At 34.8% G+C, this 72,089-nt stretch overlaps 5 protein-coding genes, 4 long non-coding RNA genes and 1 other non-coding gene across 14 annotated transcripts; 3 read left to right on the forward strand and 7 right to left on the reverse strand.

The window, feature by feature from the left end:
- Positions 1-11,579: 11,579 nt before the first annotated feature.
- LOC146937028 (F-box/kelch-repeat protein At3g23880-like) lies at positions 11,580-13,475 on the reverse strand. Its single transcript, XM_085757757.1, has one exon. The coding sequence runs from the start codon at positions 13,217-13,219 to the stop codon at positions 12,089-12,091; it is 1,131 nt and encodes a 376-aa protein (XP_085613883.1). The 5' UTR covers positions 13,220-13,475; the 3' UTR covers positions 11,580-12,088.
- A 4,509-nt stretch (positions 13,476-17,984) lies between these two features.
- On the reverse strand, positions 17,985-19,282 carry LOC146937029 (uncharacterized). Of its 2 annotated transcripts, none has more exons than XR_015030832.1 (3): positions 19,158-19,282; positions 18,559-18,894; positions 17,985-18,149 (listed from the first exon to the last, which is right to left on the reverse strand). It is a non-coding gene; the product is annotated as an uncharacterized LOC146937029 (long non-coding RNA). The 2 variants fall into 2 exon arrangements; XR_015030833.1 differs by having other exon boundaries at positions 18,000-18,020.
- A 10,383-nt stretch (positions 19,283-29,665) lies between these two features.
- LOC146937030 (F-box/kelch-repeat protein At3g23880-like) lies at positions 29,666-31,011 on the forward strand. The gene has a single exon (XM_085757758.1). It carries the CDS (start codon positions 29,745-29,747, stop codon positions 30,855-30,857), a length of 1,113 nt encoding a protein of 370 aa, XP_085613884.1. The 5' UTR covers positions 29,666-29,744; the 3' UTR covers positions 30,858-31,011.
- Positions 31,012-35,950: 4,939 nt separating this feature from the next.
- On the reverse strand, positions 35,951-37,215 carry LOC146937031 (F-box protein At4g22280-like). Its single transcript, XM_085757759.1, has 2 exons — positions 36,283-37,215; positions 35,951-36,112 (listed from the first exon to the last, which is right to left on the reverse strand). The coding sequence occupies exons 1-2, from the start codon at positions 37,213-37,215 to the stop codon at positions 35,951-35,953; spliced, it is 1,095 nt and encodes a 364-aa protein (XP_085613885.1).
- A 655-nt stretch (positions 37,216-37,870) lies between these two features.
- Positions 37,871-39,275, forward strand: LOC146937032 (uncharacterized). Of its 2 annotated transcripts, none has more exons than XR_015033230.1 (3): positions 37,871-38,199; positions 38,469-38,591; positions 38,734-39,275. It is a non-coding gene; the product is annotated as an uncharacterized LOC146937032 (long non-coding RNA). The 2 variants fall into 2 exon arrangements; XR_015033231.1 differs by having other exon boundaries at positions 38,488-38,591; positions 38,734-39,274.
- A 545-nt stretch (positions 39,276-39,820) lies between these two features.
- Positions 39,821-42,523, reverse strand: LOC146937033 (uncharacterized). 3 transcript variants are annotated; one of them, XR_015030834.1, is made up of 4 exons: positions 42,278-42,523; positions 42,105-42,167; positions 41,220-41,332; positions 39,821-40,073 (listed from the first exon to the last, which is right to left on the reverse strand). It is a non-coding gene; the product is annotated as an uncharacterized LOC146937033 (long non-coding RNA). The 3 variants fall into 3 exon arrangements; XR_015030835.1 differs by having other exon boundaries at positions 39,821-40,085; XR_015030836.1 differs by having other exon boundaries at positions 40,013-40,147.
- Positions 42,524-59,079: 16,556 nt separating this feature from the next.
- Positions 59,080-60,264, forward strand: LOC146937034 (F-box/kelch-repeat protein At3g23880-like). The gene has a single exon (XM_085757760.1). It carries the CDS (start codon positions 59,170-59,172, stop codon positions 60,262-60,264), a length of 1,095 nt encoding a protein of 364 aa, XP_085613886.1. The 5' UTR covers positions 59,080-59,169.
- A 2,891-nt stretch (positions 60,265-63,155) lies between these two features.
- Positions 63,156-67,996, reverse strand: LOC146937035 (uncharacterized). The gene is made up of 2 exons (XR_015033232.1): positions 67,854-67,996; positions 63,156-63,373 (listed from the first exon to the last, which is right to left on the reverse strand). It is a non-coding gene; the product is annotated as an uncharacterized LOC146937035 (long non-coding RNA).
- On the reverse strand, positions 63,957-65,246 carry LOC146937036 (F-box/kelch-repeat protein At3g23880-like). Its single transcript, XM_085757761.1, has one exon. The coding sequence runs from the start codon at positions 65,153-65,155 to the stop codon at positions 64,025-64,027; it is 1,131 nt and encodes a 376-aa protein (XP_085613887.1). The 5' UTR covers positions 65,156-65,246; the 3' UTR covers positions 63,957-64,024.
- Positions 67,997-71,498: 3,502 nt separating the features above from the next.
- Positions 71,499-71,605, reverse strand: LOC146937037 (small nucleolar RNA R71). The gene has a single exon (XR_015033612.1). It is a non-coding gene; the product is annotated as a small nucleolar RNA R71 (small nucleolar RNA).
- Between the last annotated feature and the right edge of the window lie 484 nt (positions 71,606-72,089).

The following is a 72,089-nucleotide window of genomic DNA, read 5'->3' on the forward strand; positions in this document are numbered from 1 at the left end:
TGGGTCTGTTTCAGAGTGTAATAGTTTAAATCTTTTATCCATTGAGAAAGATGTATGACCCTAGGCTTGGGATCGATAGTGCATGATGCCCATACTATACTTATCTACTAACAATATATGAAAGTTGAAGTTCATCAAATTTTCGTAATAGACTTTCTTTAAACTCATGATCATCTTAATTTTATGTATTTGATGGTTGTTTTGTAAAATTTAAAATTAATTATCTATATTTAAAATTTAAAACTAATTATCCATTTATTCTCCTTCTTATCATATATTTGTTTAATTTTTATGTTATCCCTTTCCGGTATTAAAGTGTGAAGCAATTAATGTAAGGGTGGGAAGATGCTTCCATACAGTCTTCCATCTTTTGGATAAAATTAAAGTTTGAACAACTTCTTTGCTCGTCAAAAACAACAATATATGAAGTAAAATGCAATCAGGAAAATCATTGAGGCTGACTTTATTATTCTCTTGACATTCACTATAGTTGTTATGTTTGTGCTTTCCTTTCTTCATTATTCCACTTGCAAAACTGGAGCAGATCCATGTCGGTGATGATTTAAAATAAAAAGAGAAAAAAAATACCTTGCTAATTAGCTATTGATCAAAGCATCCGGGAAAAACCTGCTTAGATTATGCCAACAGAAGAGAGGCTCGACCACCGAATGCCGCAATGAAAATGTCGCTATTTAGAACTCTATCTATCTAATTCTATGCCGCAAGGAAATATGACATTAGTCTATCAATTATATTTTTTTTTTTTGAAGGAAGTCTTTTAATTAATCTCTCTTGTGTTTTTTAATTTATCATTGACAAATATTTTTTATTTTTTCATTCAAATTATATTTTTTTTTTTGTATAAGTTTATAAAGAATAAATATGTATGCATGATTTCTAAATTAAATTACAATTTTTTTGGATCAAAATTAAATTATAATTATATACTATAATTACTTTTGTTATTATTTAAAAAATCTATTTAATTCTTTAAAAAAAACACAATTTAACTAAGTTAGTAACATTGAAAATTACTCAATTTAACTAAGTTAATAGCATACCTCAGGCCATTACTTTTATGGTTTCTAAAGGGCTAGCTTCATGGTATTGCACTGCGATTTATGGTTCTCCTATCTACACTATTCGAACATCTTTGTGGTCTCATCTTACGAATCTCCGCAACATCATTACGGCACCCTGGTTAATGATTGGTGATTTCAATGAAATCAGAAGCGCATATGAAGTTACATGTGGCTCTTTTAATTTGTCTCGTGCAAACTTATTTAATGATATGATTAATCATTGTATTTTGTTGGACGTGGATACTAAAGGCAGTTTTTTCACTTGGAGACGTAGCACACACACTCGGACCCACATTAGAAAACGCCTAGATAAATGTATGATGGTTGTTGATTGGCGGTTGGCTTTTCCTCATGCTCTTGTGGAAATTCTCTCTCCTCATAATTAGACCACAATCCATTGTTATTAACTTGTTCTAAATATAGAAGCATTAAATCCAATATGTTTCATTTTCAAGCTGCTTGGATCTCTCATCCGGACTACGAGCCTTTGGTTGATAATAGTTGGAAGAATTCTGCAGGTTCAGCCGCAGTTAAATTATCTCAAGTTCGGACTCAGTCAACCACTTTCAATAGAGAAACATTTGGGAATATATTTAAGAATTAGAGGATATTGGAAGCTAGAATTAGAGGTGTTCATAAGCAACTAGATAATCACCAAACTCCTGATCTTATTATATTTGAAAGGAATCTTCAACAAGAATATAACAAGATTTAATTGGCACATGAAGAAATGCTTTGGTACCAGATGTCGTGTGAGAATTAGGTCAAATTTGGCAATAAAAATACAAAGTTTTTTCATACTCAGGCTATCATCAGAAGAAGAAGAAACAAAATAACAGGCCTTAATGTTGAAGACTCATGGTGCACAAATGCAAGCACTCTTAAAAGAGAAGCAACTAAATTCTTTATGCATCTTTTTCAATCTAATGACCCTTGAAATCCCCATAGTTTATAATTGAATAATATTCCATCTATTGGCATTAACATGCATGACCACCTTCTCAAGCCTATCATTATGGAAGAGGTTAAAGGTGCAATTTTCTCAATGCAATCTTACAAAGCTCCAAGGCCTGATGGATTTCAACCAATTTTCTTTAAAACCTATTGGCATATTGTTGGAAACAATGTGTGGAAAATGGTGTCTAATGCTTTTGCTTCCGGTAGTATTGATCCTATGCTTGCAGAGATTATGATTGTTCCAAATCCAAACGTTGATATTCCTCAGAGTTTCAAAGATTTTCGTCCGATCAATCTATGTAATGTGCTTTCTAAAGACTATCTCTAAAGTTATAGTAGGATGTATCAGACCATTTTTGAATGATTTTATTGGCCATTTCCAAAGCTCTTTCATTCCTAATAGAGGTGCTTCTGATAATGCCATAATTGCACAGGAGATTGTTCACCACATGCACAAGAAAAAAGGTAAGAAAGGACTTTTATTGTTTAAAGTGGACTTTGAGAAAGCTTATGATAGGGTGGATTGGAACTTCTTGAAATTAACTCTATCTGATTTTAGGTTTCCTCATTCGATTATTAATTTAATCATGAGTTGCATTACCTCTTCCTCTCTATCCCTTAAGTGGAATGGTGAAAAACTTGATAATTTCAAACCTAAGAGGGGATTGTAACAAGGCGATCCACTCTCACCTTATCTTTTTGTTCTTTGCATGAAAAAATTATCTTTAATGATACAACACCAAGTTAATTATAACAACATTTGGAAGCTGGTAAGTGTCTCTAGAGAGGGTCCTAGTTTTTCCCATTTATTGTTTGCTGATTATTGTCTTCTCTTTACTGAAGCGAAGAGCTCACAAGTTAAATTGGTCCGAGATGTGTTGCAGAATTTTTGCTCGGCTTCAGGATTGAAGATTAATATTCAAAAGTCAAAATTCATGGCATCCGCAAATGTGTCTCGGCCGAAAAAGAACAAATTTGAATCTCTTATTCAATTTAACCACACTTCACAATTTGGTAAGTACCTTGGCTTTCCTATGTTTTCTGGTAGAGTTAAAAATTATGATTTTCATTATATCCTAGACAAGATAAATCGGGTAGAGTCACTTTAGCCAAAAGTGTTGTGACTGCCATGCCTATTTATACTATGCAAAACCTTTGACTTCCATCTGGTATATGTTATAATATTGATGCCATTGTGGGTTCCTTTATTTTGGGAAGAAACTCTTGTCATTGGGTTAATTGGAAAACCTTGACTAAACCCAAATCTCAAGGTGGTTTAGGAATTCTTACTGCTAGGAACTCAAACATTTCTCTACTTGGAAATCACATATGGGACATTTTACACCAACCACGTAAGCTTTGGGTTCATAGTTTGCACTCTTCTTTTAAGCCTGGTGATTCTTGCATAGGGCGTGCTATTGTGAAGGCAGTGGAAATATTAAGGACAGGTTTTATATGTAGAGTCGGGAAAGGACATATATCTGTCTGGTATGATAAATGGATAGATATGTCAACCTTTGCAATGTTGTGCCATATGTTGACATTAGTGACACAAAACTTCGTCTTTGTGATTTGTTTGAAAATGAGGCTAGGAACTTCAACAAACTCTACACTCAGCTTCCTTTGTTCTACCAAGATTGTATTAGTAGCATTACCATTGATAGTGATGTTGATAAACTCATTTGGAGTGGCTCCCCCAATGGTATATATTCGGCCTGTCAAGGTTATAAATGGTTGGATCAAAATTTAAATCAACAAGTGGTGCCCAATACTACATGGAGTTGGATTTGGCGGCTACATATTACTGAAAATCTGCGGCATTTTTGTTGGTTAGTGATGCATGGTAGTCTTGCTACCAATTCATTCAGAGTCTCACGTCACCTCACCTCCAATACTTCTTGTCATAGATGTGGTGGTGTTTTCGAGAGTGATTTGCATACTCTACGGGATTTCCCTATAGCAATGTCTATTTGGAAGAATTTTTATCCTACCAGTCCTAACAATTTTTGCATGCAGGATTGTCAACTTTTGGTTTAAGATCATGCTACAATGGAGGCAGGTACCCAATTCATAGTAACTTGTTTTGAAATTTTGAGAAATAGAAATGAATTTATTTTCCAAAATGTGCAGAAAGATACTTGGAGTTCTGTCAAGAACATAATCTCTTATCATGCCTCTATGGTTTACACTCATGGTACCACTTGTAAGCATCACATGGTCCATCAGGTTCGTTGGAATCTCCCTCCTGAAGGCTATATTAAGATCAATGTAAACGATTCTTCTTTTCAAAATCTCGGTAATGCAGGTTTTGGAGGTCTCTTGAGAAACGATATGGGAATTTGGATTCAAGGGTTTTCTGGTTCTTGTGGTAGAGCATCTAATTTACTAGCTGAACTTTCAGCTATTTGGAAAGGGTTTCAACTCGCATGGGACCTAGGGATCGATATATCATCATGGAATCTGACTCTCGGACAACTTTGGATCTTATTGCGGATACTGATAAGAATGACTTTCATCCTCGTGCAAACTTGCTTTCTCTCATTAGGAAGTTCTCTTCTTTTCCTTGGTCGGTCTCCTTTAATCATACTTTGAGAGAAGGCAATGAATGTGCTGACTGGTTGTCCAAGTTTGGTGCTAAAAATGTTGATTCCTTGAAGTTATGGATGTCTCATGCACCTCAGCTAAATATCTCTCTGCTTGCGGATGCCTCTGGGATATTTAGACAGCGTTTTGCTTAGTCTTATTTTTTTTTAATTTCCCCCTACATCAAAAAAAGTAACATTGAAAATTGAAATAATTGTTATTAAATATTAAAAAGTGGCAGACAAAAATATGTCAAAAAAATCATTTTAATTATTTGCCTGTCTACGACCTTTCTTTTCTCAGAGCTCCCTCAGGTATAATTTCTTCCATTGAATCTATTTTAATTTTTATTTAGGCGGAGGTGAGGATCATAGGAAAATTGTTTGGGTTGAATGAAATTCTATTTGCATGAGTAAGGAGGTCGATGGTTTGGGGGTGCGGAGACTAAAGGAGTTTAATATCGTCCTTTTTGGTAAATGGTGTTGGAGGTGTCTAGTGGGTAGGGATGGGTTGTGGTTTAAGGTTTTGTCCACATGCTATGACGACGAGAGAAGGAAGCTCATGGATAAGGGTAGGATGGGGTCGCCTTGGTGGAGGGAGATTTTGAAAATTCATGAGGGGATTGGTGTGGAGGGTGGGACTTGGTTTGAAGAGAGTTGGTAATGGTTTTAATACATTTTTCTGGTCGGATTGTTGGGTTGGGACAATACCACTAAGATAGAGGTTTAGGATGCTGTTAGATTTATTTGTTCATGTGGATTTGTCAGTGGCTGAGATGCATGATTTGGGTTGGGATGAAGAGGGGCAGGCCTGGGCGTGGAGGCATCATTTGTTAGCTAGGGAGGAGGATTTAGTGGGGGAAGTTAGGACTTTGCTCTCTAATGTTAATTTACAGTATTTAGTGAGTGATGGATATACTGTTCGTGGTGTGTATCCAATGCTCATGAGGCAGGAGATGGGACCATGATGCAGTTTCAGAAGCGGTTTGGCATAAAGTGTTCCTTTGAAGGTTTCTATGCATCTTTTCCGCAACAGATGGCCTACAAAGGATAACTTGGTGCATCGCTGTGTCATTCCTTTTGATTCCCAATTGTGTATTTCAGGATGTGGCCAAAATGAATCAGCAGATCACCTTATAATCCGTTGTCCTATCTTTGGTTCTCTTTGGCAACATGTAAAGAATTGGATTGGTGTGTATTACGTGGATCCCCAATATGTTACGGATCATTTTTTTAATTTGTTTATTCCTCAGGAGGGTACACTCCCTGTCGTTCCTTCCTGCTTCTGATTTGGCTTTGTTGTATTTGAGTTCTCTGGAATGAGCGGAACCATAGGTTGTTCACTTATAACGCAAAATCGGTTATGCAGTTTTTGGAAAAGGTTAAAAATTACTTCTCTTTGGTGGATGAAAGCTAAAAACATGTGCTTTCCTTTTGGTTCCTATATGTGGTGGAAGCAACCCCATGTTTCTTTGGGTATTGACTGAATATTATTTATTTTTCTTTTGTTTATCAGGATTGGTTGTTGTAACTTTATTCTGCTTCTATAACCACTTCTTGTGCTAGGGAGTAGAATTTTTTTCTTGTTAATATATCTCATTTTTGCTTGTTCAAAAAGAAAAATTATAAATACAAAATATGTATCCCGTGGATGAATTTTATATTTATTTTATAATTACTCTTATTATTGTTATTATTATTAAATATTATTTTAAAAAGTTACTCTTAATATATTTTCATTTGAAGTTGGTTTCAGATTTTTTCTAGATCTTGATATTTTTTAAAATAAAAATTATCTATAAGAAACAAATACCTTTTAAAGTGTTTGTTTAAAATTCATAAAAAAAAATGATTTTTTAAAAGTTATAACAATTTGCCTCATAGGGCTGGTCTGTTAGAGATTTATACATTTAATAATTTAAAGATTTTTTTTAGAGATTCTTTAAAAAAAACATAATCTATTTTGTGTATTTTTTTAAAGAATATATTGTGTTTGTTTATAATAATAAAATCACTTAATTTATGGTTTGGATGGTTTGTTGTATGTTTAATGTCCCACAAGAGTCTAGAAAGGATTTATGACTATAAATATCTTTGCATGTTTCAATAATTTTATTCATTCTTCACTTTTCATTCCTTTTACAAATTTCTTTCTTAAATCTAATTTTGGTAGTGTGTTCTGATACCTTGGTCACTTTTGACCTCTCGTACAATCCTTGAAATTGTTTTGCAGCTTAAGTGGGGTAGAACAGTAGTCAACATAGACTTTCATATCCATTGTAGCATAATTTATTGGTTTATGTAGTGTTTGAATTATACAATCCGAAATAAGAGTTCATATTATATAATCCAAATGAGGGAATACTTGACTTTTTGCTTCCAAGTTACAGGTAGCATTTAAAGTAGGATCGAAATTATCTTCATACATATACCTGAGGGAATGTAAAAGAAGATAATTGCTTCTGTCATTATTGATTTAGTATACAGATGCTATCCTTTTATACATGTGGGAATGATAATGTGCATATTAGCGCAGGCTACACAAAGCAACAATTAAATATGGACATTAAACTAAATCAGTCAACTAAGAGAGAGTCAAGTACTGATGTAATTAGATGGAGCTATACAATGCAATAATTAAGTATAGACATTAAACTTAATCAATCAACCAAAAGAGAATCAGGGAGTTATTAGGTAGGATCATGATTCTTAACAATACTTGATTTTTTCTTCAAAACTCACCTTCAGCAAAAGTTGATATCATCAATTAGATTGCAAAAGGTAAAGTATGCATTCCACATCATTTATTAGTTTGGTTTTTCTTTTCCTTGTTTCAGTTTTCATTGGTCTGCTGTTATAACTTATTATCATGGATTAATTCAAGTCCTTTGATTAGAAAAACACAGCTGTACATGTACACTTGTACTACTATCACTTCTAAAAAAGCAAAAATTAGTGAGGAAAATTTAGAGAGGAAAAATGTGAAATTCCTCTCTAATTTCGTCACCAAATTTTGTGACCAATGATTTTGTGAGAGATTTTGTTTTTTCCGTCAGTAATTTTCCTCCCCAATTTTGCTTTTTTAAGTAGTGTACATCTAGTCTCAACTCATGTGGATACTCTTACTACAAGAAAAAGGCCCATTTGCCAGGGATTCTGACAGTGGCATGAAACCCCTAACAAATTTGCCGGGGAAAATGCCAAGGAAAACCCCTCACAAAACGAATTAAGGAAAGTCGGGACCACTTACAATTACACAGGGGTTTAACCCTGGCAAAAATACATAACCCCTGGCTTTGGAGAGACCGCGAAATTCAAATTCAAACAAGCTGATAAGGAACAGCTTTTTCAGGGGTGAAGATCCTCTCCATTTATTATCCTCTCCATTTCTACCATTTGGAGAGATAAAGACACATAAAAAAGTCAAAAGTAATTAATCATGGTGGGACCTACTTTATGGTAGGACCCACTACTTATTTTATGTGTCTATCTCTCTCCAAATTGCATACTTCCATTTATTTTCTAAATAGAGAGGATCTTTACCCTTTTTCAGACCAAAACCGAGAGAATTAAACAGGGACTGCCCCTCAAAGCAGAGAATCTCTTGCCAAAGTCCAGTTGACATGACCATGCACTGCGCCAATCTGAAAAAGCTGTCGTGACAGGGGTTTAAGCCCTCGGATTTGTGCATAGGCCCTGGCAAATGGGCACCAATGTGGATCCGGATTAGATAACTTTAGGGAGGGAAAAGTCATGTGACTTTACCTCCATTTCCACCCTTGGATTAATCTCATGGTCCAGAGTTTGACATGTATCTATCTCAATCCTTTTTTGTAAAAAAAAAAAAAATCAAACTGAGACCCATTTCCAAATACCCATGACCCGAACATCAACCAAGGTCACAACCCATTGCCTCCTTCCACGAACCACCGCATACAGCTCGCCGTAAACTGCAGCTCCGCCCCTCTCGTCGCCGATCAACACTTTTAATCCTCATGACATCTTCGTTTAGTAAGAAAGCCAAGCACCATCAAAAGCCATGAACATGAACTAGATCCAAATCTGAAAAATTCTCTGCAATTTTTTTAAAGAGGAACCATGAACATGAAGATCCAAATCAAAAGCGATTAACATGAACCAGTACATACAGTAAACAACCGCGACGGCGAAATGGGCGGAGTACGGCGAGCAAGCGGCGGTGCGCAGCAGCAACGACGGTTTGAAGGCGGAGGTTTGTGGAAGGGGATGATGGATCACGGGTTGTGTTTTATGGGTACTTGATCTCAATTTGATTTTTGCTTTGTTTTTTAATAAAAAAAAGGTTAGAACATGTGTTAAAATCTGAACCAACAGATTAAACCAATGGTGGATATTGAACAAAGTCAGATAACTTTTCCCACCAAAAAGTTACTGAATCCGGATCCCACCAATGTTACCGTTCTGCCACACCTATCTGCCACCTAGCCTTGCTAGGATTTGACTATTTTTGTGAGGGTGTAGCCCCTCGGTTTACCCCTGGGTTTATTTCTTTACATATATATATATATATATATATATATATATATATATATATATATATATATGTGAACCGTAGGCATCATGAAAAGGTGTTTAAGAGTTGGAATTTTTTTTTCTCCATATATATTTTACTCCTCCATTCCTTTATACACTCTACTCTTATTCAACATCAATTAACTTCTATAATTTGATAGATTTCCCATCACTTCTTTTATTTTGTGTTTTTATGTTTTACTACTTATTATTCATATTTTGTATTGCATATCAGTGTCCAAGAATTTGCCTCCTCTTGTGGTTCCTTGCTAAGTTTGGTTTCCGGATTTGTTATTATCAAGCTTCAAGAGGTAAGTGTTTTTTAGTAGTTTGAAATTTATGATGTTTGTTTTTTTTGGATATATATGATGCTAAATTTTAAATATATTTCGAATTTTAAGTTTGGTTTCGAATTTTTTTTGGATATATGATGCTAAATTTTTATTTTGTTATTATCAAGCTTCAAGAGCTAAATTTTTTTTTTATTTTATGGAAATTCGTTTTTTAAATTTCTGTAGTAAAAAATCTGAATTTTTTTTCTGTTTGTTAAACTAAATCTATTTTGAAATTAAAAAGATGGTTTTAAAAAAAAAAATCATAAAAAAACAATATACTAAAAAGGTTTATTGTTGGAAAACAGTTTTTTAAATTAGTGTATTCAAAATTAAAATTTGTTTTTCAATTTACTATGATGGACAACAAAATGTGAGAGCTCCTATCTATGATGATAATGTCGACCTGTTTGAAGTGTTTGGTGAAGAAGATGACGATGTCGGGACCGAGGAGGAGGAGGAAGAGGATAGATTATTTGATGGTTGTTATATTGTGTGTTCTAATTATTTTCTTTTCACTGATGGTTTGTAATATTTTGGGAGGTTTTCGATGCTTCCCGGTACAATTTTTTTCCCCTCACGGTTTGTAATATTACTTAAGGACTCTTTTAATATCATGCCTATTAGAATTAATATTGTATGTGTGATGTTGCTTTATATGCCTTTTAATTATATTTTAAAAGCAATTTTGTTTATTATCTAAATCAAATTTTATTAATTAAAATGATTTTTGAAGCATTTAATTGTATTTCAAAAACAACTTTTAAAAAAAATCGATTTTCTAATTAATTTAAATACATTTTATTAATTAAAATTATTTTTAAAATATTTAATTAATTAATAAAAAATTCGATTTTATAAATAAAACATTTTTTTTTTAAAAAATAATATACCGTTTGCCAGGGGTTAAACCCCTCGCAAGTCCCTAGTATATATTGATCTGATTTGACCTTCCATCATTCAGATCAGTCAGTCAATGCATCAGTCAACAGTCAGAGCAGACTGCAAAGTTGCAGAAAAAAGTGAGGGAATATGCCAGGGGTTAAGACAGGGAAAATGCTAGGACATTTACCAGGGGTTTAGCCCCTCGTTTTTTTCCCAGGGGTGTAACCCCTGGCAAAATGTTAGCGACGAGAGCTTTGGCGAGTGCTTCAGCCCCTGGGAAATTCCCTCACAAACGTCCCGTTTGCCAGGGATTCTGTCCTTTTCTGAGGGATTTTGCCCCTGACAAAAGGTAATGTTTCTTGTATTTGGATTGCTTGTTTTGAAAGAAAAAGAAAGTTAATGGTGGTTGGTTTTTTCGTTCAAAAAATGGTGGTTGGTTTGGAAAAGTAATTTTTTTGAGGTCAAGAAAGGTTATTATTAAGAAGAAAGGTGTAACATCCCAAACTGCTTTTAGGATTGCCGACTGACCCCACAAACCAACACGAGTCTTTTCAGCGTGTTTTGTCCTCACTCGCACGCTTACTGGGAAACTTTCCGGTAGGTCACCCATTCCAAAATTTCTCCAAATCAAGCACGCTTAACTGTGGAGTTCTTATGGAATAAGCTACCGAAAAGAAGATGCATCTTGTCGATATAGGTAGTACCAAAAAATTCTTATAAGTCTTCCTTCAACCATGTAGTCCCATACCTACACGGCCTCAGGATCCCTCTCATTCCGATGTGAGTCGGTTCCTCTAGAAGCTGTCGGGAGCCGCTCATTGTCATGCCTTGAGCACCGGCGACCACTCCCCGCCCTCATCAACCTTGGGTGTTACAAAAGGTTATTATTAAGAAGGTTATTATTAACAAATAAAAAGACACCTATCAACCACATGAAGGAGGTCCAGTCCCAAGCAAGAACAAAACGACCAACTGAATCACAAACTATGTGAATGCAACTTGTTCAGAATCTTTACACCGACGCTACAATGCGATAGCGCTGCAATCTAACAACACTTTGTACTAAATAATGTGTTGCCAAATAATAGTAATTTGTTCAAATTTTTCTATGCTACAGCTGTATATCGTCGTTACATCCACAATTTGACAACACATGTTAACAATACAGCAAACAAATCAAATGATGTAAATTGGAAAATACCATATTAATTGGAATTCAAATACACACTGGTATAAGATACACTGAAACTTTCTGGCCTGCTCAAATCAATTTCTGAGATCTAACAGTTCCACTGATATACATTAAGACAAAAAGTATAAGTCATCAACAAATAATCATAGACTGTATGTAGAATCAATAGATAATCAGGATACCAATTTCTTTTCTATTTCCCTTGATGATCTTGATACCAGCTTACAAGGATAATCACTTGATGATTTGATACCAAAACCCCTACATCTAATATTAAATAACATATTTGGTCTGATTCACAATGCATTGTTCAAGATTTGAAGCAACCGTTAAGAAACTAGTGTATCTATAAGCAAGATTATAATAAACAAACCGTAACTCTGAACTTAAAAAATAAATCCAAGATTGTAACAAACAAAAAAGTGAAAATAACATAGTATTTTGCCAAGCGTAAAATAAATAGCATTAATTAATAAAAGTTAACCGGTATGTTGCAGTTGAATAACGTCAAGAACAAGGTGATATCAAACTCTCAACGTAGACTTCTAAATCCATCCAATACACAATGTTTTGAAGCTCGGGCATATTATAAGTACCAATTTTGGAATCATAGACAACCAGGTTAGTGTGCATCGAATGATCATGAAAATACATTAGCACTTGGTCATCTTCCGTAATATATATAGGCGTGCAATAGGGATGGTGTCCCCGATCTACCATGTAAGGAACACGGTACAATTTGGTCCATGGCTGGTTATTTCCACATTCATTCATAATCCAAACATCCACAAACATATCAGTATGTGCTAATATGCACAAGCAATCCTTCAACACCCCCAAAGTCCAAAAAATTGTCTCAACATTAGGGAACGAAAGCTTTTGATACGATTCCTTTTCAAAATCAAGAGAAATAACAATACTACTCCAAGCATCTTTTCCCAACCAATTAATGGTACCATTTGCAAATACTCCCGGTTTACTAATGCAGCAAGAGTATGGTAAGTCCCCGATCCTCCTCCAAGAATCAGTACCCAAAGTATAAAGACGAACTTGATTAGTGTCGTCCATAAAGAAAGAAACAGCAACAATCTTATAAGTATGAGTGAAATGATCATATCCAATGCTATACAAGGAACGGGGATTTCTTTCTCCTCTTACTGAATGATTCAAAGGAGGAAACATTTTGAATTTTCTAATGGAAGGGTTCCACAAAAGTAATCGATTATTAGCGGTGAAACAGATGACGCCGTCGCAAGAGCAAACTCTCAAAATAGGATATAATACATTGTCAGGGAAACTGAGTTGGGTCTGTGTGACTCCGCTGCTAGAGGTTGACAATGCTGCCCTGAAAAGAGAGGAGATTTGGAAATTCCAGGGAAATAGATTTGGTGAGTTGTATGTGAGATTAGTGTAAAGGATGATATGCTGGCGGTCCATGGAAGCCTTTGACATCTGAAGGTGCTTCTTGGCGAATTTGGGATCCAAGATTAACGATTTCCAGCATTTGCATACGCATCGGAATTGCAAGAGTGATTTCACGGGAAGCCTACAAAGAATTTCTGGCACCAAATCGAAGGGAAGCGACGGCAGCGATGTTAGGGTTACAGTGGTGGTAATCAATTGGGGTTTCTTAACCATGGCAGCTCGAGAAGCAAGTAGAAATCTCTTTGTTAGCGACGAAGTGGAAAACTAATTGGTTTCGATGGATGGATTGAAGGTAGAAGCAAAGGGAATGGGTTTTGAGGGTTTGGGTTGGAATCAAAACATGTTTTGTTTTCGTAGAAAGAAAGAAAGAGAGTAGAGTGGGCGATTATTATTAAATAAAAATATTAATCTAATTTTTAGGTTTTATTTTTATTTTTTTTAAAACTCAAAATCCACCTTTTTTTTTAGGAAAAAACTCAGTATCCACTTAGGGCCCATTTGTTTTTGATTTAAAAGAAGAAACTTGATTTTTCTTTGTATTTCTAAAAATGAATATTTTAGAAATTTACTCAAAAATAGTAGAAACTATTTTAAACTCATTTAAAATAAGTTAAAAATGAGATTTTGACATTCACTAGCTTAAATATTCATTGTTAGAGATTTTACATAGTAAAAATCACATATTTTTTCAAAGTGACATCTTTCAAAAATGATTTTTATGAAAATCTATTTAAAATACCTTTTTTTAGAGATTTTTTCAAAATTTTAGTATCCAAAAAAAAAAAATTATAACAAAACGATTAAATACTTAGAATTGTATTTTAAGATAAACAATTCAAACAGATTTTTCATTTGAAACTTTTCTTAAAAATTTCTTTGTTAAAAAAATTGTAGTAAAAAAATATTACACTATAAAAATCTAATTTAAAAAAACCTAAAACAAACGGGCTTTTAATCCCGCGTTAACTAGTAAAATTTAATTGAACTCGGAAGAAAGCTCTCTATGGAATGGTGAAGGAAATTTTACCCTATACCCCAACACATGTACTTTCACCCCTCCAAATTTACAAAAATTCCAATTTTATCCCTATTGCTATTTAACATTTTACACATTAATCTTCCCAATTCAACTTGAGTTTACCCCACCAGATATTCAAACTATAAAACATTTCTGAATTTTTCCCGGAAAACACATATTTACCTTTCCGAAAATTATTTTTTCCGTAATAATCCAAACCCTCAAATGGTGGATCCAACGGTGAGAATGGCAATGTAGTGACAGAACAATCACTTGTAATCTCAAAATATGCATATCTTATTTAAAGTTATTGCTCTTTTGTGCCAAGCAAAAAATAATGGAATGATATTGGTGAGGGATAGAGAAAAGCATGATACGTTATTTTTTTGGGTACAAAGCAAGGTAAGTAATTAACCCACTTAGTCTTCGAAACAAGTCTCAGGAATCTATGAGTAAAGACGGCAATAATTCCCATCTCAATTTTAACATTGCAATATTTCTGGCGAAATACGATTTCGGCCGAGGTTTGATTAAAAAATAAATTTTTAACATTGCAATATTTCTGGCAAAATACGATTTCGGCTGAGGTTTGATTAAAAAATAAATAAAAATAAGATTTTAAAGAACAAATTGCCGTAACCAATTTCGGGAAGAATCAACCTGAAGTTTTGCATGCGTTTTCTGGGAATCAATGATTTGAAGATTGATTCCTGTAATCCAAAACACGGTTACGTGAACGATTCCGGCGACCCACTGACCCAGAAAACGTTGACAAACCCAGAAATCTCAAACAGTGAACGATTGAATGAACAAACACATGAAAATATTAAGAGAACAATCAGTAATTGATGTTTGGAAAAAACAACCTATTTGTTGGAATTTTTAACGTTTTTTCATAAAAAGGTGGGGGTGAACAGGTGAATGGTGATCTTTTTTTTTATATATAAAGGGTAAATTTGGTAGTTTATGTCAAATATTTGGGTGAAGGTATAAATGTAGGGGTGTGGGGTATAACTTCCAACGGCGAAAGACTACCAAAAAAACACCTGAATTGATAGTATTTAAGAAATTCAAACCTTTGGGGGCTTTAACTTGTTTTTATGTTGATAGATTGATTAAAAGATAAGTTTTTTCACCGATGAGACTGGATCTAGCTTAATAGGTTAGACACCAACAATATACTAAACCAAAGTAAAATGTTAACTTTTTCACCGTTGAGATTGGATCATCTAACTCAATAGGTTAGACACTAATATAATGGATCGAAGTTTGAATCCTGATTGATTGAATGGGAGAAGTGTTCACATTTAGGATCTAACCTCCATTGTATAGAACCTAGGGGAAAATGACTTTTCAGTTCTTTCAAAATACAGTGTTTTCATCTTTTATTATGATAATATTTTTTTCTGGAATAATACATTTAATATGATAGTCATAATATATTTTTGTAATGTTTATCTACAATATAATGTTTTAGTAGACATATATTTTATAGTCCTCGTGAGTTTAGATCATTTGGTTGGGACAATGCATAAAATATGCAATGTTAGAGGTTCAAATCCTGGTCACTATCAAAAAAGACATATATTTTATAAAAGAGTTAGCGTGCTTGTTTTAATTTTATTTTGGTACAATGGTGTGTTTATTTTTTATTTTATGGGGTAAAATAGTGTGCTTATTCAGTTGCATATAATAATTCTTGAATGCTAAAAACCTTGAGTTTGAATCTCTACAAACAATCTTCAGTAGCAAGCTTCAAAGCTAAAGACATCTTATTAATTTCTCAGAATTTACTATGTGCATTGCATATTCAAATACATATAGCCACACACTGCAATGAAATATAACAGAATTTACTATTCAAGTGTTTCTATAAACTTACTTTGTTTCAACAACTCTTCTAGCATTGACATGATCTCCATTCTCACAAAAGCTTCTTTCCATAACAAAGTCATTCGTGTTTTCAATTTGACGGACTACTTATCCACATTAACAATTTGTAGTGTGATAGTGAAGTTTTACATTGTTTCTTTTAGTACGACACCAACATCCATTGATTAGACCAATTAAATTTTTTAGTGTGATAGTTAGTTTCTACATTCTACATTGTTTCACTTTCACATATATTTGTGCCTCCAAAGCATTGAGCAGACTCGTGCATTGTTGAAATGTCTGCTGTAAGCTGCAGAAATTTAATAATGTTTTCCTCAAATCTGTCACAATACAATATAAACTGTACAAAATTTTACAAAAGATATAATAAAAGAAATTAAGGACCTTTTGTACAAGCTTTTTTTGTCTTCCACAATGAGGAATTCAAGTCCGAAAGTATTTTTTTTGGACGTGTTTGATTCAAGTATTTTTATAAATGATGAATATTCCAACAAACACGACGAGGAAAATAGCAAATGTCATATGATATAGATAAAACTGACAAATAGTACTGTTCTTCAATGTTCAATCTGAAATGTGTGAGAAGGTCATCGACAAAATTAAGGTGGAAATGTTGGTGGTATTAATATGGAGGTGGAAATGTTAATTAACTACTTCAATAATATATCATATTTACTGTTCCAAATTTGCAAAAAAGAAAGAAAGTTTATTCATGCTTTTGAGCCACTTAAGACATATTGATGGTTCACACTAACCAACATTTGTTACATGTAGTAGATTAAACCGTGCACAGATCTAATAATAATGATTGTCTCAAATGCTATACATGTGGAGTTTTTGCTTGTAGCAATTGTGATTAGTCAATAAGGTAGCAACAATACATTAGATTCTGATTGTTGAGTAATGCGACATGACACTCTGTAATCCTTTCCTAGAATTTGACTCTATTGAAAGCGAGTATACTAAGAACAATATTTGCAATTGAATTTTTTTTTCTAAACTTAATACTGTCATGGCTCACCCAAAATAATGAAGTAGGATTAATCCTTCATCAAAGAGGTGCACAGGTCAAACAACACCAAAACAAACAATCAAACTACAAAATCAACATTTATATGAGATAATTTTCCAATGTCAAAATCAAACAAAAATTAACAATTGAGTTAAGCTCAATTTCACAGTGAATAATCTGATATCATAAGAGAAACAGATCTAAGCATCACCTCAACGTTTGAAATTGAACCGTCGCCGTAATGCTACCTCAAGGCATGGAAGAATCCAGATGCTCCGCCAAGGTAGTCAAAATCGAGATCCTAGGCAAGATCGGAGAGGGGTCACAAGATCGTGAATCGATGGATCGTAACACGGATCGTAAGATCCTACCAGATGCATAAATTGACATATGTATGGCAATAAATTCATGTAAATGCATAAAAAATAAATGTGTACTTGCTAATTACATAATACAACCTCAAAAAGAAAAAAAATTTAAATAATATAACATTCCCCAAATATAAAATATTTTCTTATTATTTATTTATTTTTGACCAAAAACATTTTTTTTATTATTCATATTATTTTTTTTATGTGTATGGTTTTTTTAAATCACATGATTGGTTATTAACTAATTATTGAAAATGCCCTTCAAAAAAAATTAATTATTGAAAACAAACTGAAAATATGTTGTAACAAAAAAAAAACTGAAAATATGTTAACAAAAGAAAAGACAGCGTATAAAAAAACAAAAGGCAAAGCGAAAAAAAAAAAGAAGTAAATGTCAGTGTGTAACAAAAAAAATAAAGAAACGACTGCGTTTCACATGTTTCATTACTGACATCGTCGTTTTAATGAACCGGGTCGTGGATCCGACCCGCGAGAGCAACATCTCTGCGTAACAAGAACAGAAGCGCCGGACACGCACGATTCCACTGTATTTGCGACTTTTCGCGGCGATCTTGGCCGCGCCCACCAAATTCCGATTCCAACCATGTTTCAACACGGGAAGGGGTGGCAAGATCGCAAAGTCGTACGATCCTACGAGTTGGATCGCGACTTTAACTACCTTGTGCTCCGCGATTACCTCCTCCATTGGAAAAGAATAACCTTGCCACCATAATAGGAATATGTTTTATTTGATTTGAAACATAAAAGAAATACGTTTGATTTGAAACATGAGTATTTTTTGAATGTTTTTTGTAGAAAACCGTTCTTCCAATGTTCATCTTCACAAACCTGCAATGCAAATTCAGGAAGATAATGACATCACAAATCATTAGCTTATATCAATATTAAACATAGTTCATTTTTTCCAACTCTTGCAACATTTAATTATTCTTAAAGAAGTGTACCAATAAGATATGCATGTAAGTCTCCATTTTATGATAAAAGAACATCACAGAAAAAAATCTAAAAGCTAGACATTCATAGAAAAGAAAACAATCAATCTGGGTACATATTGTAAAAGTGAAATTCAAATTATCTTATCAGCACTCCAACTTAGTTCAACAAAATAAATAATCAAATGAAAAAGTCAATGAAACTTGTTTACAAATTACATGGCATAAATGATGATTCAAACGAAAACAATGATATATGAGCTATATAAAGGAAACAATAAAATAGAAAATCATAAATGGTATACCGTGCAATTAGGAGCTTGATGAAAAGGATTAGGTTATGAAGATACAGATTAAATAGAAAAACAAAGCTATGATCTAATTGCTTGCATCTTAGAGAAGCTGAATGAGTTTCCCAACTACAAAAATGAAGAAACGCAAATATATTAAACAGAGATCAGGAAGAAAAATTCAAAACAGAAGAGGATTCACAATCATAGGGAAAATAAAAGAAGGGAAATAGACAGGGATGAAAAAAAAATGATGGACTTTGATCTTCCACCGGAGGTGCTCTCAAACTTCACCGCCATCTTGGCTTTTTCAACCCCAATTCATGGCCTTCCGCGGTGACCGCAACAAACCTAGAGGGGGAAGGAGGAAAAAAACGAAATAAGGAGGATGAGATAAATCAACTGCTAAAAATTTGCAAACAAATCAACGGTAACTATCATCAGAATATTAAATTAATCCGGAGAGAAAAAGAGATTGGTCAGTGAGTTTGACAAAGCTCATCAAGTCAGATTTGGATTTCATAAGAGGTTGAACAGCCTCTGTGTTTGATAAAAAAATGAATGAATAATTCTGAAAAATATTACCAAAATAAATTTAGAGAGTGAGTGGGTACCTTGGACGGAAGAGAAAGACACCACCATGAAGAAAATAATGAATAATTGCCTTAATCAAAGTGACAGAGGGAGGAGAAGAGGGAAGCATTTGAATCGGTATTGAATAATTAATGGAGAGGTGTGATATCAGTTGTTTTGTTTCCCTATGCACGTGTTTCAATTTTTAAGGAGTGAGGTTTGATCAACGGCTGATGTGCTAACCGCCCCTAATTACAATGATCTAACGGTCTGGATTGATTGGCGGCTAAAAATACAGAATTAGGGTTGTGCAATTAAGCTAACAATGTATGTTAGGATTAGATATAAGTAACCTCTGGGGGGTTTTAACTAATTTTTGTGTTGATAGATAGAATAAAACATAAGTTTTTCACCGATGAGACTAGATCTAGCTGAATAGGTTAGACACCAACAATATACTAAAGCAAAGTTCAGAAATAATAAGTTTTGTATGATTGAGATTGGATCTAACTCAATGGTTAGACATTCACAATATGATGAATTGAAGTTTGAATCTCGATTGAATGGGAGAAGTGTTCACATTTATGATCTAACACTATCTCGAATAAGATAACCTCCATTTTATAGAACCTAGTGTTTTCATCTTTTATTATGGTAGTTTTCTTTTTTTGGAATAATACATTTAATATGATAGTGATAATATGTTTTGGTATTGTTTAGTCCCCTAAATATATCAACATTTGATTTTAGTCCCTCTAAAATTTTCTTTAGGTTTTTGGTCCCTCTAAAGTTTTTCTTCTATGAAATTAGTCTCTGCTCTACATTGAGTATTACACTAGAGCAGAGACTAGTTTCATAGATGAAAAATTTTAGAGGGACAAAAAGCCTAAAGAATATTTTAGGGGAACTAAAATAAAATGTTGGTATATTTAGAGTGACTATTTACTTATTTAATCCTATTTAATATAATATTTTGTTTGACTTATTTTATAAATTTATATAAATATTTTATATTTATTTACCACTATTTTTTTTGAATAATTTTAAGAATTGTAAATTAGTTATATTTTAAACAGAAAATAATAATTTATGACATATGCAAGAGTTTTTTTTGGGACAATATATGAAAGAGTTTTTTTTGTACAAGACGATTTAAGAGCGATAGCGATTTGCGACTTGCTATCACCGATAGCGATTTGCGTTTTATTTATTTGCAATAACGTGAATCCACCTTTTGTTGACACCAGCACTTAATCTTTTGAAGAGATATACTATAGAAAGGCAAGTGATGATAATTATACAGTAAAAGGGAAGCCGCTAGCGATAGAGAAAATATACCTAGTTTAATACTTCAAAGTATCTTTAACTACATATGAGGGAAATATTATGATCTTACTATTATCATCTAATTGCCGTTTCATGTGCGATTTCTTGACCGATTGAATTTCTCCATGAATTGGATGCTTTGCTTGATTTGCTTGCTGACTATAAGTGTTGATTTGGTGGCTTGTTGAGTAATACCGGCTGCTTACGTTTCTTATGATCGGTGGTTGTGGCCTCTCTTTGTCTAATTCTCTTTGAATTATTAAGGTTATTGTAAGGATAGTACTATTAGGTCTCAGATTGTTTTTATTAATACAGTTCTCTCCTTGTTGTGAGAGTTTTGGTTTTTCTCTCCTCGTGAGAGTTTTGATTTTTCTCGCCTCGTTGTGAGAGTTTGGTTTTTCTCTCCTCATTGTGAGAGTTTTGATTTTTCTCTCCTCATTGTGAGAGGACACTGTTGTGATCACGCTGCAATATATGTTTTACCATGAATTTTGAAGATCTTACTATTTTCAGCTGGAACATCTGAGGTGCTCTTAGTCTTGAGGGTCGCCGACATGCTAAAGAATTGGTAAGGAAACACCATCCTCTCTCTATTTTTATCATGGAAGCTCATTGTCCTTTCTCCAAAGCATCACTATTTTGGAATCGTCTGGGTTATGGGATATGTGCTCTATCTGAAGCGTTCGGTCATTCGGGAGGTATTTGGGTGCTAAAAAGTAAAGGTTGTGATTATGATATTACTGTGATAAATGTCGACTTTCAAGCGGTCACAATTTGCATTAAAAAGGCTGATTTTATGTGGTTTTGCTCTGCTATCTATGGTAGCCCTCAACTAGTCAATCATGAAAAATTATGGAGTTATCATATTTCTATTCGTAAAGATATTTTGAGTCCTTGGGTTATGATAGGATATTTCAATGAAGTCCTTCATCCCTCTGAGATAAAGGGGGGCATCTTTACATGTAGACAAGCTGAGAAATTTTCTAATATGATGGAGCAATGTAATCTTATTGACCTTGGAGCTACGGGTAGTAGTTATACTTGGACTTGTAAGGAATGGGGGATTCTGAAGGTTGCTAAAAGGTTGGACATGGCCCTTGGTGATTGTGCATGGCGTACTACTTTTCCAGAAGCTTATGTAGAGATCTTAACACGGAATTATTCCGACCATCGCCCTATTCTCTTAAGGGGTGTCGGTTTTGTTCCAGCTAAACGTGTGCGACCTTTTCGCTTTCAAGCTGCTTGGCTCACACATAAAGATTTTCCAGCGGTAGTCTATAAAGCTTTGGATAAAGGTGAACATATTGTACCCGCGAGTCTTGAGCATGTTCGGTTAGATGCGACTACATTCAACAAAGAGGTGTTTGGTGACATTCATAAAAGGAAGGGTACTCTTGTGGAGAAATTAAAGCAGGTTCAACACCAGTTAGAAACGGTTGATTCAACCCAACTCATGATGACCGAGGCAACACTCCAAAATGAATATAATGATGTTTTGAAATAGGAAGAGATCCTTTGGTACCAAAAGTCGAGAGAGAATTGGGTGAAACTAAGAGAACGTAACACGAATTTTTTCCACACTCAGACACTAGTGAGGAGAAAGCGAAATAAGATCCAAGGTCTCTTTCTTGAAAATGGTCAATGGAATACTGATGATGTTATCCTCCAAGTAGAAGCCATAAATTACTTCAAACAGTTATTTGAGGTAGATCACTCCACCACTCCAAATACCTTATTGGTTAATGATATGCCTCATTTAAATGAACAATGTAGAGATTCTCTTACAACACCGGTCCTTAAGGAAGAGGTGAAGAGAGCCGTGTTTAGTATGAAGTCATATAAAGCGCCTGGCCCTGATGGCTTTCAACCCATATTTTTTAAACATTTTTGGGTAAGAATTGGTGATGACATATGGCATCTTGTGCATACAGCTTTCAATATGGGTACTATTAACGCTTCAATCGCAGAGACATTAATTGTCCTAATCCCTAAGGAGAGTAATCCCCAAAGGTTAAAGAATTTTAGTCACATCAGTCTTTGTAATGTCATTTTTAAGGTAATCACAAAAGTTTTGGTTAGTCGCTTACGACCGTTTCTTGTTGACTTGATAAGCCCTCTTCAAAGTAGCTTCATCCCCGTCAGAGGTACTACTGATAAGTCCATCCTGGCCCAGGATGTTGTTCATTTCATACATCATTCTCGTGCAAAAAAGGGCTCTATTGCGTTCAAAATTGATCTTGAAAAAGCATATGATAAGCTTAATTGGGACTTCTTGGAACTCACTCTCCATGATTTTGGTTTCCCCCCCGACAACTATATCTCTCATCATGAGTTGTGTCCGATCTAGCAATTTGAGTGTTCTTTGGAATGGTGCCAAAACTGATCATTTTATTCCATCCAGAGGTCTACGCCAAGGCAATCCTTTATCTCCTTACTTGTTTGTTCTTTGTATGGAGAAACTATCTCTTAGTATTCAACAGAAAGTCCTAAGTGGACTATGGAAACCTATACAAGTATCTAAGGGTGGCCCACAATTATCTCATATTCTTTTTGCTGATGATGTTATGTTGTTTTGTGATGCTAGTACTGAACAGGTCAAAGTGGTAATGGATACTATGGAGGAGTTTTCCTCAGCATCAGGATTAAGGATTAATACCTTAAAATCCAAAGCTATGTGTTCTAGGATGGTTCACGGGGAAAGAAAGCTTGAGATACAAGATATTTCAACTATTAAATTTGTGGCGGATTTGGGACATTACCTTGGTTTTCCTCTTGTCAAGGGTCGAATTTCTCGAGGTGTATATAATGACGTTGTTGACAAAGTTTCAAAAAGACTAGCTACTTGGAAAGGAAATATGTTGAATAAAGCAGGACGAGCGTGCCTAGTGAAGTTTGTCACAACAGCAATTCCCGTTTATACCATGCAACTTCACTATCTTCCTACTTATGTTTGCAACAAGTTAGATAAGATGGCAAGGAGTTTCCTTTGGGGGGGGGGGGGGCGATGGACACTCTCGAACTTGGAATCATGTTAATTGGAATATAGTTACAACTCCTAACGCTTTGGTGGCCTAGGTATTCGTGATGCTAGACTTACTAATTTAGCTCTGCTTGGTAAGTTAGTATGGAACATGCTTCATAATAACGATAAACTGTGGGTGAAAGTTCTTTCCCATAAGTACATGGGCAAAACATCTTTATGGATGAATAAGAAACATAATAAACCATCAATCACTTGGCGTGGTATTCAATATGCCATTACAAATTTTGCTGCAGGGTATAGTTTTTGTGTAGGCTCCGAAGACTCGTCAATTTGGAACATTGACTGGACACAACTCGGTCTCCTCTATCAATTGGTCCCATTTGTTAACATCAGTGATTCAGTTAGGTGTTTGAAGGGTGTGTGGGAAGATGGTAGATAGAACTTGCAAGGACTTGCCACTATGATACCAGCCGATATTATTCATTATATTCATCAACTTCCATCTCATAATAACCTGAATATATGACTTCAAGATGCATGGACTTGGAGGCATGCTAAGAAAGGTGAATATACTTGCTCGAGTGGATATTATTGGCTTCTTCAACAAAATAGAGATTGGAATGTGAATTGTAACATGAACTGGCTTTGGCGCCTTAAAGTACCAGCAAAACTCCAACACTTTTTATGGCTTTGTTTTCATAATGCTCTCCATATTAATGCCTGTCGGCATCATTGCAACATGGTAGCTTCTCCAAGCTGCACCCGTTGCTCTTCATCCATAGAGGATATTCTTCATTGTTTACGTGATTGTCCACACTCTAAGAGCTTTGGTGCCGCTTGAATATAGGGCGTTATAATAATTTTCTCTGAATTTGATGTCAAGGTTTGGCTTCATGAGATGACAAAGGGTACTTCCTCTGCTTTGTTTGTTACAGGAGTATGGTATGCTTGGTGTTGGAGAAACAATACTATTTTTGAGGATCAAAGAAAGATCTTTTTGTTACATGATGAATGCACTTCGTACTATCCCAATCTTGGTTCGGACCCACTCTCATCGCGCCTCCTAGCTCATTGGAGCCCCCCCCCTCCGGAAGGTACACTCAAGCTCAATATTGATGGTAGCTTTCTAGAAGACTTTGGTTGTTTAGTTGCTGGTGGTGTTGTTCGCAACCACGATGGAGAATGGATAGCTGGTTTTTCTCACTATGAAGCTGGAGGTGATGCATTGTTAGCTGAGTTACGTGCTATCCAGATAGGTCTTGATTTTTGCAGTAAACAAGGCTATGTCAACATTATTTGTGAGAGTGATTGTTTGGAAGCAGTTGACCTGATTATTGCTGGTCGTGATCATAACCTACACACTTATGATACTGACATCCTTCATATTAGAGATGCTTTACATGGAAATGGAAATACAACATTTGGTGCATGTTCTTAGGGAACAAAATATGTGTGCAGATTTTATGGCTAAGGAAGGATCACATGCACGGTGCTCTACTCACTGGAACTGCCCTCTGCCTGGCATGGAATCTCTCATCCTGAGAGATAAGTTTGGAACTTAATTTCGTCTCTTCTCTCTTTTTTCTTTTCTTTTGTCTCGTTACATTGTAACACTACCAAAAAAAATATGAAAGAGTTTTTTTTTTTAATTTTGAAACATGGCATGGAAGAGTTTGGGTGCTTATTTTGATTTTATTTTGGTACAATAGTGTGTTTATTTTTTTTTTTTGAGTAAAATGTTCTTATTCAGTTGCATATATTAATTCTTAAAGTTAAAAAGCTTGAGTTCAGGTCCCGTAAGTGTAGCTCAGTTGGTAGCTACCAGGGATAATTTGCGCAGGGGCCGGGGTTCGAACCCCGGATTACCCACTTCTCCACACATAATGTGTGTGAATCTAGCCACTAGGCTACTTGACCAAAAAAAAAAAAAAGCTTGAGTTTGGTTCTCTAAAAACAAGCTCCAGTAGCAATATCTTTGTTGGTGAAGATCTTTGGTTTAAAGGAGCATATTCCTAATATTTCTTTCCAACATGTGTTAATAGAGGGAAACTGTTGCGCAATTTTTTAGCCTAAGCTCGGCCGTTCTTCAAGGTTAGGTGTGACATTTTGGCAAACTCCTCTTTCAGAGTTAGAGTGAGTGTTGAGGCTTGATGCCCTAGGATGAACCATATTTGTAGTTTTTTCTTTTTTTCTTTTTTTTTTCCTATGTCATTCTACCAAAAAAAAAAACATCTTATTTCTCAGATTATAGTATAGCAAGCTTGAAGTACATATAGCCACACTGCAATGAAATATAATGGAATTTACTATTCAAGAATGTTTCAACAACTCTTCTAGCAATGACCTAATCTCCATTCTCACCAAAGGTTCTGTTCATGGTTATCAAAATCCCGACTTAAGTCATAAAATCCAGGTTTTTGCGACTTTGTGTAGCAGAGTCCCAAAAACAGACAAAATCCTATCAAATCGCACAAAATCGTGAATTCCATTCAAAATCGCGGGATTTTGATGGATTTTGAAGGATTTTGTTAATTTTTTTTTTATAAGAGTCAATTTTTGACCAAGTTCGTCAATTGACCCAGTTTGAATCCATGACCCGGTGCTATAAATACCCAAAAGGCCAATTTTTTTATTCTTTTACTTCCCCCACGCTTCCTCATTAGTTACACGGTTCATCTAGTTCAAAATGAACTAAACGGTTGTTTAGTATTATTATGACTACTAAAGAATATTTGTATCTAGGCTTTGAGTCATTTATGTATATGTATTTTGTGGACTTTGAACTTTAAGTCATTTACGACTCTGTGCAATTTATAACATATATTTAACATTATTTTTGTTTTGGCAGAATACTCGATTTTGATTGCGATTTTATGAGTCCCGATTTTGCTATCCTATATCGATTCTACAAAAGTCCTTGAGTAAAATCCTTCGATTTTGATTGCGATTTTACGAGTTCCGATTTTGCTATTCTCTTTCGACCTGAAGTCAAGTCGCGATTTTGACAACCTTGCTGTCCATAACAAAGTCATTCGTGTTTTCAATTCGACGGAGTACCTACCCACATTAACAATTTGTAGTGTGATAGTGAATTTCTACATTGTTTCTTTTAGTACAATACGACCATCCATTGTTTCTTTTTGAAGATACAAATGATATTTCTGTACCAAGAATCAGACGAAAAAAGTTAGCTTCTTCAAGTAATATTATTGATGACTGTACATAACAAAAGTAGAATTATAGATGACATCAATTTGTGATTCTCTTCGAAAGTAAATGTAACATGTGCCAGTATAGTGTCATACCTGAAGATGGCAATCAATATTTTCTTTATTAAACCCAGGAACATTTATCATTAATTCTATAGTCTTTTTAGGAATAGCCATCCATACCTGAGGGAATACTTGACTTTTTGCTTCAAAACTCACCTTCAGCAAAAGTTGATATCATCAATTAGATTGCAAACGGTAAAATGTGCATTCCACATCATTTATTAGTTTGGTTTTTCTCTTCATTGTTTCTGTTTTCATTGGTCTACTGTTATAACTTATTATCAATTAGAGAAACACTATTGTACATGTACTCTTGTATTGGATTGCTTGTTTCGAAAGAAAGAAAGTTAATGGTGGTTGGTTTGGAAAAGTAATTTTTTTTTAGGTCAAGGAAGGTAGAAAGAGGTAATTCAAAGATGTCAAAGAAGAAAGGAGCCAAGATAGTAAATGAAAATGTGTGTCTGTACTCTGTACAGTGTATGCAAACTCGTGTGCATCATGAATCAGATGTACAACTAGTTTAAATTAACTTCTAGTTTGTAGAATGTTCCTAGCTGAGACAAACTTTAGCTCCTAAATTGTCAAAAAAAGCTTGATTGTGAAACTTGAATCACATGGAGTGCTAAAAAAGATTAGGAAAAAGATCAATCTGAAGGGAAATGATTCTTCAAAACAAAATATTCATCCTGGAGTGTTTACAACCTAAATGCCCTCTGATCACGTTGATTTAGATTTGTGATAGGAGAACATAATTGAAGGCTGACATGACTTGTTGCAAACCCATTCATCGCTGTTACACTAGTTTGGTGCAATCTCTGCTAACTAATTTACATATTCCTTTCTTTACACATTTTTTTAATATGTGTTTTTACACCCTCTGTTTATTGTGAGAATCAAAGTGCAGTGGCACTTAGTTACGATTCTTTCATGCAAGCAGATGGAGCTAGATTTGTACTATGTTAGAGAGAAGGTTCTTAGCATGACTCATACTGTCACACATGGTCAACCAGATGACCATATTTCTGAGGTCAATGAAGATCGATAAGAGGAAAGGAACATAGTAATTGTTTTTAGATATCTTTGGAACAATAACTAATATCTTTGGAATCAATTTTGCATGAAAGTGTGTGTGTGCGAACGCGCGCGAGAGGCACAAGTAACTCATGTGTGCATCTTGAATCACATGTAACACTTGTTTGACTTAACTTATAGCTCGTAAATGCTTCACAGCTTTGAGATAAACATTAGCTCTTAACATATGAAAAATCTTCTAGCTCATTGAACACAAGTGCATCCTGAATCACATGATAAGAGATTTGTGCGCTAAATAAATCTTATGTGATTACCTTTTTCTAATATATATTACAACCAATTCCTTTTTATAATTGCCCTCATTAAAATTTCCATTCATTTTGGCATGTGTAGGGAAGGTATCCTAGCTGATGAAATGATGATTGGCGTTCTACTTTTTGTTTTCTCCCAAGATTTCTGCAGTGCTTGTTCATAGATTATTTTTTGCTGTTTTAGTCATCCATGCATCTTGTGTGTCTGATGTTGCATAGAGAGCACAAGACTTTAAACTTCCTTTCAAGGTTAAGACATAGACTACTGGAGTCATTAAGATGTTTAATATTTTGGAATTTGGATAGGTTCAAACTGAAGTTTGCGAACCTTAGATCCAATATAACTATTTTATGTTTTGTTTTCACACAACCATGATTTTATTATATGGAATTAACAAATTACAAATTGATGTTACTGGAGTCTCTGCTGCTCTGTGATTTTTCTGGTTTATGCGATTCTGCATTGCTCATGTTATTTTTTGTCCTAATTGATCTCAACTCTTAGGAAACCAAATATTTCAGTGTTATCTTCTCACATCTTGTATGCATAATTGATCTCTCTATGTATATTTCATGTCAAAATGAACAAATAATATAAAAAACTCACCATGTCTTTAGTAACTTACTGTCAAAGAGCTCTTGTCTATCCACTATAATGTGTTATGATATTGAATAATGTTGTCATTATAAAGCAAATAACTTTTTCAAGAGTTAAAATGATACTTCATGGTCAGTACATGAATAAAAAAGTCTGGTTTAAATGCTCATTACATTTCATCTGCCAGACTTATGCCTTCCAAAAAAATATGAACAAAAGTCCGACACGAGTTAGCGATGTAAGTCTCATTCTTTTGGATAAATAGTAATTTTTATCCCTAAATCTATAACTAGTATCCACAATTTTCCATTAATGTAGCGAGATTACAAAGTAGTCATTGATTGTGCCTTCCGTTAGTCAAAATAGTCTATAACGAAAACAAATGCTTATATGTCCGATTAAGAAATGCTTACATCTTTCATGCCTACTATACATTTTAACCATCAGTTCCAACTGAACTCACGTTCCAACAGAACTGACCAAAATACCTCCAACGTGACTTAAATCACGTTCCAACTCACGTTGGAAAAAAGCCATGCAATTTTTATGGCATGAAGTGAGTTCAATTGGGAGTGAGTAATTTTGGATAGGAGAAGAGCAAATTACCCCCTTGTGACAAGGAGGTATCTTGTTTTTTGAGTAATATATTCTATTTTCACCTGTTAAAAAAAATTACTATCGTGAAAAGTAACAAAAAGCAAGTAAAATTAAACAATAGTAAAGTAACAAAAAGCAAGTAAAATTAAACAATAGTAATAATAGTAAAATGACTACAATTATTGAACCTAGTATATATAAAAATTAAAAAAAATAATAATGACTAAAATTTCATAATTATAAATGTTAATTAAAAATTATACATTTAAAATTTATGAAAAACTCATAAATTACTTACAAGAAGGGATACCATTTATTGGGCTAGGCTATCGGGCCATACTTTACCCACACGCCTGCAGTCCTGTCAAATTTAACCCTAATATAATTTCATTCTCCCCTTTTGTTTCACCGACTTATGAAGGAGAATCAATCTTCCTAAAGTGTTTCTCTCATTCCACTCAGTTGGTTTAGAATTGTTTTCAAACTAATAATTGTTTACTGATCGATCGATGGAGGAAATATTTGTCCCCGTCAACAAGCAGCTAACCCTAACATCACCACCATCTTCATTCTCTTCCGGTGATTCGCTTCAAGATCTGCTGCCACTACCCATTCTTCCTCTCGACCTCATTCTAGAAATTCTATGCAGACTACGTACCCGCCTTCAACTTCGATGTGTCAGTAAGTCGTGGAATTCTTTTATCTCTGATCGCAAATTTGCCAACAAGCATCTTCGCCTGTCAACCATGCACCGCATACATGGAGTAAGTTACTCTTTCTTCTCATGCAACTATATTCTCAGGTCTTGCCCACTCCGCTCTGTTTTCAGTGGGAGCGTATTAACCGATCCCACCGAGCTCATACATCCTTTCAACAGTTCTAATAAACCTTACATCGTAGGCTCTTGCAACGGCATCCTATGTGTTGCTTACAGTAATCATTCTATTATATTGTGGAACCCTTCCATAAATAAATTCAAGGAATTACCACTTATTCAAAAGCCACAAGGAATCACTAACATCACTTTTAGCTTTGGCTATGATTCTATTACGGATAATTACAAGGTGGTTGTTGTTTTGCTATACACTGAAGTGAAGGTTCATACATTAGGTACCAATTTTTGGAGAAGGATTCAGGAGTTTCCCTTTGGTGTTATGCCTGTTGAGAGGTCTGGTAAATTTGTGAGTGGGAAGATTAATTGGTTGGCCTCTAGTGATTTAAGACGGAAAAGTACATGCTTTATTGTTTCATTTGATTTGCAGAAAGAATCTTACGAAAAGGTATTGCCTCCTGAAGGGGTAGACGTGTGCAACTTGACTTTGACTGTGTTTAGAGATTGTTTGTGCATAGTTGCTGGTCATCATGATATCTGGGTCATGAAGGAATATGGAATTCAAGAGTCTTGGACTAAATTGTTCACTATTTCTAACAAGCCATATCCTAATAGTTATGTTATTTTTACCAAGGGTGCATATATCTTTGAGGATGACCAAGTGTTGCTGGAGTGTGATGGAAATCGGTTGGTTATTTACGATTCCAAGAATGGTACTTTGAGATATACTATATTTCAATGCATGATGCCAGAAGTCTGCGTTGACAGTTTGATATCACCTTGTTTTTAACATAGATGTAGTGCTAAGTCACTTAGCAGGATATTTAACCACAACCTATATGTTAATTTATGTTTATGTTTTTTATTTAAGTTCTTACTCTGATATTACTATTGACTTCATGGATTATTGTTAAATAATGGTCATAAATTTGAAGCTTGAGAAATTGGTGTTATTTTCATTTGTATTGTTTGTTTATCAGAGTTTGTGGTCCCTCATCTTGTGTTACATTTTATATAATTCATAATCATGCATTGCGTTAGATGGTTACTGGTTGCATTTTTCAAGATCATAATTAAGATTTTGATGTCTGCCAAGTCACTGGTATGTTCTTTGAAATTTCTTCTATGAGCTGCACAAATTTAATAATGTTTAGCTCAAATCTTGCATGTTTAGTGAGATATAACAGTGGTCAATGACATTTAAAGAGATAATACATGTCTATCAATAACAATTGTTGGATCACGATTAACAACTCCAATGACATCTCTCCCTCTATCAGTACAGATTATTCATCATTAGACTTGCTTTTAGAATTCGTATTCTAACACCAGAATAAGGGTCCGTTGTACAAGCTGTTTATGTGTCCCACATTATGGAAATCAAGTCCAAAAGCTATTTTATCACCTTTTGTTAGGAATCCAACTGCTATTTTGGAAGACATAAATGGTTTCAAATCAGCAGAAAATTGTTTGATCCATGTCGACAACTTCACCTAGTGGGACTGGATTGTTTTTGTTTTCTACAAGCATTAAAATTAAGTATTTATGAATCTTGAGTCACATGCATAACTAGTTTGAATTAACTTCTAGCTCGTAGATTATTCATAGGAGATTCGCTGATACTAATTTTGAAAAAAAAAGTTGAGGTGCATAATTCAAAACTTTTCTTTTTTCTAGGTGTTTGTTAAAAAGTTAATCGAAACAAATCCATTAGTATTTTTTATAGTTGATGATGTGATTTTCTTAGTCTATTACCAGTCCTTGAAGATTAAGGATATTAATGTAATGAAAATTGGGAAGCAAAAATCCTTGCAGACGGGAAAACAGTCAATGTTTCAGTTGCTTCTGTTCAATCTAAAGGGAAATGGTTCATTGAAACGAAATATTCACTCTGGATTGTATACAACCTACTTTCCCTCTGATTATTCACTTAATATATTGCTGATTTACTAGAGAAGGCTGACATGACAGGTTGTAAACCCATTTGTCACTGCTTTGGTGAAGTCTCTACTCACTCAGTTGCATATACCTTTCTTTACACCCTCTGTTTATTTTGAGAATCAAAGTGCAGTGGCACTTAGTTACAATTCTGTCATGCACTTTGGACTAATTAAGCACTTTTTCATAGAGAAGGTTCTTAGCATGACTCGTACAGTCACACATGGTCAACCACTTGACCATATTGCCGAGGTCAATGAAGGTTGATGAGAGGAAAGGAACGTAGAAATTGCTCTTCGATATCGAAGAAAAGAAGAATAATGACTAATAACTTTGGAATTGATTTTCCATGAAAGTGTGTGTATGCGCGCGTGAGTACGCGTGAGCATGTATTCTCATGTGTACATCTTGAATCACATGTAAAACAAGTTTGAATTAACTTATAGCTCGTTGATGCTTCCCATCTTTTAGATAAACTCTAGTTCTTACCAATTGAAAAAGCTTCTAGCTCGTTGAACACATGTGCATATTGAATCATATGATAAGATATTTTTGCAGAAAATGAATCTTATCTGATTACATTTTTTCAATATATATTACAACCAATGCCTTCTCGTGATAATATTTGTTCATTTTGACTTGTGTAGGGAAAGGTATGTGGGCTGCTTTTTGTTCTCTCACTGGATTTCAAAAGTGCTTATTCATAGATTATTTTTTCTGTTTTACACTTTCGTACCTCTTGTGTGTCTGATAGAAGGCACAACTTTGTCCTCGTGACCTTAGCTCAGTTGGTTGGGACAATGCATAATATATGCAAGGTCAGGGGTTCAAACCCCGGCCACCACCAAAAAAAAAAAAGAAGGCACAAAACTTTGAAGTTTCTTTCAATTCTAAGACCAATGGAGTCATTGAGATATTTAATATTTTGGAAATTGGATACAATCATTTGTTCCAAACTGAAGTTTGCAAAGCTTTAGATTTAATATTACTATTTTATTTTATTTTTGTTTGCACACAATAATGATTTTATTATATGGAAAATCCACTACTTATTGGACCTCCAATTTAACCTGGTCAAGTGTCGTAAAGATTGATATAATTGATCGTAATTGAACTTTGGATGCCATAACAGAAATAGTATTCTCTAGCTAGTATAAGATTTGAAATAATCGATTATGCAATATGCTGCTTGCACTCTGAGAATTTTGTGAAATGCCAAGAAATAGTGGGCTAAAACTATGAATGAAACTCAAGAGTGAGGGATAAAGAGTTTGAGAGAAAGTTTAGAGGTTGAAAGGTTTGGGAATTAGTGATTGTACATGTGTAACAATGAAAGTGACAATTCCAAGGGTTCACATTTTTTGGATAAAACTTGGTAATCAACTCTTGTGTGCTCTTTTTCTCTTTCAATATTTTTTCTTAATTTCCTTTCTGCAATTGTGTTACCTGCTGCTTTGTAATTTTTCTGGTTTATGCAATTCTGTATTGTTTCGTGTTTAAATGCTTCTAATTTGTGCATAATAATTTGTGTTTTTGGTTTATGCATTTTTGGTATTTGTGTTTCAGCATAATTGCATTCTTCTTCTTGCATTTCTGGTTCTGTGTGAATCTGGTTCGTGCGTAATAATATTTCTGGTTTTTACGATTATGCATAATTACATTTCTGCACAATTACAACTGTAAGTCTTCAATATTTTGGTGTTGATCTTTCCTCATTTTTATAGGCTTAATTGATGTTAAATGATTTTTTGTATGATCACCTTGCAACAAATGTTACGTTGAGTACTTCAAGAAGCTTTTTTTAGATTGTAGACATTAAATGGATATAAAGATAAACACGTCTCTAAACAATATATGTCAAGAAGGGCCTGTTGTATTTATGTTGTCATCAAAATCATCATCCACTCCATCTATGTTGCCTTCATTTTATCTGCCACCATGTGTTTTATCTAGAGTTAATTCGCATGCATTTGGAACAGAAACGGCTAGTAGTAGAGTACAATTATTGGCATAGCTCATCTTTTGCAGAAGGAAGTCAATCTTTATGATAATAAACATATTTAGATTTGTATATTGAGTCACTTCTTCAGGTTTAAACTAAATGGTGTTGCTACAGTTATTGTGAAAATAGGAATAGGTTACATATTCCTAACATTCTTAGTTCTTATCGGTAGGTTTTTCTTCGTGAAAATATCTCACTATAGTTGTTGCAGTTCCTTTAGCATTTGCACTAAACCTTGCATTGCAATGAAGAAATCATTGATTGATAGGATACTTTTTAGGCAACTATCTGCATATGAAACAATGGGATCTTCCTGTTAGATTTGCACTGATAAAACTGGAACTTTGACAACATCAGAGACAACTTGGTCGACAATTTGTTGAACTCAATTTCACTGGAGATTTATCTCCTTTTGAAGTCAATATTTAAAGTTTTACCTTTCAATTAAACTACAAAAAAATATGTTGGTTCTTGTTTTTCTTTCAGATAGCAACAAAAGGAAAATATTTTGCGAAGGAGTGACAAAATTAGTGGTCAAAATTGTGTGACGAGGTTATTAATTCTGAAGCCAAAGTTTTTGATTTGAATGAACAACAAAAACATAGCATCATAGAAGTTATTAAAGGTTTATATATACAAATCCATAAATTTAGTCCATTATCTGCTGTATTTGTGACCAAAGGAGCACCGAGCTGTAAAACATGAAACAAATATATAAGAATTAACAATTTTCAGATACTACCAAAAACTGTAAACATAATCTACATTTTTATCTCTGATGTGACCTAAACAAGCGAGAAGTAATCCATTTGTTTTTAACTCTGTTGCTTCTCATAATGTATCACACGTTACGAAACTTTGGTCTACATGTTTTTGTGGATGCCTTAATTTATGAATTAAGCTTCTGTTATCTGTTATGCCAAAATTTACAATAAATTTATGAAAGTAATGCAAAACTTTGTTCCAATACATTATCTGTCGCAAGAAAGATTTCCAGCTTCTGCTCAAATCAAGTTGGGAACATGCAGAATCTAAAACAAACAGACTTGATACTGTTTAATGTAAACAAATAGCCAATCTAATAATCATCAAGCAAATAAAACAAAAATTTATTTACCCCAACAATGAGAAATTAGGGTTCCAATTTTTTTTAAAGATATAACATGTTCTAGTAGGATTAAATTTTTCAATATATATAATAGTACTAAAGAATAAAAGCTAATTGCAATAAATTCAGAATGGAACTAGTTTCATGGCAGCAATAAAGAAACTGTAGGAGTTAATGCTTCAAATCCTTTTCGACCGTGTATAAACAGACTTCATCACAAGAGATTGCTCAAACACAAGATCATACAAGCCTTTTGTTGTTCTACATGCCTCTTTAGCCAACTCCATTTAAGATCCTTACTGCAGTATTCATATTAAAAAAGTTAGTGAATACACATTACAGCAGCTCTAGATTCCCATTTTGGATAGTAGAGTGTTTTAGTGAGTGGAATAAGAAAAACCTTACTATTTTTTAACTGATAGTATTAGTTAATTCTATAAAATCATTTCACTTCCCACACAGAAAATACTCATAGCAATAACAACTAAATTATCATTTTCTTCTTTCATGAGCCGCAAAAAAATCAAGTCTAAAGTTTTAAATTGCCAATAAGAAGATGAACCAAGCTATCATCTTCTCACTCCTAATACAGCCTTATCGTTTTTATATCCACTTCAGCTCAATCACCTGCTGCAAACGTAAGCTTGTTTCTCTAGGTATGGTTTTGTAATTTGTCAACTGAAAGTAAGTTATAACCACAGAGATCGTGGAAAACATAAATAGAGAATGATTATTTTTTATTTTTTTTTATTTTGACAAAAGATATAGAGAATGATTTCAAAACAAAATTATTCAACCAAGAAATATCTCCTTAAGAATGCACATTTTACCTTAATCAATATATGATATCAACTCTTGCCGATGGTGAGTGTTGAAGCAAAAAGTCCACCATTCCATCGGGTATGGATGATATTTGTCTCTTTTCTATATTCAATGATTTTAAGTGACACAAGAATGGGAGCTCAATCGTCGATAAATCTGGAACTAAGGAAAGAACCTAAACAATCAAGAAGTTGTAGAATAAGTGTAATGCAACTCACATTTTTTTAAAAAGTTAAATACAATATAAATTCAAGCATAATAAGAAAAAAGTTCTTGTAATTATGTGTACAGTGAAAATGAAAGGAAGGTTTTTTTTTTCGCAAATCAAACATGACCCCAAAGTACCTGAAGAGTAGTTGAAGACACAGTCAATGATTCAATATTGGCAAGCTCAACTAGCCAGTTGAGCAGAACCAATGAAGCCTCGACAGAATTCCACAAAGTTATTAAATCAATACATACATGTTTGATAGAAGAGAGATTTCTCTTGCTCCGATGGAGTTTCTGAATTGGAATACCATGAAATTCAAAGGTACAGAGACTTGGAGTAGATAGCTCGATTCCAAAATAGGTCTCAGGAGCATAATGACACATGTATATACATAATCCGACAAGCGTGGTACTTGATATGCGAAGGTTTTGCGCATCCACAATTTCACAATCAACCATAGTCAAACTTTTTAAACTGGTTAATGTAGAAAATGGTTCAACACTACCATCAGCAGCAGCACAAAAAGAAATGTGCCATAGATACAAGTTGATTAATGATGGTAAATTCAGAAAATTAGGAAAGAAAGTGCACATATAAAACTCTTTAGGGTTTTGAACACGAAGATTAAGAGATGTTAGAGTGTGACATGAAAATAAGCAAGTCGGAAAGCGATGAATATCACATCTAGTAAGGATTCTTAATTTACGGACATTGTGTGAAACAGCGTATTCCAAAATTCTTGTGAGTAGGCAAGGATCCACAATTTGATGGCAGCCAAACTCTAGGTTGTGCAGTGAGGTTGAGTCATCACGAAGAGTCAAGAACTTAGACACGAATTCTATGAAACCCTTTCCAGTATTAAAGTGTGAACCATTCAACGTAAGGGTGGGAAGATGCTTCCATACATTCTTCCATCTTTTGGATAAAATTAAAGTTTGAACAGCTTCTTTGGTCGTCAAAAACGACAATATATGCAGTAAAATGCAATCAGGAAAATCACCGAGGCTGACTTTATTATTCTTTTTGCTTCCAATATGGTTGTTACGTTTGTGCTTTCCTTTCTTCATTATTTCACTTGCAAAACTGAAACAATCATTGTAGGTGATGATTTAAAGCATCAGAGAAAAGATAAATCATTAGAGGAAAACAAAAAGAGAAAAAACATACCTTGATAATTAGGTATTGATTAAAGCATCCGGGAAACACCTTCTTAGATTATGCAAACAGCAGAGAGGTTCGACAACCGAATGCCGCAGTGAAAAAGTTGCTATTTAGAACTCTAAGTCTAAACCCTATTATTAGAATATAAAGTACTATAAATCATTAGTATCTTTTTTTTTGTTTTTTCTTCATAAAAATAAAAATCATTAGTGTCTATTTAGGCCCAAGATTATTTAGACTCGGCTCAACTGTATAACTAAACAATATTGTCCTTAAAAAAATAAAATAAACATTACTGTATGATTAAAGTCACAACAAAAAAATATATAATCAAAGTCACGGAAAGAATTCTTTTACGGTATCATCAGTCTAAACCCTATTAACAACGTAGCCTTATTGTTTTCTCTCTTCATTTTCTTCTACAAGTTGCGTCGCTTCATATCGTATTGCCCCATATTTTTTTTAAATCACGACATTACTTCAAAAAATTTTTTTTTTTTTTTAAAAATTACTTCAAAATATTTATTCTTCAAAAAAATACTTGGGAATATATGCAATGTTCCTTTTTCAATGTTAATTATTTTTGCAGCAACTAAGTGAATTATTCATGAACTCTATAATTTCTTATTCATGAATTTGGTGGTTTCTAACTTTCTATACAAATGCACCAATTATTGCACCAATTGAATTTTCCATGTTTAGCATATGCAATCATTCAGCTAGGTGTGCGTATTACATGTTTAGCATCAAAATAGGAGTACAAGGTTTTGGAAACACTAGTGATGAGGAGTGGTATGTAACATGTTACAGGTTAAGAATGTATCTACTCTAAATGATGAACCTCGAAAACTAGTCGGCAAGTAGCCAAGTCTCTAACAATAAGGCTCTAGGTATGTCACTTGAACCTTTTGTTCTAGAAATTGAGAGTCTTTGAGATCAACTTCATCAAATATATTTACTTGGTTATAATATTCATGTTCAACAATAGTCTATATATTGGAACCTGTACCTAGTAAGTAGTAACTTATCAATCAATTAATAATATTCAAATTATTAATTTTATTTAATTCTACATATTGGCGCTGAAATTCAGTTAACGTTAATGATTTGATGTGGCAAGAACTTTATGAAAATGTTATTTCTTTGTATATTTGATTAGTGCGCAATACTTGTCCCAGAATCATTTACTTGGAAAACAAAGGGCCTTGAAGTTTGTTATGGGTGCTGGTACTAGCACAACACCAGTTGGTGTAGGACTTGCAGTTGTAGCGCTTTACTTAAGGTGTGGTTCAGTTTGCAGCATGCTAATTTTGTTTTTAAAATACTTTTTAACTATTTTACTACTACAATTCATATTGGGATTTTAACCATAATATAAAAAGCTATATGAAATCTTAGTAATCTTATTTGTTGCTTCCGTGCAGACTCCCATGGGAGGTATATGCAGTTATGCTGGCTGATAAAATTGATGGGTAATGAAAACAGGAAAAGTGCTTGATTTCTGAATTCAATGAGCATATTAATGTTGAGTTAATTGACCACAATGTAAACAGAGATGCTGGGATTGTGCATAGGGTGGAACATGACCATTCAAGAAAGTAAGATGTTATAGAGTTTTTTTTTTTTTGTGTTGAAGGATTGTTGAATGTCCCTTCTCCATTTGATTAGTTTTTTATGATCTGCTAGGATGCTAGGTGTTCATTTTTATATTTATATTTACTTCCCCTCACAAAAGTTATCATAGTACCTTTAATGAAATAAGATGAAGTGTATAACTGTCAGCATATTACAATTTTAAACAAAGCTTGAAATTCTTTTTCAAGAGAGACAACAGTGTTCGAATAGTCATGCATCGTGATCTAGGAAGCATGTCTCACTTACTCTAGAGGAAAGTGGAAGAGACGAGGTTGGTAGGTGACGAGAAAAGAAAGAAAAAACTTAGTTATAAATTTACAATCACTTAAGTTCCTTCATATTAAGTGTGTTTAAGGTGTCACCCATCAGCTGCTTAGGGAAAAGACACTACAACATTTTTCACCTTAGGCAACCACGCAAAATCGTGGCGAAAAGCGCTAAAATCGTTGCTTAAACGTTTAAACTACGGTTAAGCGGGTGTGGTATATACGGCCGTTGCCTATTCATATAGGCCACGGTTATTGTGCTTTAGGCCACGAAATATGAAAATCGTCGCTAGTGTGTATGCAGACGCCACGGTTTCTGAGTTACTTTTAGACCACGGTTTCGTTTATGCCATAGGTGTAAACCGTCGCTATTATCAATGCCACGGTTTAGTTTGCAAGTTTTAGACTACGGTTAAGTTTATTTCCACTGCTGTAAAACCGTGGCCAATAGTAATTAAAAAAATAAAAAAAAATTGGCCAATCGCCTAATCTTGGCATGGTTCACCCTCAATTCTAATTTTTGTAAATGTATCAGTTCTTACACATGACAATTTTTAAGGTTTGCACTACAATTCAACTTTTTCAATTTCAAAACATTAAATACTCAAAATTAACAAACTCAAACCCAATTGTACACGTAAAAAACTTGAATTTTTTTACATATTGAAAATCAAAATGTATTACAACCAAAATGGAGCCTCCCACTTAATGATATTACAACCAAAATTCAACACTAAGTAGCAAAATATTGCAAGACCATCGTTGTGCATAAAAAGAGAAAAGAAAACAAGTAGTCGTAGATTCTGCAGAAAACAACCAGCCCGAAGAGTCACGCGCAATCCAACATCAACTTTGAGAATAATCTACAACACAAACTACCATAATGCCATTATGTTCATAACAAGAATCCAATGATCAATTTCCTACACCATAACTTCTACAAATAGATAAACATTGTTAGACATGTAGTTTAGGAACGAAGGATTTCATGTATAGTAAGTGGAGTTTTTCCTTTTACATAGATAACATAACACACAATAATGACTATATGCATCAAACAAAGTTTTTTTTTATTGTATAGTAAGTGGAGTTTTTCATTTACATGGATAACACAACATTTATAAGATGGTTAATTGTCATTGATTTGAACACACTTATTTTCACTCCCTCTTAAATCTAAAACTCATACCAAGTACTTTGCTGAAAATAATCATTTAAACCTTAATATTTAGAGGAAACTCCTCATCATTGTATTATGAAAATAAAAACTACCACCACTCCACATACACACACAAATATACAACTAGTATTTTACACCGTACAACAACTCTACCAAGGAAATTACTATCAATAGACAACATAGTTTATGAAAATTAAGATTAAAAACTTTAGTCGCACACACACACACACAAGAGCAACAAATAGTTATTGAATCTAGTAACGTGGACAACAACACACACATAAAAATTATTGAAGCACATGTACAAGTTGAGACATAGAAAAAGAAACGAAACTTAACTAATATCATCTCTTTTTTTTTTGTATAGTGAGTGGAGTTTTTCCTTTGCATAGATAACATAACATTTATAAGATGATTAATTGTCATTGATTTGAACCCATTTATTTTCTCTCCTTCTTAAGCTAAAACTCATACCAAGTATTTTGCTGAAAATAATCATTTAAACCTAACTCATAAACGCATAAACTCATATTTTGAATATTTAGAAGAAACTCATCATCATTGTATTGTGCAAATAAAAACTATCACCACTCCACATACACACACAGATATACAACTAGTATTTTACACCGTACAACAACTCTACCAAGGAAATTACTAACAATAGACAACATAGTTTATGAAAATTAAGATTGAAAAACTTTAGTCGCGCACACACAAGAGCAACAAATAGTTATTAAGTCTAGTCACATGGACAACAACACAAATACATAAAAATTATTGAAGCAGATATACAAGTTGAGACATAGAAAAAGAAATGAAACTTAACTATATCATCTCTTTGTTGGGATATCATGATAGAGCCATTAGTGCGAAGGGATCTTCCCAATCCATTATAATTAGATGCTATGTTTGTATTTGATAGACTTGCAGCAAAGCCACCTGATACAAATGAGATGATTTTTTCAATGACATATATGATTAGTAAAAGAGATAGATTGACATAATCAGAAGGATGAAATACATAATTATTAATCCAATGACTATAGATATGGTTCACATTTCTAAGCTTGAGAAGATGTCAAACGGGTAGCACTTGGGTGACATTGGGGTGCCAATGTCACATGACATTGGGCAACCACAATGTCACAAGTGACTTTCTTCTCTTGTTCACAAGAATTTTTTATTTTTTGTACGCTCGTGACATTGTAGTTGACATTAGCACCCCAATGTCACCCCAAGTGTTACCCGATGTCAAGCATAACACCAACCACAAACTGTTCACACACCAATTCAGCAACATGGCTTACCTATAACTATAGTAATAATATTATAATAGAATACAAGAAAAAATTAGTATAAACAATAGAAATACACATAAACACTACATACTATCTAATACCAATCTAGATTCTTCTACTAGTATTTCATATTTAGTGAGACAAACAATTAATGATAAAATGATACAAAATCAACCAAACACAAAATAAAAGAATGAGAAATTTATCAACAAACTCTAAATCAAGGAAAAATGAATTTCAACAAAACAAAGTTAAAACTAGTTTAAGACTACAAATAACGTCAAATTTGAAGGAGAATTGGTTACTGTTTCAAGTAAAAATTGGGGATTTTGCCTGACCAAAAATAAAATAAAATTGGGGATTTTTTATTTAATGTTGAAATCTAATCAATCTAATGAAGTAAAGTTACTTACCATTGATTAAGGAAACGGTGACGGCGAGAATAACTTCGAGTTGTGGTTCGATCTAACACAGATCTATAACAAAACTAAATCAGAGAAAATAGAAGAAAAAATATGTAGAAAAGAAGAGAACTGAAAGAGGAAGTAAAAAAATATAAAGTATGGTGGTCAGAGCAAGACATTACCACAACAACAGAGACGAAGAAGATAATAGAGGATGTTCACATAACGCTAAAGTGAACAGACTAAAAGAATGATTTCGTCAACATGAGTAGAAAAATAGCCTTCTTTTGTTGTGTAGGTTAGCGTGGTGGCCGGATCGACGCCGGAAAGGTGGCTGGAGGCGTGGCTTTTGTTGGGAAAAGAAGAAGAAGCCTTCACGCGTTCGTAAAGGAGATAAATTGTCCACTTTTTTTTTGTTTTTTGTTATGAAAGAGAATGTTGTTTTTTCCCTAAATAAAAGGTACATACGCATGTGTGGCCAGGTTGTAATCCACTATTTCTTTATTTATTTATTTATTATTTATTTATTTAGATTGAATTCATCCCACGGTTTGAGGAAAAGTGCAGGTAATTAGCTAAAGCCTACACAGCTACACTAACAAAATCGCAGCCACAAGGTTTAGGCCACGACTTGTTTGTCATTGCCAGGTAAATTTTTAAAGCCCATGGATTTAGATGTGATAGACCACGATTTTAATAAATCCACAATTTATGCACCCTGGCCTAAAACAAATAGGCAACGGATTTTTACAAGATAGTTAACAAAAAGAAGAAACTCGCCAACACGTAAAAATCCGTCGCCTATACCAGCTTTTGCAATGATTTTCCATCCGTTGTCTAAAATGTCGTTGCCTAAAGTCAAAAATGGTGTAGTGAGATGATAGTTGTGGGCTTAGCGGCTTGAGAAATACATGATAGTTACAGGCAATAGTTATATTAATATCACCCACGGAGAGTTTCATGTCACTATTGAGAACTTATTGCCAATGGTTCAGATTTGTTTTCAGTGATTTGTCAATGGTTTAAAATTTTGCAGCTCCTATGTAGAGATGACATGTTTTTAGTGAATTGGTGATTCGTCCTATGTAGAGATGACATGTTGCCTCCTGTTTCGCCCACCAGGGACTGGAAAAACTTTAATGCTCTGTGCCTGTGCAGCACAGCCTATCGCCACTTCTCTGCTGTTGTTTTTGCTTATGGTGCTACTGTTTTTGTTTTTCCATGCTATTTGTAATGCCCAGCTATTTTCTGATTCTTCTCTCTATTGGTTTTACATGTTTGGTTTTAGATAAGGAAATTATACATACCTAATAATATTATATCATATATCCTGGTTCAGGGACTGCTTGAGGCCATCGGATCTAGTGGATCATTTGGACAGGAAGCAGTTGCAAATGCAGAAATAAGTGTGGCTATTTTGACAGCAAGAGCTGGTGCCCGGGATCCGTCGGCAATTCCATCAATATGCTGGGTTTCAGCTCCACTTCAGTATGCTGCTGGTGGTGAGTATACTATTATTGTTCATGTCTTTCGTGGTGCACGGTCCAGTGCTACCATATATGTCTGATATGGGAGGGATGGAAGTTATTGTTCTTGGATGAAATAGATTTGTCTGAAACTTATTTATATAAGATCTATTCTTACATTGCAACTTCTTCTGCAGCTTGATGAGTGGTGGGAGCAACCAGCATCAACGGTTGTCGACTGGGTGACAGTGGATGGGGCAAAATGTATCTGTCTGGTATAATCATGCGAAAAAGCTTCTCACACGTTATGATCAGGAGCTACTATTGTGATTAGAATTGTAATGCACCTACATTGACTTAAATTTCCACTAGTGTTTTGATTTTTGAATGTTCAAACTATGTATTTTATCTATTGTTTTGATTGTTACTATTGAAAGAATTATATTTATGGGATTTGGATATTTTTAGTAATATATTTATGTATTTTAAGTCTATTAATTAATTTATTTAAATTGTCAATAAAAATACCCCCATTCAAATTTCTTTTTTTTTAAAAAAACTAAACATTTGCGACTGTTGTGAAGGGTCGCAATTGCACCATTCATTTTTTTAAAAAAAACTAAACATTTGCGACTGTTAGGAACTGTCGCAATAACATTTGCGACGGTTGGAGCGACTGTTCTACGAAGGGTCGCAAATGACTGTTGCGACCCCAACATTAGCGCCTATTGGGGAATAGTCGCAAATGTACATTTGCGACCCTTCTAACAGTCGCAATCGTCAATTTTAAAGGTCGCAAAACGCGTTTTTTCTTGTAGTGTTTGAATGAGTTAACACTAAAAAATATAAGACACTTCAAAAGATTTTAAACTACATTTTCAATAAAAGTCCATTTTCTTTTCCCTACGCACGATCAATCAACTTGCTCAAACTTGCTTCAAGATGAAGAACGCATGCTCTTATTCTACATGATTCAGATAAGAACATCACCTATACCAAAGGGAAAAACATCACCCAGACCAATGGGAAAAATAACGGAGCCCTTACATCGAGGGTATTGAATCTTCTCCAACTAGCTAATAAATATGGAGCTCTTACGTCGAGGGTATCAAACACCTATGACGGCCTAATACAATAGAGCCCTTACGTCGAGGATATCTAAAACCTGTGACAGACTAAAGAATAACGGAGCCCTTACATCGAGGGTATAAAACACCATCGACTGTCTGAAAGTTTCACCAAATGCACATGCCATGTAAATGCACACCATTAACAATGATAGAAAATATTCATTATAAGCACACCAAAATAAAAAAAACCTTTTTCAATAAAACATAACATTTTAAAACACTGCGCACTTACTATTCACAAAACATTGAAGGTGAGAAAAACACAAGAAGGGGGGTTGAATTGTGTTTTGAAAAATTCTTCGTTTCTCTAAATAACTGAATACACTGATCAGAAGCTAAGTGAGACAGCTTCTGAAGTGATGATCAGAATCTAAATGCAGCGGAATAAAACAGAGAGAGAGAAGAAGAACGACACAAAGCAATTATACTGGTTCCTTCCACAATCCGGAAGTAGTCCAGTCCCCCTTGCACTTCCAAGGAGATTTCACTATGAGTAATATCTGATTACAAATGCTCAAGCACACAAGCAAGAGACTTCCAATGCTCAAGCACACAAGCAAGAGACTTCCAATGCTCAAGCACACAAGCAAGAGACTTCCTTTGCTCAAGAACACAATCAAGAGACTTCCTGCTCAAGCACAACTGCAAGAGACTTCCTAACTAAACAAAATTACACAGAAAATTGTTTAAGGTTGAACACTTGATATACAATCAGAGGTGCTCACAATACAAATCAGATACAGACTCAATGGACTTAAGAATTTCTAAGATATGACTTTAAGACACAGAAATTCTAAGTGAATGCAGAACAATTTCAGCAGAGGTTTGGTACTTGTGAAAATCTTTGTGAGTCTTTCGTTCAGCGTTCTTGCATTACCAATTCTCTAGGTCTTCACTCCTTTATATAGAGGTGTGAAAGAGACGTTGTGAAATTGCCAGCACACCAAAGAGTCGTTGTTGAAGCTTGATCTTTCACCAATGATCTTTTGCCTGATTTGGTTGTTGTCCTATGAAGAACAAATTTGAAATCCATTCCTTATCCAAAGGAACATCTATGCAGGCGAGACCGTATTCTGGAGCTGTTTTCTTGTCTTGAAGTGCAGACACAAAACAGAGTAGTGGAGAACGTGGTTGTACAATTCGTACAAAGTACAATGTCAACGCTTTCGTCCAAATTGCAAACACATGCCTTCAAACACCTTTGAAATGACCGTTGCAAACTCCACTAATCCTTTGTTTGTGTTTTCGAATCCAATAGACAGCTTTTGCATTGATAATTCTTCAATTCTTGATTCTTTGCAAATCCAGTTGATATTCAGCTTCTGGTGAAATGGCTTCTGATGAGGCAGCTTCTGATGATGCAGCTTCTGATGATGCAGCTTCTGATGAGATGACTTCTGCAGCTTCTGATGATGCAGCTTCTGATGATGTGACTTCTGGACCTCTTGTCTTCAGGAGCACTATTCTTCAGGAGCAGCTTACTTCAGGAGCGCTATTTCTTCAGGAGCAAGTTGCCTTCAGGAGCGTCCAAGCTTCAAATTTTTGTTGTTTCCATAGCTCTTTATTTGCTCATTCAGAACCAATGATGATGTAACTTTATAATTATGGTCCTGTACACTTGAACAAATATTAGCTAATCCAATTTACAATTTTTAATACCTTGTTATCATCAAAACTCTTTAAGGTTTATTGTTAAACACATTTTGTTCCAACAATCTCCCCCTTTTTGATGATGACAAACAACAGTATTTAAAATTGATCAATTGTTGTTAATCTAATTAACAAGTTGACTTTGGGGTTCTGAGGTTTGTAAGCTCAGAATCTGAGGTTTGTAAGCTCAAACTCCCCCTGAGTCTGATAGTCTTTAAGGTGAGGTTTGTAAGCTCCCCCTAAGTTCTATCCAGGTTAATTAAATTCATTTTGCGCAATAATTATTATCAGAGCTTAAAAGCAAAATTGAATCATTGAAAGAATTTACTTATAGATAAGAAGAATGGTTCAATTAACTTTACTTGAATTTTGATACTCCTTCGTTCATTCATAGCTTATACCAATAAGGTAAAAAGATAGAAGTTTTTCAAAAATTTCAAATGCCATTAATGGGGCTCAGAGCCTTTAAATACTTGTCACATATACTCCCCCTTTTGTCATTATCAAAAAAAATTAAAATAAATCTAAGCACAAAAGACAAAAAGATATGAGAAAAACTCAAACGTGAGAGAGTATACTAAGCAATGAACTAAATAAATCAGAGCAAAAAAAAATCATGTATATTCAATTGTCAGAAGCAGCTAAACAGTCAGAATCAGTAAGCATTCAGAAGCAAAGAGAATTAAAACAGAATGGTTTCAGAAGCAAGGACTAGGAATTCAAAACAAACAACAAACAAAAAGAAAAACACAAGGGTGTGCAACTAAGTGTTGGTTTGATGTTGTTTCTTCATCTCCTCCATTTCTTCAATCTTCTTCTGCAACAGTTCTTCAAGCTGTTGTTGCCTCTGGAGAAGAGCCTGTTCCCTTTCCTTAGCTTCTTGCTGCTGCTGTGCCATCTGTTTCTTCAGAAGCTTACACAACCTTGCTTCTCTGGTCAAGTAATCCGTTTCTAAGAAGAAAGGCTGGTTTGCCAGGAGCAGTGTAGAACTTCTTACTCTGAGACTCTGATTCAGATGCTCCATTAACTTCCTGACAGAAGCTTCCTTGCTTCTGATGCACTTAGCCCTTAAGCTTTCAATTAGCTCAGTTGCCCGGTTCTGAAGTGATGCCCAGGAGTCTTCATATGCACTTGTGAGATCAATTGTCCTTCGTTGATCCACAAGATTAAGCAATTGACTAAGGATTGTCAGAAGCTCAGAATTGATATATCCAGATTCCAGGATGTTTGTGGGTGGATGTTCAAGGATTTCAAGATCAGAATCACTGATTTCTAAGTCTTGAATAGGGTTAGGAACTGGAATGGTAAGGTGTGTTTGTGTGTTAGAAGATGAGGGCTGGTCAGAATCAATGTGTGTGGTGGAGGTTGAGGCTTGAACATTGACTAGAGAGATGTCAACATCCATGGGAGTTGGTTCAGGAGAGTGTTCAGGTAAAGGTTGAAATTCAGTTTCAGATGGTGGTTGTTGTGGTGAAGTTGTTGTTTGAGTGTTGAGTTGGGGGTCAGTGATGGCTATTGGTGATTGTGGGGGTGTTGTGGGTTTATGTGGTTCAGGTGTTTGTTGATGAGGGTTTTCTGAAACAACATTTTCAGAAGCAGCTGCTTCTGGAGTTGTTTCAGAGGCTTTTTCTGAGGTGGATTTGTCTATGGGTAACTCACCTGAGTAATGGAGAGCAAGATTGTCTAAGACAGAAGTGTCTTCTATTGGTTCAGGTACAGATGTTGAAGAAGGTGAAATGGGGATAGAGGTGACTGGAATCTGAATTACCTGATCTGCAGGGCCAGCTTCAGAAGTGATCTTTTGTGGATCAGCAGCTTGAGGAACTACTTCTGAAGTTCCCTCTTCTGGAGCATTTTCAAACATGAGCATCATATCGTCTTCCTCATTGTCTTCAGTGGGCTTACCAGCAATGGCTCTTACTTCAGCCAATTTATCTTTGTAGAACCTATCACAATCTTCCAATCCCAAGGCCTTGAGCTTTTCATCTCTTTGATGAGTGTATTGTGCTTTTAGATCCTTTTTGTCTGCAATAAGTTCAGAAGCACGTTCATCTGCCATCCTTTTCCTTATTGGAGTCATCTCAACCATAGGACTCACAAGTTGAAGGGGAGCCTTCTTCTTCTTCAGCTTGGGATCAGCCTCTTCTTTTTCCATTTCTTCAAGAGCTTCCTCCAGCTGCTCTTGAGTGATTACCAAGTCTGCCTTACCTTTTCTTCTCTTCTGAGGAATAGAAGCAGCACCAATCTTCTGCATCTTTCCTTTATCCTTGATAGAAACAGGTTTAGCTTCAGACTTAGCAACTTTAGCAATAGCAGCTTCTGACTCAGTACTGGTTCTGGCCTTCTTTCCTTTAGTAGGAGCAGCATCAGATTCAGAACTAGTTCTGGCCCTTTTCCCTTTAGGTGCATCAGAAACAGCAGCTTCTGACACAGCAACTGCTTTGGCCTTCTTGCCTTTTCCTTTAGCAAGAGCAGCTTCCTCCTGAGACCTCGCATCTTCCTCCAAGACGTACTCAGCTACTAATCTAGCTAAGTGTTCAGGATTACTTTCCTTAACTATGGAAGGAAAGTCTCTGATAATCTCAGATTCTTCTGTGGTCAACTCCAACCATTTCTCATCTTTAGGAGCTTCTTTGAAGAACTTCATAGAGTGTAAGCTCCTGCTACTGATAGTCCTTTCAGCAGTAGAGACTTTGAAACATTTATCAGAAGCACTCCTTGTCCTTTTTAAGAACTCCAGCACCCTTCCTTGATGAAAGATTTCAGACAGCAATCTTCCATAGGGTACTTGTTTTCTTTCTCTTGTAATGCTTTCGTTTATGGCCCAGCAGAGATGATCCATTACATATCTTGGGAAGTTTATCTTTTCCAAAATAGCCATGAAGTAAATTGCTAGCTTCTGTTGATTGTTGGGTTGGTCAGATCCTCCTGCTCTTTGAAAGAAGCAATCATTACTGAACTTCACCAACATCCTGTTGTGAATCTCCATTTCAGAAGGCTTTGCATCCTTCTTCCCACCCAAAAGAGTGTTGTAGTAACCTTGTAGCAGGACATCTTCCTTCCTGACTATTTCTTGGAATCTTCCCTCTGCATGCCTTCTACAAGCTTTAGCTATAACTTCCTCAGTGATGGTTATAGGAATGCCCATCACTTCAGACCTTATTTCTAAGCTGTCAAATGATGTAGGATTCATATCCATGACCATTTTCCCTTTCTTTGACCCAGCTTGTTTGCTTACAACTTTTGCAGGCTTTTCATTGTACACTTCAGCTTTTAACCAAAAGTCCTTGACCAAATTCACATATGTTGGCCCATTTAGCATTCTGAAATACTCAGACAGCTCCTGTGTTTCTATTAAACCTTCCATGTTTACTTCGTACTTCTTGAGTGAAGTAAAATCCACTGGTGACTCTATTTGGACTATCAAGGATTCCCATGGAATATTCATAGTCTTTTCTTTGTAGAAGGACCCAGATTCTGATACGCTTTGCTTGTTTGAAGTAGATTCTGAAACTTTTGAGCTTGATGATGCCATTTGATGATTGACGAAGATTTGAAGAAGATGAAGATTTTTAGGGTTCTAAGGTTGAGAGAATGCGCTTACTTCGCAAACGGTTTGAGAGCAAATGTGTTTGTTGTGAGTGAGTAGTGTGTGAATTGACAAAGTGTTAAAAGTAAAACGATTGCAATTCAAAAGAGACAAACAAACATAACATTAATGACAAAATTGGGGGCGCGTGAAAAGTACTTTCAAAGCTTTTAAATCATCATTGCCCTTTTAGTTATACACCAACACATACAGGCCACGTAAGAAGTTCACAGAGTAACTACCAAGTTAGTGGGCCAGAAGTTACTTTAACAAGTAACTCCCAACGTTTCCACTAATTCAACTATTCAGAAGCAACAAATCCAGCTTCTGGACTTCAGATGCTGATGTCATCATCAGAAGCGAGTTTTCCTCAGAACCTCAATAAAGAGCTTCTGATGGACTACCGCTTCTGAACTAACTTCAGAACCTAAAATCCTATTCAGGAGCAAGCAAACATTTAATCAGACACGAAGTGCATGTTCAAATTTTTCTTTATAAAATCAAATCTTTCAACAGTTAAAGGCTTAGTAAATATATCAGCCCATTGATTTTCAGTATCAATGAATTGTATATCTAAAATTCCTTTTTGAACATAATCTCTGATAAAGTGGTGTTTGATTTCAATGTGCTTAGCTCTTGAATGCAAAATTGGATTTTTAGACAAACAAATAGCAGCAGTATTATCACAATAAATGGGAATACTGTTAGCAGTTATCTGATAATCTTCCAACTGATGTTTCATCCAAAGTAGTTGTGTACAACAACTTGCAGCTGAAATGTATTCTGCTTCTGCTGTAGACATAGCAATAGTTGTTTGTCTTTTGCTAGCCCAGGATATAAGATTATCACCCAGAAATTGACAATTGCCACTGGTTGATTTTCTTTCAATCCTATCACCAGCATAATCAGCATCACAGAATCCAATTAGCTTATAATCTAAGGATTTCCTATAAAGGAGTCCAAGATTAGTTGTTCCCTTCAAATACCTGAAGATTCTCTTGACAGCAGTCATATGAGATTCTCTAGGATCTGATTGGAATCTTGCACACAAGCATACACTGAATAAAATATCTGGCCTAGATGCAGTGAGGTATAACAAAGAACCAATCATACCTCTATACAGCTTCTGATCTACTTTAGCTCCTTCATCTTCTTTGCTCAGGTTGCACGTAGGATGCATTGGAGTGTTCATCACTTTACAATCTTCTAGTTTGAACTTCTTCAGAAGCTCCTTTGTGTACTTTGATTGATGAACATAGACTCCATCTTTGCATTGATTGATTTGAATGCCAAGGAAGAACTTCAGCTCTCCCATCATGCTCATTTCAAATTCATCCTGCATTAACTCAGAAAATTCCTTGCAAAGAGATGCACTAGTAGAACCAAATATTATATCATCAACATATATTTGCACAACAAGAATATCTTTCCCAAGGGTCCTTCTGAAGAGTGTAGTGTCAACCTGTCCTCTCTTAAAATCATTTTTGATTAAGAAATTACTTAGTCTATCATACCAAGCTCTGGGAGCTTGTTTCAAGCCATATAGTGATTTCTTCAGTTTAAAAACATGGTCAGGATATTTAATATCCTCAAATCCAGGAGGTTGCTTAACATACACTTCTTCTTCTATGACACCATTGAGAAATGCACTCTTGACATCCATCTGATATAATATTATGCCATGATTAACTGCATAGGAAAGAAGTAACCTGATTGCTTCCAATCTTGCAACTGGAGCAAACGTTTCAGTGTAATCAATGCCTTCTTGTTGACTATACCCTTGTGCAACAAGTCTGGCTTTGTTTCTTGTTACTTCACCTTGCTCATTCAGCTTGTTTCTGAATACCCATTTTGTTCCAATAATGTTCTTGTGCTGAGGTTTGGGTACCAGATCCCACACATCATTTCTTTGAAATTGATTCAACTCTTCTTGCATAGCTAGGATCCATCCATCATCTGAAAGTGCTTCATCAACTGTTGTAGGTTCAATCATTGAGATTAGTCCAATCATTGACTCTTCTTGTCTGAAATGTGATCTTGTTCTTCTTGGACTATCTTTGTTTCCAATGATTAGCTCCTCAGGATGTGAAGACTTGTGTTTGAATGTGTTTCTGGGAGGATCTTCTTGATGTGAGCCATCTTGTGCTTCATCAGAAGCAGTTTCATCTTGCGCTTCTGATGTGGGTTCAGCTTCTGGACTATCTTCAGACTCAGCTATCTGATCAGGTTCTGGAGTAGCTTCAGGAACCTGTATCTCTGCAAAACTTTCACCCTGCTTTGAAGTTTTATCTTCAAGCTCCTTGTCATCAAATTTAACGTGCATAGATTCTTCAACACAGAGTGTTTCTGAATTATACACTCTGTATGCCTTTGACCTTTCAGAGTAACCTAAAAAGATTCCTCTTTGGGCCTTGGCATCAAATTTCTTTAGGTAGAGCTTGTTGTTCAGAATGTAACAAGTACATCCAAATTGATGAAAGTAAGAGATATTGGGTTTTCTTCCTTTAAAGAGTTCATATGCTGTTTTCTCCAAAATAGGTCTAATATAGATCCTGTTTTGAACATAGCATGCTGTATTCACTGCTTCTGCCCAAAAATGTTTTGGTAAATTGTTTTCATGAATCATGGTTCTGGCCATTTCTTGTAAAGTTCTATTCTTTCTCTCTACAACTCCATTTTGTTGTGGTGTTCTAGGAGAAGAGAATTCATGGAAAATTCCATGTTTTTCACAAAAAGCTTCAAATGGCTCATTTTCAAATTCTCCACCATGATCACTTCTGACTTTCAAAATTTTTGATTCTTTTTCAGATTGAATTTGAGTGCAGAAGCTACTGAATACATCACACGCAACATCTTTACTCTTTATGAATTTCACCCAAGTCCATCTGCTGTAATCATCAACAATGACTAATCCATATCTACTTCCATATAAGGATGCAGTACTCACTGGTCCAAATAAATCAATATGGAGTAATTCTAAAGGTCTTGAGGTTGAGACAATGTCTTTGGTTTTAAAAGATGATTTCACAATTTTCCCTCTCTGACATGCACCACAAAGTGCATCTGAATGATAGTCAATGTCTGGTAGCCCTTTCACAAGTTGTAACTTACTAAGCTTAGAGATTAACCTCCAGTTAGCATGTCCCAACCTTCTGTGCCACATCCATTTCTTATCATTCACTGATAGTAGGCAAATCACCTTCTGATCAGCCAGTTCAGAAAAATTGATTTTATAGACATTGTCAACTCTCTTTCCCTTGAACACAATGGATTTGTCTTTCTTGTTGATTACTGTACAGTTGGGTTTTTCAAAAAGCACATCATAACCATTATCACAAAATTGACTTATGCTCAAAAGGTTATGTTCAAGACCATCTACCAACCATACATTATTAATTGAGGTAGAGGAATTACCAATAGTTCCTGTACCTATGATCCTGCCTGACTGGTTGCCTCCAAATTTCACATTTCCTCCCTCTTTCATTGTTAGGCTGAGGAACATGGACTTGTCTCCTGTCATGTGTCTTGAGCAACCGCTGTCTAGGTACCATGATCTTTGCTTTGGCACTGCTCTTAGACATACCTGCATCATTGACATTTTTAGATTTAGGTACCCATTGTTCTATGGGTCCTGGAAGGTTAGTACCTAAGGCTTTACTCTTCACTTCTTGTACCTTGTGCTGTGAGTTGGGTTGCTTCTGATTAACCATCACCTTAGGTTTTGGTACTTCAGAAGCAGTAACTGTCTTCTTCTGAAACTTAGACTTCAGAACCCCAGATTTTGGTTTCACCAGACTCTGAGGAATAGATTCTGATCTTTTCAGGATCCTAACCTTTGAAGTTTTGGAATCAGATTTGATCATAGCCTTTGACTTAGAGTTCTTTGGCTTTGAAGTAATCTTAGCCTTAGAACTAGAAGCTTCAGGTTCTGATTGAACAACAGTTTCCAACTCAGCCCCTTCTGGTACAAAGAATGTTTTCAGACCTTCCTTGATGCATTCACAACAAGACTTTAGATTGGTTTTCTCCAGTTTCACTTCTGGAAAACCAATTCCTCTGCCATTGTTCTTGTAAATGCTATAAATCATAGAAGCCACTCTGCTTCTGTCAATGCCAGATATAATAAAATCTTCAAGAGCAATTTCATGGTTACTTAAAGGTTTTTCATTACACTTTTCTTGTAGCTTCTGACATAAGAACTTGAGCTGATCTTCATATGTTTTACACATGAAGTCAAAGCCCCTAAGTCCTTGTTCAGAAGCTTTCAGATCCAATAAAGTTGATTTTTGCTGTTGTACCAAATCAGCATATTTTTCTTTTAAATCCTTCAACTCATTGGTTCTTACTTCAAAATGTGTAAGAAGTTCTTTAAGTGACTCAACAAGTTCATCTCTGGGAATTTTGGAATATACCTCATTTTCATCTTCTGAGTCTGAATCTGATCCAGCTTCTGAAGTTGCTGTTGCTACCAACCCAACAGCTACCTTTGCATCTTCATCAGCTTCCTCTTTATCAGATCCAGATTCACTACCCAAATCATCCCAGGTTGCCATTAAACTCTGCTTAATCTGCTTCTTGAATTTGCTTGGTTTGAATGTAGACCTCTTTGACTTGTCCTTTGACTTTTCTCTTTGAAGATCAGGGCATTCAGCAATGAAGTGACCTGGCTTCTTACAGTTGAAGCATCCCTTCTGATCTTCTTTCCTTGAGCTTCTGGAGTTACCCCTTCTGGAGAGAAACTTTCTGTTCTTCTTGGCCAGATATTGAAGTCTGTTTGAGAGCATGGCCATTTCAGCAGCATCTGGTTCAGAGTCTGAACTTGACTGTTCTTCCTCTTCAGATTCAACCACTTTGAGAGCTTTTGATGACTTGCCTTTGGATGGAAGAGCTATTGATTTACTCTTCTTAGTAGACTCATGTTCATTAAGACTTAACTCATGAACTTTGAGAGAACTAACAAGATCTTCGACACTTAAAGTGTTTAAATCTTTAGCTTCCTCAATGGCAGTCACTTTTGGTCTCCATCTGGCAGGTAAGCTTCTGAGTATCTTGCTTACATGATCAGAAGCAACATAGCTCTTCTTTAGAATCTGTAGACCAGAAACTAAGGTTTGAAACCTTGAGTACATCTCCTCAATAGTTTCATCATCCTTCATTTTGAATAACTCATACTGATGTACAAGCAGGAGAGCCTTTGCTTCTTTGACCTTCTTGCTCCCTTCATAATTTGAACAGAGCGAAGCAAACATAGCTTTAGCAGTGGATTTGTCACTCATCTTCATGTATTCTGCTTTGGGTATGGCAGTGACAAGAGCTCCTCTGATAATATGATGCTTCTTGTAAAGTTTCCTCAGTTCTGGAGTATGTTTCTTTCTATCCACAGCAGCTCCTTCTTCATCAAGGACTAAACCACCAACGCCGTCTTCCAGAATATCCCACAATTCTTCATCTAGGCTCATGATGTAACTGTAAAAATTGGTCTTCCACCAAGAGAACTCTTCAGCATCTCCATTGAACTTTGGAACTTTTCCAACACTGGTTTTCTTACTATCACTATAATCATGTGAGACATTTTTATAGCTAGTATCACCATCAGGAGGAGGAGTAGTCATGTTTTTCTCAGATCTTTGACTGTTGCACGGTTAAGTGATACACAACAGACCAAGGCTCTAGATACCAATTGAAGGTGAGAAAAACACAAGAAGGGGGGTTGAATTGTGTTTTGAAAAATTCTTCGTTTCTCTAAATAACTGAATACACTGATCAGAAGCTAAGTGAGACAGCTTCTGAAGTGATGATCAGAATCTAAATGCAGCGGAATAAAACAGAGAGAGAGAAGAAGAACGACACAAAGCAATTATACTGGTTCCTTCCACAATCCGGAAGTAGTCCAGTCCCCCTTGCACTTCCAAGGAGATTTCACTATGAGTAATATCTGATTACAAATGCTCAAGCACACAAGCAAGAGACTTCCAATGCTCAAGCACACAAGCAAGAGACTTCCAATGCTCAAGCACACAAGCAAGAGACTTCCTTTGCTCAAGAACACAATCAAGAGACTTCCTGCTCAAGCACAACTGCAAGAGACTTCCTAACTAAACAAAATTACACAGAAAATTGTTTAAGGTTGAACACTTGATATACAATCAGAGGTGCTCACAATACAAATCAGATACAGACTCAATGGACTTAAGAATTTCTAAGATATGACTTTAAGACACAGAAATTCTAAGTGAATGCAGAACAATTTCAGCAGAGGTTTGGTACTTGTGAAAATCTTTGTGAGTCTTTCGTTCAGCGTTCTTGCATTACCAATTCTCTAGGTCTTCACTCCTTTATATAGAGGTGTGAAAGAGACGTTGTGAAATTGCCAGCACACCAAAGAGTCGTTGTTGAAGCTTGATCTTTCACCAATGATCTTTTGCCTGATTTGGTTGTTGTCCTATGAAGAACAAATTTGAAATCCATTCCTTATCCAAAGGAACATCTATGCAGGCGAGACCGTATTCTGGAGCTGTTTTCTTGTCTTGAAGTGCAGACACAAAACAGAGTAGTGGAGAACGTGGTTGTACAATTCGTACAAAGTACAATGTCAACGCTTTCGTCCAAATTGCAAACACATGTCTTCAAACACCTTTGAAATGACCGTTGCAAACTCCACTAATCCTTTGTTTGTGTTTTCGAATCCAATAGACAGCTTTTGCATTGATAATTCTTCAATTCTTGATTCTTTGCAAATCCAGTTGATATTCAGCTTCTGGTGAAATGGCTTCTGATGAGGCAGCTTCTGATGATGCAACTTCTGATGATGCAGCTTCTGATGAGATGACTTCTGCAGCTTCTGATGATGCAGCTTCTGATGATGTGACTTCTGGACCTCTTGTCTTCAGGAGCACTATTCTTCAGGAGCAGCTTACTTCAGGAGCGCTATTTCTTCAGGAGCAAGTTGCCTTCAGGAGCGTCCAAGCTTCAAATTTTTGTTGTTTCCATAGCTCTTTATTTGCTCATTCAGAACCAATGATGATGTAACTTTATAATTATGGTCCTGTACACTTGAACAAATATTAGCTAATCCAATTTACAATTTTTAATACCTTGTTATCATCAAAACTCTTTAAGGTTTATTGTTAAACACATTTTGTTCCAACAAACATCACATATGCTCCTTCCTAAACCATTCGAAAATAAAATCATATAATAAAAAAACATGTCTAAATTTTCACATAGACAAACATGCATCATCATCACACAATCATTCTATACATCTAGCTAATCTATGAATAGTAACTTTTGAATGGCAGATAATTGCCCTTACTTCATCACATAAAACTCATTAGGGTTAAAAATACCAAGATGAAGAGAGGTTAGAATGTGACATGAGAATAAGCAAGTCGGAAAGCGATGAATATCACATCTAGTAAGGATTTTTAATTTACGGACATTGTGTGACACAACATATTGCAAAATTCTTGTGTGTGGGCAAGGGTCCACAATGTCATGGCAGCCAAACTCTAGATTGTGCAGTGAGGTTGAGGCATCACAAAGAGACAGGAACTTAAACATGAATTCTTTGAAACCTTTTCCTGTATTAAAGTGTCACTACTAGAAAATTCGGTTTTAGCGACGGAAATTTGTGAGGGTTTAAATTTCGTCGCAAATTCTGACGGATTTTGTGAGGGTTACTTTTAAAATGTCATTAGCGACGGATTTTGCGAGGGTTACTATTAAGAAACTACGAACTCAAGTATAGTACATTATGATTTCAATTATCATATGATACATTCGTTCATAACTCAGCAACATCAATCATACAAGAATGAATATAAACAAGTAAACACAAAGAGTTTTGTTACACCAATCTCAATTCATCATAATTAATGACCAAGAGTCCAAATGGCATGACCACAAACTCATAGTGACCATTGTGCGTGCGGAATGTTGTTTTGTAAATGCCAAGACTATCCATGCGAATCTCATGGTAACCTGCTCGGAGATCAAGTTTTGAGAATATGATTGCACCAGTACCGACTTACTCATCTAATAGTTCGTCAATGGTGGGAATTGGAAACCTGTCTTTCATGGTGATATTGTTGAGGGCACGACAGTGAACACAGAATCATCAAGCGTCATCCTTCTTTCTAACTAAGAGCACTGGTGATGAATAAGGACTATTACTGGGAAGAATATAGCCACGGTCAAACATTTCTTGAACCAACTTCTCCATGGTATCTTTCTAAATATAGGGATACGGTAGGGTCGTAGGTTAACCGGAGAGGATCCATTTTGCAAATGAATCATGTATTTAATTTATATTTATTCAAAATAAGTATTATGATGTTGATGTGATTTTATCTCACAATGAGTATAATTAGCTTCCTATGAGTTCTTCTTATTTAGGATCAATAAAACTAACTTCCCACGAGTTTTTTTAGGTAATCCAATGAAAAATGTCAATTTTTCAAATATTTAAATATTAAAAAATAATTAATAAAAATAAATTCTTTTTTTTTTGTCAGATAGCCTAGTGGCTAAAATTCACCTTATAAGGTGAATAAGTGGGGTGTCCGGGGTTCGATCCCCAGCCCCTGCATTGATTTTATCTCACAATGAGTATAATTAGCTTCCTATGAGTTCTTCTTATTTAGGATCAATAAAACTAACTTCCCACGAGTTTTTTTAGGTAATCCAATGAAAAATATCAATTTTTCAAATATTTAAATATTAAAAAATAATTAATAAAAATAAATTCTTTTTTTTTTGTCAGATAGCCTAGTGGCTAAAATTCACCTTATAAGGTGAATAAGTGGGGTGTCTGGGGTTCGAACCCCAGCCCCTGCATATAATAATGCATTGTCCTACCAACTGAGCTATGCTCACGGGACAATAAAATTAAATTTCACTTATCAATAATAATAAATGTTAATCCCTTAAAAAATGTTAATTAAAAATTATACTTTTAAAATTTAAAAAAAACTCATAAATTACTTACAAAATGGGATAGCGTTTAGTACTAGTCATCCTATGTATTTGTAAATTTGGGGCAGGCTATTGCCTATTGGGCCACTTACATACATGCTGCGTTCATTTGTATTTTCTTTTGTTTTAATCACAAGGCTTCGTTCAAAGTTAACCCTACAACAATTTCATTCATCCTTTTTGTTTCACCGCCTTATGAATTTATGACCTTGAACCCAATGTTTTATCAATCTTCCTAAGGTGTTTCGAACTTGTTATTCTTTATGGATTTATCGATGGCAAAAACATCCATAGCCGTCAACGAGCAGCTAACCCTAACATCACCACCACTGCCTATTCTTTCTCTAGACCTCATTCTAGAAATTCTGTGTAGGCTACCCGTGAAGCCCCTGCTTCAATTTCGATGTGTCAGTAAGTTGTGGAATTCTTTTATCTCTGATCGCAAATTCGCCAGCAAGCATCTTTGCCTGTCAACCAGGCACCGCATACACAGCGTAGGTTTCTCTCCGGTCTCAGGAAACTACGTTCACACATCTTACCCACTCCACTCTTTATTCACCTGGCGCATAACTACCGACTTTACCCATCTCAGGTATCCTATCAACAATTTTAATCAACCTTACATTGTTGGCTCTTGCAATGGTATCCTCTGTGTTGCTTGTGATCATTCGATTCTGTTGTGGAACCATTCCATTAATAAATTCAAGGAATTACCACTTATTCAAAAGTCAAAAGGGATTACTAACCTTACGTTTAGCTTTGACTATGATTTTGTTACGAATAATTACATGGTGGTTGTTGTTTTGGGATACACTCAAGTGAAGGTTCGTACATTGCGTGCCGATTTTTGGAAAAGCATTCAGGAGTTTCCGTTTGGTGTTATGTCTGTTGAGAGGTCTGGAAAATTTGTGAGCAGCACGATTAATTGGCTGGCCTCTACTGATTTAAGCCTGCAAAGTCCACGCTTCATTGTTTCTTTTGATTTGCATAAAGAATATTACGAAAAGATTTTGCCTCCTGTAGGGGTAGATGTGCGCAACTTGACCTTGAGTGTGTTAAGAGATTGTTTGAGCATATTTGCTGGTCATCATGATATCTGGATCATGAAGGAATATGGAATTCAAGAGTCTTGGACTAAATTGTTCACTATTTCTAACATGCCATATCCTAATAATTCTGTTATTTTTACCAAGGCTGCATATATCTTTGAGGATGACCAAGTGTTGTTGGAGTGTAAAGGAAATCGGAATTTATATTTGGTTATTTACGATTCCAAGAATGGTACTTTTAGATCTCCTACATTTCAAATCATCGCACCAGAAGTTTGCGTTGAGAGTTTGATATCACCTTGTTTTTAACGATAGGATGTAGTCCTATGTCACTTAGCATGAAATTTAACCACAATCTAGATGTTAATCTATGAGTTTGTTTTTTATTTTGTTTTTACTCTGATATGACTAGTGACTTCGTGGATTATTGTTAAATAATGGTCATATATCTGAAACTTGAGAAATTGGTGTTATTTTCATTTGTATTTTTGTTTATTAGAGTTGTTTGGTCCCTCGTCTTTTATGACATTTTATATAATTCACAATCAGGCATTGTGTTAGATGGTTACTAGTTGCATTTTGGAAGATCATGATTAGGGTTTTGATGTTTGCCGAGTCACTACTATGTTCTTTGTAATTTCTGCTTTAAGCTGCACAACTTTCATTGTGTTTTCCTCAAATCTTGCAAAATACATTATGAATTGAACAAAACATTATCACGCGTGTTTAGTGTGATATAACAAATAGTATAATAAATGAAGGCTCTTTTATCACTGCTGTTTGAAATATGAGGAACCAGGTTTATTCAAGTTTACAAAACAACAATGGGGTGGTGTATAATGATAGGAAAGCATTTATGAAGAAAGTATATGTAAGAAGGAATAGAAAGGAGTTAAAAAGGAAATAGCTCAGGTGTAACTGACTCAACTGTAAAATAACAGCTGTAGCTATTTGGAAGAGTAAAGACAAAATTACGGGAAGAGGGGTTTGATAGAAGTATGTGCTTTGGGTGAGTTTGGGCTCTTGAAAAATAGCTTTGGAGCGTGTACAACATTCTTGCCCTCTAATCACAATGATCTAGGAGAACTGGATAATTAAACAATTGTTTGTTCCATATACTAAAAAGATAATTAAACACAGAGTTGATGCTTATTTGTTTCTTTAAATGCTCGAAAAGATTAGGAAAAAGATTAATCTACAGGGAAATGGTTAATTGAAACAAAGTATTTACCCTGGATTGTTTACAGCCTACTTGCCATCTGATCAATTGACAGATAGAGTTTAGAAGATGAAAGGTTTGGGAATCGGTGATTGCACATGTGGAACACAGAAAGTGATTTCCGATGATGAATGACCTGCTCTCTTCCGGAGATGTAGGTCATTGTTGGATAAAACATGGTAGTCAACTCGTGTGTGCTATTTTTCTCTCTCAACTTTTTTTTTTTTTTCTTGATTTCATTTCTGCAATTGTGTGTCTGACTGCTTTGTGATTTTTCTAGTTTAATTTACGCGATTCTTCATTGCTTCGTGTTTAAATATTTCTGGTTTGCTGCTTAATTCATGTTACTGATCCGTGTTTTTTGTTTATGCATTGTTGGTATGTGTGTTTCAACATAAATGCATTCTGCTTGTTGCGTTTATGGTTGTATGTGAATCTAGTTCATGTGTTACTTTTGTGTGCGTAATATTTCTGGTTTATACGATTATCCGTAATTACTTTGAATAGGCTTAATTGATTATTTGTATGATCATCTTGCTACAAATATTCCGTTGAATATTTCAAAAAGCTTTTTTTAGAACAATATATGTAGACATTAAATTATATAGAGATAAACAGCACATATTAACAAATCTCAAAACAATATATGTCAAGAAGGGCCCATTTTATTCACGCTGTTATCAAAATCATCATCCACTCCATGCATGATGCAGTCATTTTCTCTGTTTCTCTTCTGCATAGTGTTACAACCATCCTTATTGGAATTAAAATCATATCTGCCGCCATGTGTTTTATCTAAGGTTAAGTCGCGTGCATTTGAAACAGAAATGGCTAGTAGTAGAGTACAATTTTTGGCATAGCTCATCTTTTGCAGCAGGGAGTCAATCCTTATGATGATTAACATATTTGGATTCGTATATTGAGACACCTTTTCTGGTTTCAACTAAATGGTGTTATTCGATAGCTGTTGCAGTTCCTTTAGCATTTGCACTAAGCCTTGCATTGCAATGAAGAAATCAGAGATTGATAAAACATTTGTTAGGCAAATATCTGCATATGAAACAATGTGATCTTCCGGTCGGATTTGCAGTGATCAATTTATAAAACTGGAACTTTAACAACATCAGAGGCAAATTGGTCGACAATTTTTCCATGGAAATTTATTTCCTTTTCAAGTATCAACTACAAAAAATATGTCGGTTCTTGCTTATCTTTCTGATAGCAACAAACCGAAAACATTTTGCAAAGGAGTAAAAATATTAGTGTTCAAAATTGTGTGACAAAATTTTTAATTCTGAAGTCAACGTTGTTGATAATTTGAATGAACAACAAAGAAATAGCAAGAGGCCTTTTTGTAATAAATAAAGAATCATGATAAGAATGTCAGTCAGAGCACCGTTAATGATTTTATCTTTAAGAAGGCAAGTATTTGAATTAGAAAAACACCGGTGAGAATCATGATGTGATGTAAACAAGCTAGAAGCAATCCATTTGTTTTTATCCCTTGTTGCTTTTCGCCAATAAATCTGTGAAACTTCTGTTTACATGTGGTTTGTGGGTGGCTTAATTTATGAATTAAGTTTCTGTTATCTGATATGTTTAAAAATTTACAACTAAATTGTTCATGACTTATTTTTTCATTGGTAAAATCTAAGATGTTAGTGATGGAATTTCTTATTGATTAGGAATATAATAAAGAGAAGATAGAAATAAAAAGACTTCATACATTTAGTAGCATTTTCAGATTTTTGAATGAAAGTAATGCAAAAGTGTGTTGCAATACATTATCTGTCGGAAGAAAGATTTCCAGCTTCTACTTAAATCAAGTTGGGAACATGGAGAATCGAAAACAAACAGAACCCAATCTAATAATGTTGGGGCCTTTAACTAACACTTGACATAACACATGTTAATGCGGTGAGACATAAACAAGCGTGTGCTTAATGTAAACAAACAGCCAATCTAATAACCATCAACCAAATAAAACAAAAAATTTTTTACCCCAACAATGAGAAATTTTTCAATATATATAATAGTACTAAATAGTCAAAGTAAATTGCAATAAATTCAGAATTGAACTAGTTCCATGGCAGCAACAAAGAAACTACGAGAGTTAATGCTCCCAATCCTTTTCTACCGTGTATGACAGACTTCATCATAATAGATTGCTTCCTTAGCCTACTCCGTATAAAATCCTAACTGCAATATTCAGTTTAAAAAAGTTAGTAAATACACATTACTGTAGCCAAATTCCATTTTCAGTTACTGTTGGACCATAATGTATGAATTTGACAACACATGTTAACAATACAGCAAACAAATCAAATGATGTGAACTGGAAAATACCATATTAATTGGAATTCAAAGACACATTGGTATAAGATACACTGAAACTTTCTGGCCTGCTCAGATCAATTTCTGAGATGTAACAGTTCCACTAATATACATTAAGACAAAAAGTATAGGTCATCAACAAATAATCATAGACTGTATGTAGAATCAATAAATAATCAGGACAGGATACCAATTTCTTTCCTATTTCCCTTGATGATCTTGATACCAACTTACCAAGGATAATCACTTGATGATTTGATACCAAAACACCTACATCTAATATTAAATAACATATTTGGTTTGATTCATAATGCATTGTTCAAAATTTGAAGCTACCGTTAAGAATCTAGTGTAGCTATAAGCAAGATTATAATAACCAAACCGTAACTCTGAACTTAAAAAATAAATCCAAGATAGTAACAAACAAAAAAGTGAAAATAACATAGTATTTTGCCAAGCGTAAAATAAATAGCATTAATTAATAAAAGTTAACCGGTATGTTGCAGTTGAATAACGTCAAGAACAAGGTGATATCAAACTCTCAACGTAGACTTCTAAATCCATCCAATAAACAATGTTTTGAAGCTCGGGCATATTATAAGTACCAATTTTGGAATCATAGACAACCAGGTTAGTGTGCATCGAATGATCATGAAAATACATTAGCACTTGGTCATCTTCCGTAATATATATAGGCCAGCAATAGGGACGGTGTCCCCGATCTACCATGTAAGGAACACGGTACAATTTGGTCCACGGCTGGTTATTCCCACATTCATTCATAATCCAAACATCCACAAACATATCAGTATGTGCTAATATGCACAAGCAATCCTTCAACACCCTCAAAGTCCAAAAAATTGTCTCAACATTAGGGCACGAAAGCTTTTGATATGATTCCTTTTCAAAATCAAGAGAAATAACAATACTACTCCTAGCATCTTTTCCCAACCAATTAATGGTACCATTTGCAAATACTCCCGGTTTACTAATGCAGCAAGAGTATGGTAAGTCCCCGATCCTCCTCCAAGAATCAGTACCCAAAGTATAAAGACGAACTTGATTAGTGTCGTCGTTAAAGAAAGAAACAGCAACAATCTTATAAGTATGAGTGAAATGATCATATCCAATGCTATACAAGGAACGGGGATTTCTTTCTCCTCTTACTGAATGATTCAAAGGAGGAAACATTTTGAATTTTCTAATGGCAGGGTTCCACAAAAGTAATCGATTATTAGTGGTGAAACAGATGACGCCGTCACAAGAGCAAACTCTCAAAATAGGATATAATACATTGTCAGGGAAACTGAGTTGGGTCTGTGTGACTCCGCTGCTAGAGGTTGACAATGCTGCCCTGAAAAGAGAGGAGATTTGGAAATTCCAGGGAAATAGATTTGGTGAGTTGTATGTGAGATTAGTGTAAAGGATGATATGCTGGCGGTCCATGGAAGCCTTTGACATGTGAAGGTGCTTCTTGGCGAATTTGGGATCCAAGATTAACGATTTCCAGGATTTGCATACGCATCGGAATTGCAAGAGTGATTTCACGGGAAGCCTACAAAGAATTTCTGGCACCAAATCGAAGGGAAGCGACGGCAGCGATGTTAGGGTTACAGTGGTGGTAATCAATTGGGGTTTCTTAACCATGGCAGCTCGAGCAGCAAGTAGAAATCTCTTTGTTAGCGACGAAGTGGAAAACTAATTGGTTTCGATGGATGGATTGAAGGTAGAAGCAAAGGGAATGGGTTTTGAGGGTTTGGGTTGGAATCAAAACATGTTTTGTTTTGTAGAAAGAAAGAAAGAGAGTAGAGTGGGCGATTATTATTAAATAAACCTAAATAAAAATATTAATCTAATTTTTAGGTTTTATTTTTATTTTTTTTAAAACTCAAAATCCACCTTTTTTTTAAGAAAAAACTCAGTATCCACTCCACTTAGGGCCCATTTGTTTTAGATTTAAAAGAAGAAACTTGATTTTTCTTTGTATTTCTAAAAATGAATATTTTAGAAATTTACTCAAAAATAGTAGAAACTATTTTAAACTCATTTAAAATAAGTTAAAAATGAGATTTTGACATTCACTAGCTTAAATATTCATTGTTAGAGATTTTACATAGTAAAAATCATATATTTTTTCAAAGTGACATCTTTCAAAAATGATTTTTATGAAAATCTATTTAAAATACCTTTTTTTAGAGATTTTTTTTCAAAATTTTAGTATCCAAAAAAAAAATTATAACAAAACGATGAAATACTTAGAATTGTATTTTAAGATAAACAATTCAAACAGATTTTTCATTTGAAACTTTTCTTAAAAATTTCTTTGTTAAAAAAATTGTAGTAAAAAATTATTACACTATAAAAATCTATTTTAAAAACACCTAAAACAAACGGGCTTTTAATCCCGCGTTAACCAGTAAAATTTAATTAAACTCGGAAGAAAGCTCTATATGGAATGGTGAAGGAAATTTTACCCTATACCCCAACACATGTACTTTCACCCCTACAAATTTACAAAAATTCCAATTTCATCCCTATTGCTATTTAACATTTTACACATTAATTTTCCCAATTCAACTTGAGTTTACCCCACCTGATATTCAAACTATAAAACATTTCTGAATTTTTCCCGGAAAACACATATTTACCTTTCCGAAAATTATTTTTTCAGTAATAATCCAAACCCTTAAATGGTGGATCCAACGGTGAGAATGGCAACGTAGTGACAGAACAATCACTTGTAATCTAAAAATATGCATATATTATTTAAAGTTATTGCTCTTTTGTGCCAAGCAAAAAATAATGGAATGATATTGGTGAGGGATAGAGAAAAGCATGATACGTTATTTTTTTGGGTACAAAGCAAGGTAAGTAATTAACCCACTTAGTCTTCGAAACAAGTCTCAGGAATCTATAAGTAAAGACGGCAATAATTCCCATCTCAATTTTAACATTGCAATATTTATGGCAAAATACGATTTCGGCTGAGGTTTGATTAAAAAATAAATAAAAATAAGATTTTAAAGAACAAATTGCCGTAACCAATTTCGGAAAGAATCAACCTAAAGTTTTGCATGCATTTCTTCATTTTTTGTGAAGATACGAAAGGAACAAAAAAAAACATAAGGTAATAAAGGGAATGATATAAAAGTATTTTGAAGCTGGGTTTAACACTCAAACTATGGTTAATTAGAAGGTAGAAATCTTTAGTTTGAGCTCGATTTAAGGCATGTAGAAAGAGATGTATCAATAGTCTCATTAAAATTTTGTCTCGATCAAAGCCATCATCAAATATCACAAGTAAGCTTATGTACATGGTCTAGTACAGTTACATGTTGTAAATCAATAGTATATATATAAAGTAAGGTTTTTTATGTCATGTGTCACTTCCATATTCATTCTCAATATTTTATTATTTTTCTATTTTTTAAAACTAATATTTTATTTTACATAAATATTTCAACAAAGTTTTGATCTTATCCATTCAGTATAACACTTTCAACAAAGTTTACATATATGATTTTATTTTATGAGTAAAAAGGCTCCAATTGGTTTGTTTTTTTGTTTTTCTAGGAAAAGAAACTTCAATTATTTACTATGTAATCTTTTAGCACTGTATTATTCAATTAGTTTTTCTTTTTGAGGAAAAAAAATGCTTCAATTAGTTTTTATGTTATGTTTTAGGAGCATATTCTAATGCAAATGCTAACTATAAATAAACGAATTTTGGTTAATCACATATTCACATATTTTGAGCACAAACGGAAATCCCAAACCTTCTTTTTATCTAACCTTTTTCCTTATTCAGGTTTGCCAAACACCAATCCTATTATTTCCCTTAGATATACTTTGATATATATATATATATATATATATATATATATATATATATATATATATATATATAGACACACACACACACACACACACACACACACACACATATATATTACTTTCTAATGCTACTTTTTGATATAACATGTTTTCATCTTTTTATTTTTTTATTTTTGAAGACAACTTTTCAAAGTTCTTAAACAGTTCTACTGATGTTTACACACACACACACACACACACACACACACTTACAACACCTTGATTCAATTTTGATTCCCAACTAACCAAATCATGAATTTCATCATTCTGTTTTTTATTTTTCTTTACCAAAAATTATACTCCATCTGGTCTCAAATGTAATAAACTTTTCACCTTTTAGATTCATTCAATAAATGTAAAAAATTGTACATCATTTATTGAATGAACTCAAATGGCACACTTAATCTGAGACGGAACGATAAATTTTCTAAATACAAATTAAAATTTGATCCAATAAATCCAGTGCTCATACCTTTGCATTTGATGACTTCACCAGCTGTACTCGACATGACTTAAGGAAATCAACAAATGAAGATTGCAAGAAACAATTGAGAATTGTTTAGAAAGTACGGTACTGTATTGTATTGTATCGTTGATCAAACAAATTGTGTGTCCTTGTTGTTGGTGGTGTTTCTTTATTTATAGTGTGACAAAAACAAACCAATGATATTCAAAATCTACTACTCCTATAGAGAGAAAAAACCATTTGTTGTTTTGTGCAAAACATACTGCCACGCTAGCGTTGCCGGTTTTCAAGCATCCCTTAATTCTAAGGACATTGTATTTTCTTTGTAAGAATCTTAATCACGGGACATAGATTAAGTGGTTAAGTGGTTTTGATAAAACTAATGACCTTCCACGAAACGAGACAAGTCACGACTGGAAGCAGGACCACTACTACAGGTGCTACGCAAGGGGAACAAGATAAGCTCCGCAAGGGGGCCCCACATGTCACTGAGTAAGCAAGATATAGGTGTCGTGGGAACGGGATAAGCTCCGCAAGGGGGGCCCGCATGATACTGAGGGAGTCCGATGTACCTTAGATAGGTTTAATCGGTTATGTATGGGATTGTGCTCGGGATTACTCCACCCCGGGACACACCGTAAAATGAACTCAGATAGTGATTGTTTGTTCTACGCTAACCTAATGAATGAACGAATATGACTATGTATGATTATGATATGATGCTAGATATGCATAGGTTATGTAATAGAGCCTTGATGTGGATCGTCGAGAACTAGTATGATAGCATGAATCCCTAAGTATGTCAAGATATGATATGATATGTTTCCAAAATCCCTTGAACTTTATTCTTTTGTTTTGTTTTTATAGCGAAAGGCATGATTAGTAGCTTGTTTTTAATGTAAAATATGGAATAATTTTTTTTTTGTTTTGTCTCTTCTTTAAAGGTTGTTTCTTGTACATGAAAATGGTTTCTTGTGTTTCTTGTGTTCTTGCTATACCCATATCTTGTTTTATTGTGAAAAAAAATCTCCAATGAGAAAAGCACCCAGTTGCAATCTTTGAGCAAGTGTAGGAATAGGTATTTTAAGAAGTACGTTCTATCTTTAGTGTTAACTTAGACCCTTTAAAGTCTTCAGAGTAAAAGTAGTATAAGTTTGTGTGGGAAAATAATCAATTGTACTTTATTGTTATATTCTCTTAATTGTTAAAGTTAAATGGGGCGGGAGAATGACACCAACATGTGGGGGAAAGTACAATCCCTAACTTCCTAATTGTGGTGGTGACTCCCTAATTTGAACTTAAAAGTAAAGCAAATTCATCAATGCTAGGGGGAAAGGACAATTACATCCGAGAAGACTTCCTACGCGGAGATGAAATAAATAATTTTGCAGCACTGCTTAGGGTGATTTTGAATCTAGGGGGAAAGGACAATTATATCCGAGAAGACTACCTATGAGGATAGATAACCCCTAAGCATCTGCAGCCCCTTTGTGCTTAATTGTTAATTTAAATTAATTTAATTTTAACTTAAATTCCCATCACTCTTATATGAAATGAAGAAAGGACTTTTCTCAGTTACTTTAGCATTAAGGATAGAACCTGTTCCTCATAATATCTGTCTCATACAGGAGCAAGAAAAGGGTTGGACTGCACACACACACTCACTTGAGACTTGATGTTGGGTTGAATAGGTTCATGAGGAATGTTTGAAATTATGATTAGTGTACTTGAAACAAAACCATCAATGAGACTTGTGTTTTCAATTACATTGCCATGATTAATCTTTTGTTGCTGCTAATGTCTATTGCCTTTTGCTTGAGGACAAGCAAGGATTCAAGTGTGGGGGAGTTTGATGAATCATTAATTAGTCTATTTTATTGCATTATTTGGATTAGTTTTAATTAGATTTGATTTTATTTTATTGCATATTTATTTCCTTTTTAAATCTTTTACTACAAATTGCTTTTTATTTTATTTTAGGAACGAATATATGGTGGAAGGTGTCTTGGAGCAAAAGAAAGAGGACTGGAGCAAATACGGTGCAGAAATATGAAAATACAGTGCAAAAATCACCAAGTCAGAAGCTTGGCATGGCCCGTGCCAACATGTGGCATGACCGTGCCACCCCCAGAAGCCTCTTTAGCTGCTTTTCTTCGAGCCCAAGTTACTCCGTTGCAGCTTTACTATTTTGCCCTTATAGTTGCTTAGTTTCTAAGTCAATTGTAAAGCTATAAATAGAGTATCATTCCATCATAAAAAATTCACCTTTTACTTTGGAGAATTTATATTTCAGTACAATTATTTTAATAAAGTTCTTTTCTTTTATTTACTTTCTTTCTTGCAATTTACTTTTATGTCTTCACTCTTCTCCCCCATGTCTACGATGAACATGAGTGAGTAGACTTCTTTGTCTTGGGATTGTTGGATAAGTCTAATGACGTAATCCGGATCAAACCAAGCATTAAACCCTAATCTTATATAACCTTAATTTCTAATTTAGATTCACCGCTTTAACATGAATTAACCATTATCAAACTGTAGAAACGAAAGTGGAGGGTTTGATAATTGTTAATTGATTATTCCAAATATCAATTCATAAAACGAAAGTGGAGTTTTGATATTCGAACAAGTGAATCTAAACAAGGATTGCGAAACATGAAAATAGTCTAGCAAACCTTGAGACATATAAAGTTTCGAGCTTCAATGATTGCAAAGGCAATCACCCATGAAAATAGGTGTGGTTGTTGTTGGAGGAACACACTCACTGAGACCGAAAGGAGATGTGATAGGCTAAAGAGAAACTTGTCTTTAGAAATTAAGACCAACGTAAGGTTATAAGTTTAAGGCTTGTTTGTGAAAAGATTCGTTATTATGATGATCCAATAATCTCAAGGCTCTTTTATTAATATTGTTATTTACCTTCAGCAACCAAACCTCCCTTTTTATAACTTTTCTTCTCCTCTAATTATTCTTTTAAAGTTAGTTAGATTGACCAACTCCCTAGCGGAACGATACTCTTCTACTACTATTAGTTCGATAGACCATGCACTTGCGGTTTGGGGCCTATCAAGTTTTTGGCGCCGTTGCCGGGGAGTTAACTAATTTAATTAACTTTTCTTTAGTGATTAGAATCCTCTCTCTTCTTCTTTTTCTTTTTCTTTTTCTTTTTATTTTTCTGTTATCGTTAACTTCTTGGGTTCTCAATTTTTTATGCGAAAAACCAGAAATCGAGTTGTAATAATCAATGAGATCGAAAGGTATTTGCATAAACGAAAGAGAGACGCACGAAATAACACCGCCATGGCTGATCGCACTCTCAAAGAGTATACAACGCCATCTACGGCTGAGCCACAAGCTGTTATTGTGTACCCAACGGTTGAGGATGACAACTTTGAAATAAAGCCTGCCTTACTTAACTTGGTGCAGGAAAACCAATTTTCGGGATCCCCCTCCGAGGATCCCAATCTTCATATTTCTGTTTTCCTACGAATTAGTGGAACCCTTAAAGAGAACCAAGAGGCCGTAAGACTTCATCTCTTTCCCTTTTCCTTAAGGGATAGAGCTAGCGCTTGGTTCCATTCTCTTGAAGTCGGTTCCATTACTTCATGGGTTCCATTCCTTGCCCGATTCTTTCCACCATCTAAAACCGCTAAACTTAGAGACCAAATCACATGATTCAACCAAAAAGATGGGGAATCTCTCTATGAGGCGTGGGAGCGTTTCAAAGAAATGCTAAGACTTTGTCCCCACCATGGCCTAGAGAAGTGGCTTATAGTCCACACCTTTTATAATGGCTTGTCTTATACCACTAAGATGTCTGTTGATGCAGCTGCAGGTGGAGCTCTAATGAACAAGAACTACACGGAGGCATACGCCCTGATTGAAGACATGGCTCAAAATCATTACAAATGGACCGACGAGAGAGCCATCACTAGTTCTTCACCCTCCAAAAAGGAGGCAGGTATACACGAAGTCTCTAACTATGATCACCTTGCTTCTAAAATTGATACACTAACTGAAAAACTTGAAAAACTGAATGTTAGTGCTATCAATTCTGCTTCTACTCCTTCTTGTGAAATATGTGGTATAACTGGTCATGCTGGTGTTGATTGCCAACTAGGTAGTGCTATTAATGGTGTTGAGCATATGAACTATGCTCAATACAACCAAGGGATGAGAAAAAATCAAAATTTTTACAAAAACCAAAATCCCTATGGACAAGTAGCACCACCTGGCTATGAA

This window comes from Medicago sativa, chromosome 3 (assembly GCF_051527215.1).
Source record: "Medicago sativa cultivar Bolivia chromosome 3, Bolivia_mono, whole genome shotgun sequence".
In the NCBI taxonomy this organism is placed as follows: Eukaryota; Viridiplantae; Streptophyta; class Magnoliopsida; order Fabales; family Fabaceae; genus Medicago; species Medicago sativa.

Excerpts from the sequence above, each read along its gene's own strand:
- LOC146937028 (XM_085757757.1), bottom strand. The coding sequence starts at position 13,219 with ATGGTTAAGAAACCCCAATTGATTACCACCACTGTAACCCTAACATCG.
- LOC146937030 (XM_085757758.1), top strand. The coding sequence starts at position 29,745 with ATGGAGGAAATATTTGTCCCCGTCAACAAGCAGCTAACCCTAACATCA.
- LOC146937031 (XM_085757759.1), bottom strand. The coding sequence starts at position 37,215 with ATGAAGAAAGGAAAGCACAAACGTAACAACCATATTGGAAGCAAAAAG. Across the intron at positions 36,113-36,282 it reads TGTCTTCAACTACTCTTCAG|GTTCTTTCCTTAGTTCCAGA; the intron begins GTACTTTGGGGT and ends TTGATTGTTTAG.
- LOC146937034 (XM_085757760.1), top strand. The coding sequence starts at position 59,170 with ATGGATTTATCGATGGCAAAAACATCCATAGCCGTCAACGAGCAGCTA.
- LOC146937036 (XM_085757761.1), bottom strand. The coding sequence starts at position 65,155 with ATGGTTAAGAAACCCCAATTGATTACCACCACTGTAACCCTAACATCG.